A 72,089-nucleotide genomic window follows, 5' to 3' on the forward strand; every position below is an offset into this window, starting at 1 on the left:
CGTCCACATATCTGTAAAACAGAATTATTTTGTCACCTCCCTTTTCGACCACTTTCTTTTCCCATTCATTCATAACCAATTCAGCCAATGCTGGGCTTAGGCTAGAGCCTATATTTAGTCCTTCGCTCATTAACATTATTTTATCTCCCATTTTACTGTACGAAGAGGCAGCTCGACATATTTGCCAAAGAAATACAAGATGAAGAAAGAGGGATATTGTTGGAACTCGAAATAGAAGAAGACAAGTTAAGCTCCTTAGATATATTGATGAAAAGGAAGAGAGGGGAAGAAATTCAAACCGCTTGGCATCAAAAGAAGTGTGCGGCAGGGGTATTCTGCCACAAAAAAAGTGATGTAAGTGAGGTGACAAAAATAAATTTTATAAAGAATATGGAGGATACAATCAAGAAAATATACACGAAAGAATGTGAAAAAGAAGGCAAAATAAATAGCCTATAGAAACAGCTGGAAAAGAATGGCTATGAGAAGGAGGATAAACTGGACATAAACAGAAGAAGGAAGAAAAGTGGCAGGGGAGAATTGGAAAAGTTAGAAAAAGAGGAAGAGAAAGAAAAAGAGAGGAGGTTTGGAATAAGGAGTATGGGGAAGACCACAGAAAAGATATGCTAAGTGCTTAGAAAAGCGGGCATTAAAACTTACAGGAAGGGAGGGAGAAGCATCTTAAGAATAACGAAGAATGCAAACAAGAAAAAGGAAAACAGAGAAGAGGAAGAGGAAGGGATTATCTACGAAGTGAAATGTGAAGAATGTCAGAGTGTGTACATAGGAGAAACGAAAAAGAGGCTGAAAAACAGGTTGAAACAACGATGATGTACGACTTAAGAGAGAGAGAGAAATGCGATATTTAAACACACGAGAGAAACAGGACATGACATAGAGTGGGATGTGGCTAAGCAGATAGGAAGGGAGAAGAGTGTACTAGTGAGAAAATGGAAGGAGGCCAAGGAAATAGAGAAGAAAGGTGAAGAAGACACAATAAACTGGAAAGGGTGACTGAAGCTAAAGAAAGAATGGAAGAAGGTGTTAGAAAGAGTGGAAAGGACAAGAGCGTAAGAGGAGAGAAGAAGGAAGAGGAATGAAGAAAGAAAGGATAATAAAAAAGAACGTGAGATAAACAGTCCAACTACTTTCCAGATGAATGGAAATGTTTATCCAAATCGCCTGTCAGGTGAAAGTACAGTTGACTAGGGAAGACCACCTGCTGGAATGTTCTAGAGAGAAAACAACTTTCTAATAATCTTGTGTCTGGAGGGGAGTGATTTCTGTGTGTATATATATATCTTCCTGTTTTGTACCTTGTTTCATTTGTACTGGGTACAGAGTCTGAAGAAGACATTGCTAGAAGGTTGAAACGTTAAGTTTAATTTATGTTTTAAAATAAAATTATTTTTTTGTCTTGGTCAGCATATTGAGTTTTTGTATTTAGCGATATGATATCCACACGTTTCGACCCCGAACGTGCCAAAGTAGGAACGGGAAAAGACTAAATATCTCGGTATCCGAAGGAAGTATTGACACCCCATGAAATAAATATTCTTGAAAGCCAGCAAATAAATGGATGCAAAAATGTTCTATCTCGCTTCGCATGACATTGATGTGTTTTGAGAATGCGTGTTTGGCGCTTTATTGAAATGGATATGAAGTTTTATACTATAGATGCATTACAAGACATAAGTAATATTCTCGATATTCATTAAGAACATCACTTAAAATATAATGCTTGGTGTTGGTATACCGCTGACTTTAAAGCAGGTGTATCATTTAGAACAAAATATATCGAATCCGCATTTCTAACTTCTTGTCACAGGAAAATTTTAATTAAACAAGTTAAAGTTGCACTGAAGATAAAATCCACGTAATTATCGGCATTATGTTACTAATATAATTGTATTTACTCCACGAAAACGGGGATAGGTGAGTTCTTTGAAAGAGAAACCGTATATTATCGCCCTGAGCTTTAGAATTTCTATCTAGGGTTCTGTAATGTCTCGTGAAACAATAATTGAATTGTTCATACGGCTGGAACATTTCATTTGGTTTCCTAAGGTTGAATTTTCTATCTTTATCTTAAGTTGTGTAACAATTTGTGTTAAATACTCAAATTGTGAGTTTTAGAAACCCACTCACATACTCTATTTATATGTAGATTTACATAATTTAATTTAGTCTACTACATTTAACCAATGTGTCAGCTTTAAGTTTTTTCGAAAATCGAACAATTAAAAAATATGGACTGTTGTATTTTAGTCAAATACACAACAATTATCCAATTATACAAACTATGTTCGTAGCATTATGATGAATGATTTTAGGTGCGGTATTGACAAGTCAAGCACAGCTGCAACAGGAGAAAATGATCAGGCTAGATTACACATACGATGAAGAAACGTCCCAACATTGCTGAAAAATGGGAAGAAAGAAGATAATATATAATTTCTACCGAATCTCTCAATGAAGAATGGCTACATTATAAAGGTAGAACACACACCATGCTTACACATGGGAAAGCATATTATACCGCGTTTTCCAAAAGCCCAGTCTGGAGTAGGATATCTGTGCATAAAGTGAACTTAAAATAAAAATCCAATACTTCGCAGCTGAACGTTGGAGGACTAGATATTTATGTATTTATACATTCCGTTATTATATGACAATTTGTGAACTTCTTAAAATCTTACTTCCACTTGTTAGGTTTTGTTTTACTCTAATTCAGTGGCAGTGATTGGGTGTCAAAACTAAAAGGGCAAGAACTTAAAACTGGGGGGAAGAGCAGTTTATCTTGGTTGACAAGGTTAATATTAATAGACCATAGCGCGGGGCAAAAAAGAGGACGACTAACCCCCCCCCCTAATGAGTTGTCGTTTTTTGTTTTTGAACTTGCATCAATGTCAGAAGTTTCGGGAGGATTGACCCATAAATTCTTTCTCTATAAATGTAGCTGCATTGTGTAACAGTTATCCAATCGGCGCAGAAGGGTGCTTGTGGACACAGGCTCATTATGAAGAGCAAGGCACTCTTCAAGTTCTTTAAAGAGCAGAATATCACCCCCCAAAGTATTCACTAAATTGTTTTACATAAATTAAATATGCGGAGAGAATTATTCAAAAAAACGTTGAAATCTAGCTTTATTAAAGCATCTTTACATTTGAGAATATAAACTCACGGAATATGTACTTCCAGAGTTATCACGAGAATATGAGTCAACAAAGCGAGACCTCCTGACTCTGTACATACTGGCATATGCTCTCCTGTGAGTCTATACGACTATATATGACTTTGCCTTTCCGAGTATGGAGGTCTACATTTACACCCATACCATAAAAAATAAATTCATGAATTTTTTCGACAAAGTGTAAGCGACGAAGCCGAGACGCCACGCAAATTGTTGCCTTCTCGCTTTTGGAAGCCACAATGTAGCCAGACCAGGCCGAGTGAGAAGATTGCTGACATATAATAATTTACCCCTTTTCCCACTCGAGATCAATGCAAGGATACCTCCGCAAATATCGAATGAAAAGTTCTCATCATGTGCAATTCTCCATTAAATGTTTTCGCCGAGTTGTACTACCTTCGTTTTCTTTGTTACAAACAAGTATTGTTTGCACATTACATGTAGGAGGAGAGTTGCATCTACGTTTCACATTGGTCAGCTCCTTCTACTTACTTTCAGGAGCGAGAGCTTGTAGGGTAGTGTTTACCGTTCAGGACTGTCAATCTGATGGTCGTAGGTTCAAACCCTTCCGATGGCAGAAAATTTTCGTAAGTTTTAGACCTATCCCATTGTGTTCATTGTTCACGCCATGTGAAACGGAATGATTCAGTTTGGAATTAACGATGGGGGGGAGGGGAAATATTAAATTACAAAATCTTCATTTCAACGAACCGAGAAGTGGGCAACAATTGGATAATTCTTATAAATATTAAAATTACATTCATGTTTTTAGTGGTATAATCGCAGGTAAAATGAATGATCTTACATGGAAGATTTTACCTTGCTCTGAACTAAGCCAAAAGGCATTTCGAACCGATCTAATACATTCTCCAATACATTTCAAAATGTTATTGAATGTTTCATGTCGATAATTTCACCAATGCATCAATACTTGACGCTGAGACGATATTTTCTGCAACTACCTCTTCTCTTCAGTCCCTTCTGTTCTTCTCTTCTCCTTCTTCTCTCCCCTCCTTCTGCTCTGCTTTTATCTCATATCGCCATCCCCACTTTTCTCGCATCTTATCTCTATCCCACTCATCTCCACTCCTCGTATCTCCTTTCCTGTCTTCGATTTCCGAATCCACGCTCTTTTCTCCTCTTCTTTTCTTCCTTCTCTTTTTCTCTCCTTTACTCTACTCTCCACTCTTCTCTCATCTCGTTTTCCTTCTCTTTTCTCTTCTTTGCTCCATTTTCCTCATCTCTCCTAGAATATTTTTCTATTCTCCTCACTACATCTCCTCTCCTCGTCTATCCTCTCTTTCTTCTCTCCTCTACTTTTCCTCTTCTCCTTTCGCTTTCTCTTTCTCCTGTCCTTCGTCACCTCTCGTTTTCTCTCACCTCCTTTCCTTTCTGTAGACTCATCAGCGATAAAATACTAGAAAACCTATTATTTTTCTTTCAGAAAGAATTTTGTCACTTGCGATATAATAGTGATATTTTTAATACTTTTATACACTAATACTTGTTTTTATTTCTTTCGCATATTTTATAAATATTTATTAAGCATGTGGCAACCCTGAAATTGAGCCTAACTCTGCACGCAACCCACCAACGCCTTGTGTATATTGGGTTGCCTAGTTTAAAATGTCGTTGTCCTAAAACTTTTGAGAGACACTGTACCTTCCAGTCTTGATTGCCTGTTATTTCGGAAAAATGATGTGAAGAAACAGATTCGCCTTTACAAATTCAAATTCTATTAAATATTTCATAATTATAAACAGCACAAATGGCGTGTCCTGTACTGTAAGACATTCCCTTAACAATGTGAAAGATCTTGTTGATTTCAGAATAGCTTTTATTTTAACCAATTTTTACAAGACTGTTATTTTAAAAAAGAAGTTTTGAAAATGTGTTTCATTAATAATATTAATGTGTGACCACGTGAATACTCACTCTGTACTTCTGGTTGAAATCTCCACCAGGTTCTGGCTGCTCTCTGTCACGGCCACCAGGATCCTTCCGTTCCCGTGCCCCTCCATCCCAAAGAATCACGCAGATTTGCAGTTATAACGTATGAGGGGTGTGCGTACACCTGCAACGTAAAAATAAGATTGAGCTACTGGTGTATACGATTTATTTCGGATGGGTTGATTTTTCTTATAGCAGTAATTCTCCTACCCTGATATTAGAAACATATTGTTTCGTACTGAATGTAGCTGTGATTCCACGATATATATTTTCTGTTTTATCTCTTATCAAAAACTTTGAAGCTCTATAGCTACCAGTTAAACTTGCCACTTCGGTTTTAACGGATGAATCGACAAACTAGTTACTTCTTAACGGAATTATTACGATAAAAAAACAACCTAGAAAACATCTCCAGACCATATTGATTGTGGTTTTAAGGATATCTTGACACGTTTAGGAGCCAGTACCAACTGTAGTTGTCATTCAATCGTTTCTCTCGTCTTGGTATGACTACTTTCGTGTTAAAATGAATTATATTTTTGGCACTGAACAACAAAGAAAGATACTAATTGGAAACAAATGAAGCTCAAATGTTAGAATAAACGAGAAAAAAATAAATATCGACTGATTATTTAGGTTTGTATAACCCCGCAATGAAAAAGTATGTAACTAAAGTGCTCCCGTGTGCTTTGCACCACGCTATTAAGGCATATAGGTGGTGTGGGGGTTAGGGCCCCACACTTTCTTGATCTCGGCTGTGGTAGGGGGTTTTGTGATCAGCACCACGCCCCTGGACGCCTTTAACCGCTAGAGTTTCCTCCAGGTACCCACTTTAGACGACGCTGGGTGGACACCGGAGCCGCTTGAAGAGGTTGAAATTGTCCTGGTTCTCCCGCGCTGGGGATAGAACCTGGGTCTCTCGCATGGTAGTCAGAAAAAAGTATGTGCAGGTTTAAACGCGAAAATAATAAAAATGAACTATAACTGTTTTATGGCCATATAATTATCTCTTGTTTTAATTTCTGGTTCCTTAAGCAATTTTTGTTTTCATATTAACTTTTCGTTACTTGAGATATCAATGCACATTTTTCATGATGTCCATGTCGCAAATATCCTTCAGTCGACGCAAGAGAGACTTAACTGAAGAATTGCGCTTATCGTTTGTAACATCACGAAAAAGATGACATAACATGCACAAGAATGATTTCACATTGCCAACTACTATGTGATAATTATGGAAGAAAAAGCTGGATATACTGTGACAAATGAATGGTTGCAATCTCCTATATATATAAAAATGGATGTATGTGTGTATTATGTGTGCTTGTTCCGGCATAACTCTAAACGCCTGGAGCGATTTCAACCAATCTTGGTACACGTATCACTTGCAATCTCGAAATAAATACTGTGGGGGTAAGACACCCCTGGCACCCCTAGGGGTGGGGGTGGAAAGGGGTGACATGTAAAAATAATAAAAAAACGACCGATATAAGTGTGGAATCCATAGTTTTCGGGTCGTTAAGATGAATAGTGACACTCCCAATGTTGTTCAATATATTTATTCTTGCTCTTGGAGATAAAACTAAAAATGTTGTTGATAATTAAGTTTTGAGTTAAATTAATATTATAGTGAATTTGTAAAAGATTGTACTTTATAACTTGTATACTGTATTTATACTTTATATATCTGTAAATAAAATGAGTCACATTTTACACTATAGTTAGAATTTAATATTTTCCTCTCTAATACAAGAATGGGATAAATAAATACCCGTGCAACGCCGGCTAATCAGCTAGTGTGGAAATAAAATATATACGTAGTAATCAGTCATTTTTTATTTCTACATATTTTTTCCATGTGTCATCTGAGTATTAAACCGATTTCGCCAAAATAAAAACCTTGCTAAATCAGAAAAATACCTCAATGCAGGATTTGAAGAAATGTTCCAATCGTACAATATAAGTAGCAATTACATTAAGGCAAGATCCAAAGAACAAAGCATAGGATGGTATGGGCATTGACAATTTGTTTCTTCTGAGCCCAAACGTATTTAATCCACCGAATTATAGATGGAGAGGAACACTAGAACATAGTAAATTTCGTTCTGTGTACTCTGAAGATGTAACCTAGGGAGAACTTTAATAAGAAAAATAAACAAGTGTGCAAAGTGCAGATAAGATTCCCAAGTTGTTGTTTTCAAGTCGTCTCTCTTATCTAAACAAGAGACGCTAGTAACAAGCCTACCACGCAGCACTTGCTGAGTTGGGGTGATGTTACTTGTTATTATAATATCTACCAGACACAACTGTTGTTGTTGTTATTCTTGGATACCCTGTGTAAGTATATATATATATATATATATAGTACATATTTCATATAATGCATATTAAGTATGTTTGTAATTTGTATATAAGGGAATATGTGTGGTATGTATTATCAAGATAGCAGTTCTAGTAGTGCAATGCAGTTTTACTACTAGCGTATCTTCGGAGTAATGTTACAATATGTCATGCATGTGTGAAGGCGTGCCCTTTTATGTGGAGTCTTGTATGTAGTGCGTAGCGATTTAGCGACAGATCAGAGAAAGGAATAGGTAGTGTACATCAACTCTTGTGTAACCCCCGGAAAATGTGACACGGAGACCCACGTAATAATTACACAAGCGAATGGGAAAGAAAACATGAGCTGTACAATGGAATTCGAATGGTATGCTAGTATAAGAAATGATTAGATATTCGTTGAGGAGGGCGAAAGCGTAGGGAGTCCTCTCATCAGCAGAGCTCCCGACTTTATTCCCAAATGAGCATATGAGCAGGGAATTGGCTGTGGGCCATGACAATGGAATCTGACAGCTATATTATCCATGCATCGTGTGAGCACCAAATTTGTGCCGAGAATCTCGCCAGCTGAACAAGAGCAGTAGCATGTTGACTTCTGCAGGGAACTTCATCAGGTTGCCTCCGACGAAGGTCTCCGAGGTTATCACTGGTGACGATGGCTCAGTTTACGGTAGTACCCTGAGACAAGGCACCAATCCTCCCAGTGGAAAATTACAAACTCAGCAAGCCCAAAAGAAGAGACAGTGGAAACAAAGTCAAGCGCATGTTCATTACTTTCTACGAAATCAAGGAGATTGAACACAAAAAAAATAGTAGGTCTAACAGGTATCTTTTTATTTCAACCAAAGATAACATGATTGTCGCCTCACGCTACTCACCCGACCTGATCCCCTACTTTATGCTTTGCTCTACTGACTGAGGATCAAGATGAAAGGCTGTCGCTTTGCCTCCATTCAGATGAATCAACGAGGCACGTAGGCAGTGCTGCACAACTTCACAGAAAACGACTTCCAGTATGCGTTTAGAAAGTGGCAGAATGCCAGAATCGCTGTGACCGGTGGAACGTGCGGATAGGACACTTTATGATAGCGAAAATAAATCCCAAAAATTTTGGACGGCATCTCGAATTCGTGTTCTACATTTCCAAATCGATGCATATGGCATAGTCTGGGATTCACATTCCACCATGAGTACCTGACAAGAAAATTGTACTTTCTAAAATAAAATAACAATAATAAACAACACTAGAAACACAACGAATAAATAATAATAAAATAATCACATACCTTGTTTTAAACTGGAATTAATACTTTGAATAGACGTTTTAATTCACAGTGACTGATTTTTCTTTAGTGTATCCAGACAAATGATATTGTGGTTAAACATAAAACAACTTTGTTCGAAATGCAAGTATAACGCTAAGAACCTTCCAAAGCGATACTTTCTCATTGATTTCCGTTCGCAAGTAAGCAGGGTAAGAAGGAAATGCAACAGGGAGGTGTTTGAACTTGGACAAGTAATCTCCCTACGTCATCGCATTCTCGGCTACTCATCAGCTCCTGACCGGCAGAGCTGTGCGCAAGTTTATTTGTTAATATCGAACGAAGAAAAACAGTAAGCTACAGATCGATGACGAAGAACTGCTTTATGCGTTTTTCTTTCCCTCGCCTTTCCCGTTGTGTAAAAGGGTTCCAATTTTGTTCCACCCCCTTTGCAATTACATTTCACGGACACCGAAAGCTTTGTAAATTATTTAATGCAATCTTCGAATTTCAAGATTGCAGCATGAATTCAAAATTGAAATGTGTAGAGACTCACAAATTTAATCTAGGTTATTTTTCCTTGAATCTCGAAATGTAAAAGTTTATGTCTTACCTCAAGAATTGTGAATTTGCAATCTTGGATGTGAGATCACTTACGCTATTTTGCACCCGTCACATTATGCCCTTACCGTAACTAAAATATAAGTAATAAAATTTGAGTCTAATATCAGAGGACTGAAATATTCTTACCTATGTTACAAAGCTGAGGCTTTACACGGACACTCAACACGCATAAGGACAAAACGAAGGACAACACACAGAAACAGCCCAACAGAGGATTACACTAGCCATAAGCCCAGACGCCAGAGCCTGGCTAGTCTGTAAAATGAAGTTCAAGGTGTACTACGTGGAAAGGGGCGGTGAAATAATTGCGAAAGGGATTACGCCTAAAAGATCACGAAGGAACAAGCGCGAAAAGATTTTCCGCGAAACGGATTAATCACGAACGGAATTGGCGCGAAAGTTTTAAGCTCGATATGGAATAAGCACGATAGAAGTTACAGCGAAATGAATTAATTCCGAAACCAAAATTTAACACCTGAATAAGCGCTAAAGGAATAACAGCGAAACTGATTAATCGCGAAACCAAAATTATACACCGGAATAAGCTCGCGAGGAACAACCGCGATACAAAAATTGAACACCGGAGTAAGCGCGAAAGGAACAACCACGAGACGGATTAAGGAATAAAATGGGAGGAATAAGAGCGAAAAGATTAAAAGCGAAACGGATTAACGCGAATGGACCAACCGCGGAAATTTCACATTCGCACCAAATCTCTTTCGCGGTTGTTCTGGAGACCCGGTGGAAGTGAGGTTGACAATTGGGTATAGTAAGTGGAAGGGCCATCCCTTACATTGCTCTCCTTTTACAAAGTAGAAAATATAAATTGCAGTCTACGTGTCTATAAATTGAAACAAAGGACATATGTTAGAGATATCCGAATAATATATTTCGTTATATGGGTCCTTAGAGATTATGATTGTGGCATTTCTAAATTTAAGAATTTGTGACAGGATCATCCATCTTGTACAATCGTGGTAGCATTGCACAGTGACTCATAAGTACTAGGGAATATACTTTCAATTCGTGCGATAAGTCCAAGTTTAATGGAGTCCAAAATTGTCTAAATTATATTTTTTCCAACTTAGCAATATTGGGTGTCAAAAAATATGTTTAAATAGTGATACGCAAACTGAAACGGTGAAAAGTACACGATAGTAGAAGCAAAAAGTATCAGTAAATATTGCGGAACATTTGCGAGATAAATGAGAATGTATGGTTACGATCAGCTACAGTCTTCATTGTTTGTACACATAGTGCGCTTGTCTCCTTACGCAATCCGAGGTTTCTTAGTTTAAAACTTAACACTGCCCATAGGAAGAGTTGCAAACAAACCATACATCCCGTAGAGAACGGAAGGCATAACAGGTATAAGTCACTCGTATACCTATTTGGGAAATTTGAATGTATAATATCTTTTTTCCAAGCTATACATGGTAATTCTTGATTATTCCCATTTCTCATCATTTTCTTCTCCATAATTTGCGACCAGAGACAATTATAAGTATTACGAGGTTAATAAGACAAAAATGCAGGAATCTTCCTCTTAGCATGGCAAGGTGTGAAACTGGCTACTCTTAACGCACCTTCCATCGCTTCTCAGAAATTGAAACTTCTTCTCAGATGTCAATCTTTCAACCATCTCTCATTCAGATAACTTTTCACGTTTTGGAGCCTCTTCTTATCGGCTAAACCATTACTGGGAGAATGGTATGGCGATGAATGAATAATTAATATTCTGAAATTAGTGCAAAATTCTTTGAGCTTCCTTCCTGAAAATATAGGTCCATTATCACATGCGTTTACGCTAGAATAGCCATACATTTGAAAACATTCTACAATATTTTTTTCCATTTTTTAACTATCCGTAGACTGAACTTCACAAATTTTCTGTCCATCGGGTACATGCATCAACTAACAATAGACATGTGCGATCAGCGAAATGATAGAATGAACTCTATGAAATGGTGAATCTGTTTGGTCCCAATGTACGTATTTATTTCTCGGATGATTGTGTGAAGCGCCTGATACTGTTGACAGTTAAAAAATTATCTTTCCAAGTTCTATTGGGTTCGTTAACAGGGTACCGAAATCTGGTCGTATTTTAATTGGTCCGGAAAATGTTCCGGTACACCATAATTAAGGTTATCTATGGGTTCCGAATATATCTCTCTGCTCTACACGGTACGATTTTAAGTTGCGTTCTAAATAGGTCCGCAAGTAGGTTTTATAATGGAATGACACACACCGGGGTTGTAGAAAGGTAGCGCAAGGAATCAATGACAATTCTCTAATTCCATCATGCGACATGATTATAAACCCCCATTGTTAAAGTATTAAAGCAATGTGTAAATATGATTGAAGATGAAATATGGAAAATGGGTGTTATTCTCCCCAGAGCATAAGCAGAGACTAGTGCAAGAGGAAACACTGTCAGTATCTTCGGTATTATTTACATGGAAATTCCGATCTATAGCATTATTACACAACAAAAGATAACTTGAAATTCACCTTCACACTGACAGAAGCAGTACAAAAACAGGAGGTCGCACTTGGTCTATAACGTACCGTTCATAGCACTCTACAGAATGTGATATTTCGCTCAAAAAACATGGGAACGATGAGTGACTGATGAGCTTGAACGTCCATCTAACGAATGCACTTAGTGGTTCGTACTCAAAATTCATCCTTACGAAATCTGATGGAGTTTCCAGACCGAAGCGACAAGCGAGAGGCAACACGTGTCGCTTTACGACTTCAGAAACAGAACGCAGGCTTGTGGGGCCTGTTATGCCGCTACAGTTAGATCGTTTCCAAGCGGCATATGTTGCGTGTCGCTGGTCGCTTCGGTGTTAGTTAAAGCTCTTTTAGACTGAATGAACTCGTGTCGCTTGCTGTTTACGTGTGAATTCTCCGGATCGCGTGTTGCTTGCTGCCTGCTGCTGCGCTCTGAAATCTCCCTTAGTCATTGGTTTATTCGTCATGTTATTCGATAATTGCTGCCAGTTAAAACGCCAATGACGGCTGAATCCAATTGATTATAATTTTTGACTACTTTTCTCACGCTGTTTTGGAAGAGGATCATGTTTATACTATATGTTTGCATCTCCTCAACCAGCAGCTGGATTAGTCTTTCATGCTCACGAGTGGATAACTGTTTTCCGTCAGGCCCATAATGATATTCAATACCCAAAATGTACTAATCACACATTTTATGAACGTGCATACTGCGACAGCTTCGTCAACTGACAGACCGGAATTGAATCTTTTTATAACATCTATCTTAACAATATCTCATTCCAGTATTTCGGTACCATTCCGGAAACAATCAATTTAAAACCTATTTAATGGAACCTTTTTGAACCCTTTTAAAACGGCGAGCAAAATTTCGTTTCACAGCCTAATTGATATACTTTCAAGAAAAATCGACTCCTTAAGGAGCAAAACTAATTTACGCTTGCTGATTTTCTATTGCCGACAGGAATCGAATTCATTTATAGTTCCCGGGTATTTAACAACCCTGGTCGCAACATGTCCTTAGGTGTCAAGCACTTCAGATGATGTTTCGTGTTACATAAAGAGCAATTCAAATACTGTTGTCTTGGAACTCTCATTGCTACAGGCACAAACATGAGTTTTATCTCCTTATGCCATACACTTCTTTTTAAGTAGGCATATTAAGTAGTATTAATTACTTGTGTAATTAATACTATTTTATGGAGCTTGGATCATTTAAAACATCCGTGTTCTCTACATTCTTTACGTAAAGTTCTAATTTTTTGTGTGTTTACTCTTTTATGGAATATAATGTTATCAAATCCAATGACTCAAATTTGCTGAGGAATAAGAATAGCCAAAATGTTACTTTTAATTGTATATAAATATTTATTCTTAAAAGTAATTACATTAGCATTGTACCTATATCCTACATTACAAGAAAACCTAAGCATGTAAAATCAACTTTAACGTTTTAGAAAATTCAATATTACAATATGTGTAACATCATAATTAAAAAACTGAATAACATAATGAATTCGTATTTCATGATATTTCAATTTCATTATAACTGTGTGAATCTACTAGAAAATTAATTACTCACCAACTTTAGGACAGCGACATTTTATTTTTCAAGAAGAGCCAGAAAATTTATTACAATGTCAGTTCTTGTATGATGTTTGAAAAATACCTTAAATAATGCTATACAAAGGACTCATTTTTGGTAACAACATATTAAAATAAGTAATGCACCTTGAACTGTCGCTAATTTCATTTGACTTAAGTTAACGTCCATGATCACAACGGAGAAAAGTAACATATCTTCATATGCATAAATGATCAGAACGTGGCGGAGATAAAGTGAAATATTCTATTTGTTTTATGTGTGCCTATTTTGTACTCAGATCGTATCCATAACGCGCTGCATTTTCTGAAAAAGAAAAGAAACGAGAAAATTTATTTAAGAATCTCTCTGACTTACGGACATGCATATACATAACATCTACATAGAAACACATATACACAGTGTACGAATTAAACTTTATGTTTTGGGTGGATGCACATTCACTGATGTATTTGTGATTTGAAATCGTTTTGGGGGTTATGCAAATTTGTATATGTTACCAGTTATTTAACTAAACTACTAATGTCTTGCAGTTCTAAGTACTTTCGAAAAGTATGGTAACATTACATGTAATTTAGAGACAGTATATTTATGACTTAAGAAAACTCATACACAAAAGAGCTATTGAACTAACATTTAAAACACTTCACCAAATTATATTGCCTGTTTGAGGCGAATGAAGCTCTCGAAAACAACACTAATTACAACGTAAAGTTTAAATCACCAACCCTGAGACCTTCTGTAAACAAACCGTCTCACCTATTCGATGTATCACTCCACGTCAGCTGATTCATGACCGCCGACTACCGCAATCATCTACTGTTACACGCATAGAACTCGCCATGTTGAAAGTGGCACTACTTCCTTGCTGTTCACATGATTATTTTTAGAAAATAACCAATATTATAAAATATCATTATGTACACAAATCTCTAAGCTCGTTCAAAGTTACAATACATATTCCTACAAAATGTTCACACTTATCTTGCCTTGCCATATCACCAAGTTATTTTACGAAGTGCACTATACTTGGCGGAACAAAAATCGTTATTAGGATGCTTGTCAAAGTTTCCAACCGCAATAAATTTACGAACTTTCTTTGTCTTCTTTTGATCATCATCATCAATATATTTATTGGACTCACAACATTGCATATGGCTGTTTATGCCCATTATATATATTATTTAAATAAGATACAATTTACATAAAATCTACAAATAAATTTCAAATACACTCCTATCTATATGAAACCTTAGAAATATACATTACCATTTTATATAATTTTGTCTAAAAAAATGCAAGTAAAATATATTCAATTCGCATGAAAGAAAGAAGCCAAATTTATGGTAAATGATTACTGGTGCAAAGAGTTAACCATAAAGGTGAAGAAATAAGTAAAAAAAGATTGAGCATGGGGTTTAAAGTGAGACGTCATTTGCGGCATCGTATCCCATACTACAAATTAGCCGTTGTTTTACCTTACGTAATGAATCCTGTAACAACGCTGGATTTTCGTGTTGATTATTTTACTTCTATGAATTTGCAATGCTTTCTGCATGCACGTGGTTTTGTTTACAGAAGGTCTCAGGGTTGGTGATTTGAACTTTAGTTTATTTTATTTAACAATGGACCGACCAACGGCGCTTGTCTGGGAGCTTTTTTGAAAACACCTCTGACGCTATGTAAGGTGCAATTGTTTTAATGGTTTAATAACTGTTTATCCTAAAGAGCTTTTAGTGGTGCTTGTTTTGTTAAGAAATAGGTCTCTATGCCTTAAGTTCATTATCTTTGGGAAGGGAGAGATACAACATCGCTAGCAGGAATTTTTTCTCCTGTCGAGGATAAAAATTTTGTGAAGGGAAACACCCCGGCATCTCCGCAAGTTAATTCGCACACCCCATGAAATACGTGAAAATCAATAAAACCAAGTATTATTGTACTTAAAATTATTAAAATATCAGCATTACATAGCAAATGACAAAATTATTTCTGAAAAAAGAAAATCGTGTTTCTAGTATTTCATCGCTGATAAGTCTACACAAAGGAAAAGAGGAGAGAGGGAACGAAAGGTGTGAGAAGAAATAGATAGATATGGAGCAAGAAAGAGAAGAGAGGAGAAAAACGAGATGGGCTGACTGACTGACTGAGTTGATGTTTTAAGTCCACTTTATGCACAGTAAGGCTAACCGGGACTAGATCTACAGTTTAAAGTGGGATCCGAATCATTATGTGCCTCCACCGGGTAAAAAACGAGATGGGAAGAGTGGAGACGGGAAGAGAGGAGACGGGAAGAGGATAGTAGAGAACAGAGTAAAAGAGAGAAATGAGAAGAACGAAGAGAAGAGGAGAAGAGTGCAGTGCAGTCGAAAATCGAGTACAGAAGAGGATATAAAAGGAGTGGAGAAGAGTGGGATGGATACAAAAGGCGAGAACAGGAAGGGAAGTGATACGAGGAGGTTTTGTAACTTACGATCATCAGGTTGACAATTCTTAACGGAAGCCACTACCCTATAAGTTTTCGATCCCGAAAGTACGTAGAAGGATCTGATCAATGTGAAGTGTAGATGCAACTCGCCTCCTACTTGTAATATGCAAAAAATTACTTCATTGGAACAAAGAAAACGAACGTGGTATGAATAGGCGCAAACATTTAATGGACAATTTAATATGATGACAACAATTCATTCGACATATACATATCCAAATATAGCTGTGTAATATATTTGAAGAAAGGTATGAACAGGACAAACAGTGTGGTACTATTTTTGAGACACAATCGATCTTAAAAGTATGTCATAGTCCCAAATTTCAGAATGTTATACAGAGTTATTGAAAATTATTGTATTTGTTTCAGTATTCTTTCTGAGCTGATCATGAAACATTTGGAATTTATAACCACATCAATTGAGAAGCACTCTTAAATTTCTTTCGAAATAGGTAGTGTCTGGAACTCTCGCATTTGACCGCTAGGAGGCTGAATTTAGAAGATGGGTGGTCACTGCTTTAAATTACTTTTTGTTCTTGGGTTTCACGATAGTCAGTTAATTCCGTTTTCATAATTTTTCAGGTTTCACCCCATCCCCGTGCAAGGGTAAAAACAACCTGCATCTTTACCTCACATGCTATACAATATTTTTAATACAATTCATAATTTGATATAATATCGTTTGATATGGCCAAAACTTCTGAAAGTAAGTTCTCTGTGTAAGACACCGGAGTTTTCCTGGTATAGTCTCACCTATTTTTTTTATAAATCATCATCAACGGTATTAACCTGTGGAAGTAAACAGAGAAAATATACCTCGTTAATGAATATTTGAGAGCATGCTGCAATTATTGTCGTCGGGATAGAGAATTTAATTCCTCGTTTATCAACAATTTAATTATAATTTCTCTACAAACTTTCATAACCTTATTACTTCTTATTAAATGTTCTAAGTATATCTTGTAAACATAATTTCATGAATTCATAATATTTCCACCAATAAAGGAATGATACTGGAAATATGATATCTGGTTGTTATTTCTGAATAATCTTCTGAATAAATATATGACTTATAAGTATTAAATAAAAAATAAACATATATGAATATAAATCGGAATGAACAACACCTTTTAATGCCTCCTCCGATTCGACCATTAGATCCAGAAGCCAATCATTGCTGAATCCTGGATCGGATCCTCCGTACTCCTCGGGCAGGATGTCTGCTGGCTCAATGTGCTTCTTCAAGGCGCCCAGCTCTGATCCATGGATGAATAACTGCAAGAAATTAAATCCGTTGATCATACGAAAACAATGACAACCAGAGGTCAAGTTATCAACCACATTGGTGTGTGCTTCATTTGCAATGTCAAGATTAAGAGGAGAAAAAAACAACGTAAGCAGGTGATACATTACTCAATGAATCATAAGATCTCATTGAATGTTACCACTTAGTGGAGGTACGAATTTTGTAAGAATTCTGTAAGAATTTTGAGGCCAGATAATTGTACTTTTCTGATGACTGCCACAGATATCAAGAAATATTTGAGAGTAGCTAACGAGAATCTCTGGAAGTTGCTACAAGCATTTCCCGAATATCAATTAATGGAATTCCTGCATTCTTAGATTTATTACTCAAAGAGACTTCGGTAAAATACTCTCCTTAGGCCTTATGTTAGCTATTGAAAAATGTGTCGGAGTGGGAAAAATAGATTTCTTGTAAAATCTCCCATGTTAGAACAATTCCCTAGACTTCACTGAAAAAAATATATATTTCACAAAATGTTTATGGAACTTCCTTTCCGAGGTCATGTCGATGTAGATGTAAAGTAATGAAGTAAATATGCACGATAATAGTGGCAGACGCAGAGTATAAATAATAAAAACTTTCACATTTATTACGTTGTTTAGCAAGGTCGTTGGTCAATTCAGGGGAGATTGTCAATACTATGAAACCTAAAACTGACGGTCATTTGTTCTTGTATTGAATTGACTTCCTTTTTTAAGTTTACTTTATTCACAAAAAGGCTAATCGGGACTGGACCTACAGTTTAAAGTGGAAACCGAACCACTGTGCCACGTGCCTTTTGATTACAAGGAGATGACGTTGCTACTCACCCATTTTTGTAAGATACTAGCTGATTGCCCGATTCCGTGCTCGTGGCGAACGTGCTCGTGGCGAACGTGCTCGTAGCGAACACGTGCTCTTAGCGAACACCGGAAGGGAAGGATTTGCAGGTGCGTGCTGTTAGCGAACACCCAAACGTGGCCTGTCTTGTTTGTCCTTGAAAGTGGTCAACATGCAAGTGTTGCCAGTGATACCTTATAATCATTTTCTGTTTGAAATGAGCTAAATGAAGGATCCTCAACAATTTAGGTTAACTACATGAAAGTTTTTGTTAAAATATTGATATATTTCATCTTCCTTAAAATCAAATTTTACGTAGGAAATGTAATGTTTCTCAACCTAGGTTACTTTTTGTACAAAGGACAACTTCCTAAGACATTTGTAAATGTTATTATCAATTTTTAGTTGTTCCAAAGCTGTTTTTATCCGGGTGTCGGTGTTCATGTAAGTCTTCTTCCTTTTACCGCTAGAGACTCCCAAGTTCTACCTGCCTAATTTGGAACATGGCAAGTATCGCTTCCACTTTCAGTTTGATTAATAAGTGGAATATATTCGGAGTTTTCATCCTGATAGTGGCATTGAGACGATGGTGCAAACCTGAAATGGCAAATACCCAATTAAACTGTTAGCTATATATTTTTAATATAAGTGTGCGCAGGTTAGAACAATAATGTCATGGATAAAAATGAATTGAAATTAGAACCGAACGTAACCTAACCTTAAACTTTTAACCTTTCCTTAAGTAAAACTACGTCTTTTGTCTTCAGTAACCCCTTACACTTCATTTTCTTCATTTTCTTCTCTTTCTCCACGAAAGTTGGCTTATCACTGGGAACACTTGCATGATGACCAGTTTCAAGGACAAATGAGACAGGACAAGTTTTCGTGTTCGCTAACAGCACGCACCTGCAAATCCTTCCTTAACTGTGTTCGATATGAGCACGTTCGCTAACTGCACGGCACCGATTGTCCGGCGTTGCCCGGGTATTTATTTATCTTAATGTTTTATTAGACAGGAATATAATGAATTTGTAACTGTAGTGTAAAACGAACTTGGAGTTGAACTGCATTGGGTGTGTTCCTATTCATCTCAGCGGCCCCGAAAACTATGGATTCCACACTAATATCGGTCATTTTTATGCCACCCCCTTCCCACCACCACTCCTAGGGGTGTCAGGGGTGTCTTGGAGTTGAATGGCATTGAGAGTGTCATTATTTATTTCAGCGGCCCCGAAAACTATTGATTCCACACACATATCGGTCGTTCTACATGTCACCCCTTCCCACCCTCACCCCTTGGGGTGCGAGGAGTGTCTTGGAGTTGAACAGCTTTGGAAATGCCACTATTCATTTTACCGACCCCGAAAACTATTGATTCCACACACATATCGGTCGTTCTACATGTCACCCCTTCCCACCCTCACCCCTTGGGGTGCGAGGAGTGTCTTGGAGTTGAACAGCTTTGGAAATGTCACTATTCATTTTACCGACCCCGAAAACTATTGATTCCACACACATATCGGTCGTTTTACATATCACCACTTCCCACCCCTTACCCCTACGGGTGCCAGAGGTCTCTTGGAGTTGAACGGCATTGGGAGTGTCACCATTCATCTTAGCGACCCCGAAAACTATGGATTCCACACAAATATCGGTTGTTTTCGATTATTTTACATGCCACCCCCTTCCCACTCCCACCACTGGGGGGGGGGGCAGGGGTGTCTTGGAGTTGAACGGCATTGGGAATGTCACTATTCATCTCAGCAACGCCGACAACTATGGATTCCACACTAATATGTGTCGTTTTCGAATATTTGTAAATGTCACCCTCTTCCCACCTCCACCCCTAGGGGTGCCAGGTGTGTGTTACCGGCACAGCATTTCTTTCCAGATTGTAAGTCATACGTGTACCAAGTTTGGTCATCGTGAATGTCACCAATTAGCTTAGAGACTCCGAAAACTATGGATTCGACACTAATCTAGGTCATTTGTGGCATTTTATTTTTCACCCCCTCTCACCCCATCCCAACAGGTGATGAACTTGGAGTTGAACGGCATTCGGAGTGTCACTATTCATCTTAGCGACCCCGAAAACTATGTATTCCACACTAATATCGGTTGTTTTCGATTATTTTTACATGTCACCCCCTCCTACGCCCATCCCTTGCGGTGCCAGGGGTGTCTTGCCCCCAGTATTTCTTTCGAGGTTGCAAGTGATACGCGTACCAAGTTTGGTTGAAATCGCTCCAGGCGTTCGAGAGTTATGCCGGAACAAACACACATACACACATACACACATACATACACACGTACATCCATTTTTATACAGGGTGTTGCAAAATACCTGTTACAACGCTTGGGAGGTGATTCGACAAGTAAAATCAAGGAAAAAATGCCATGTGAAAAAATGTCGAAATCGGCACCGTTTTCGAGTGACAGGCGTGCGAAAATCGCCTCACACCATGTTTATAGCATAATAACTCAAGAAGGAAGAAATATATCAATGTCGGAATAAAATAATACAAACAAAATCGTACCTGGCGAATAAAATGGTGCATCAATTGAGGCCCAGTGTAAATTGCGCAAGGGGACTCTCAAAGAAAGTGGGGAATCCCCTGATGGAAAATACAAGAAATTTACTACTATCTTCTACATAATGTTGAGATCGGAATGTAGCCAGTAAAAAATGGCGACGTATGTCCACATGTCCCACTACTGCTGGGACAACGTCCCACACTCGGGAAATAGGAAATTCACTCGAAAATGACGCTATGCCGTCAAATTACGCACAGATTGATTTCAGCTAATTGATACAGAATGCCCCACTAGAGGCGCTGGGAGAGTAGGTCCCCTGTCACGTATTAGTGTTGGTGGATACTACGTAGAGAGTGTAGTCTACCGTTGTTTTTCCTCTTTTGTTCTGCGTCTCGCAGCGTGGAGTTTAGTCTGGCGTGTGTGTATGGTTGAATTGCGCCAAGGAATAGTGTACGTAGAGTACGTATTCTCGTGTTCTTTCTCGGTTTGCAAAAACTGCGTGGACACCTGTGTGACATTACGTGGGTGCTAATCACGGTAGTTGTGATCCGTCACTCGAAGGGAAAGTGCCCCTGTTGATGGGCAGTTCTCGAACAGGACACTGGTGGAGTGCTCTACCCACGAGCTTGCTGGTATGCATCTCGTTTATGGAGAGGCAAACCGAAACAGCCGTGAAGCACGGCGTTCGTATCACGAACGTTTTCCCAATAGGCGGTTACCAGCACATGCACTCTTTCAAAGACTTGATGCTCGACTGCGTGAAACTGGATCTCTACTGCCCCGTAGGTGGGATTGTGGAAGACCCCGCACTGTGCGCACTGTACAATTTGAAGAGGACGTGTTGGACGCGATACGAGACCGTCCTGACACCAGCACACGTGTCATTGCTCGTACTCAACAAACCCACCATAGCAATGTGTTCCGCGTTCTTCGAGAGGAGGGATTGCACCCATACAAATTGCATAAGGTGCACCACATACTGCCCACGGACTTTCCCCTACGCATGGATTTCTGCCAATGGTACGTGCAACAAACTCTTTCGATTCCAGAGTTCCCAACAATAGTTTTGTGGACCGATGAGGCAATGTTCACCAGGGACGGCATGTTCAATAGCCACAACAGCCACGTCTGGGATATGGACAATCCGCATGCAATCATTGTGCGCCATCATCAACATAGGTTCGCAGTGAATGTGTGGTGTGGCGTAGTAGGTGACCACTTGATAGGCCCGTACATTTTGCCATCTACTTTGTGTGGTGGGAATTATCGGGTGTTTCTACATGACGTATTACCTGAACTTTTGGAAAACGTGCCACTGGCAGGTAGACAACGTATCTGGTTTCAACACGACGGCGCCCCCGCACATTTCGACCGGGGAGCCAGAGCCTTACTCAACGATATTTTCGGCGATCGTTGGATTGGCAGGGGTGGACCTTTACCGTGGCCACCTCGTTCCCCCGACCTCACACCACTGGATTTCTTTGTGTGGGGAGAAATGAAAAGGCTCGTGTATGAAACCCCTGTGGAAAGTGCTGAGGATCTCGTTGCTCGTGTTAGTGCCGCTGCTGGGACAATTGGTGACATGCCAGAGGTATTTGCACGTACCAGACAATCAGTGCTTCGCCGATGCCATCTTTGTCTTGAAGTCAATGGCGGACATTTTCAACAACGTCTCTGAGTATACCGGTGTTTGTGTGAGCCCCTATCAGCACCACATAGTGTCCTTTAGTGAAAGGTACGAGTGAAGATGCTGGATATCGCTGTACTTCATACCGTCGATCAGCATGTGCGGAGGTTGTGCGCTTCTCAGTGGAATCCCTTCCAGATGTGCTGTGCCTGGAAATGTTACATGCCATTGTGTGCGTTTTCTCGCCATTCTCCGTCTTCATTCCTTCGAGGATTACCCACTTTCTTTGGGGAGCTCTCTTGTAGTATATGTACAGCCTAACGACATGTGGCCATTGTTTAACTTTTGTTTTTCGTACTGCAAAGTAGTGTGTCAACATTAAGGGATTGAAAACGTTTTTTTATGATTTTCCCGTATTTTTTTCCATTTGGGATGGTGTCCCAGCAGTAGTGAGACATGCGACAAATTGGTTTCTTTTCTTCTTCGTACCGCAATGTGAACCGTGTACAACAGGAGATTTGCAGTTATTTTCCTATTTCCCGGGTGTGGGACGGTGTCCCAGCAGTAGTGGGGCATGTGGACATACGTCGCCATTTTTTACTGGCTACATTCCGATCTCAACATTATGTAGAAGATAGTAGTAAATTTCTTGTATTTTCCATCAGGGGATTCCCCACTTTCTTTGAGAGTCCCCTTGCGCAATTTACACTGGGCCTCAATTGATGCACCATTGTATTCGCCAGGTACGATTTTGTTTGTATTATTTTATTCCGACATTGATATATTTCTTCCTTCTTGAGTTATTATGCTATAAACATGGTGTGAGGCGATTTTCGCACGCCTGTCACTCGAAAACGGTGCCGATTTCGACATTTTTTCACATGGCATTTTTTCCTTGTTTTTACTTGTCGAATCACCTCCCAAGCGTTGTAACAGGTATTTTGCAACACCCTGTATATTAGATACCCTTTATCCGTAGTATCCCCTGTTTTTCACTATTTTCTCAATTATCTAATTTATTTACTATCTCTATGTTCTATGTAATCTGAATGGCACAAACACAAACATCCATGTCCGAACCTGTATTCAAACCCACGATCCCTAATATTGTAGCGCGCTGTGCTAACCAGTCCGCCACATAGGTTGACTACGATCGTGGAGGCCGATTTGTTGCTCTTCAAATAGCGAATGATATATATCTCGACGATGAGGATGCGTGATGAATAAATGATGAAGGGACGCCTGCAATGAACACCCATGCACAGGTCGGGTCTCGAGCCCGTGAACTTCGGCGGTGATATTAAAATATTGTAAATGAAGAGAAAGTTACTATATTTGAAATACGAGATGCACACCAAAAGTACGTGCCGTTTTGTTCTGAAGTCAACATTTCTTCTCTTTTCAGGGAAATAACTATGGCATCGGAGACTTCCATCCTTCGTCTTCAAGCAATGTGAGTTTTGTGTGCTAGGTGGCAGTAGTTGAGTGACAGTGCCTGAAGGAGTAAGACGTGTTTCTGATACTGCCTTGGGAAATGGAATTTGCACTTGAAGAGCAACGGGTAATTGTGAAATTCCTTACCGCAGCTGGACGTTGTGCAGCCGATATTCATCGCCAACTGGAGGCCGTGTGTGGTGATAGTGCTCTTGCAGAAAACACTGTTAGGAAGTGGGTGCATGAGTTCAAAGATGGACGAACGAGTGTGAAAAACGAGCAGAGGTCTGGACGTCCGAAAACAGCATCAACTGATGCTAACATTGACCGTGTTGAACATTTTATCATGGAAGATAGGCGTGTCACCATGCAGGAGATTTGTGATACCCTGGGGCTAACAATGGGTACAGTAGAACGAATGATCACGAAAGATTTGTGCCTAAAGAAAGTTTCCTCTCGCTGGGTTCCACGATTGCTTAGTGACGATCAAAAAGATGCTCGCGTTCGATCCAGTGTTGCAAATTTGACACGATTCAGAAGGGAGGGACACAATTTTTTGGACAGTATTGTGACAATGGATGAAACACAAATTCCATTATTGAATCCAGAAACAAAAAGACAGTGGATGCAGTGGAAACACACGGATTCACCACCCCCGAAAAAATTTCGTCAGGTTGCATCAAATGACAAAGTGCTATACGCAATCTTCTGGGATTCCCAGGGAGTGATATTGTCTCATCCAGTTCCCAAAGGTCATACAATTACGGGCGAGTATTTTCGTAAACTTTTGGATACAGAATTTTTGCCGAAATTGACTATGAAACGACCACAAATGGCTAATGGCAATTTCATTCTCCACATGGACAATGCACCGCCACATCGTGCTAATGTTGTGACCTCATTCTTGGCTGACCACGGTATTGAACTTCTGACACATCCACCATACTCACCAGATTTAGCCCCGAGTGACTTCTGGTTGTTCCCAAACCTCAAGAATTCTCTTCGTGGACGCCATTTTGCCAATAGATCATCCCTGGGAAGTGCTGTTTTCCAGTATCTAAAACATACCTCCAAATATGACTATGCCACATGCTACACAAAATGAACTGAGCGATGGCAACTATGTATCAATAAAGAGGGAGAGTTTGTTGAAAAATAAACACAGGTTATTTCATTGTATTTCATTTTTCTTGAAAATTAGAACGAAACGGCACGTACTTTTGGTGTACACCTCGTAAACATCACAAGGAAGGTTTTAATATAGCGGATTTAGAAAAGAATATTCCTATGTTACGCACACTCCCCATGTTGTAAAACTCTCTCCAAACTTCTGTCGAGAATAAATTTTCTATGTGCAGGGAACTAAACACCCAGCAATTTCAGGAAAATAGTAACGGATCTTGGCCCTTGAAGGGTTCTTGCTTTAAGAATTGTATGTAGAATATTTGAATGTCTCTACTCAGAATACCTTGAATGGCACAATGCACGCATATTCGTCTTCAACTACACCAAATCTTTGCATGGTACGCTGCCAGGTGCTCATATCACGAGGGTATTCTCAAAAACTTGTTTTGCTTTATGGAAATGTATGAAATCTGTGAGATCTGGTGTTTGTGCCTTTGCATCATAGGACTATACTCTGCTTCGAGTTATGAAATGTAAAAGCAAACAGATGTGAATGAACTGTGTAAGGCACTGCTTTGAGTTAGATATTAATTAAAATGCTTTTATTGGATATTGTTATTGGTCTTACTCGTACTATTTACCTTCAATTATAATGTTCCGTTAAATGTCAAGCTAAGCTGTTTTGAAACATTTTTATCATATTCGTAGCAAAGTAATGTCCTTTACCACAAACATAATCTCTGGATATTAATGCATCTGTATGTCAGCCTCAGAGATATTATCTTTAATTCTAGACAAACGTTGGATGACTAAAAAACTTTTTAAAGTTATTATACAATATTTGGAGCCTCAACTATGACATACACACATACACACCTTTCTGACTATAAACTCACCTTCTCCAGCTTTTCCTTCGATAAAAATGGTGTAATGAGCCGAAGCGCAGTGTAGAAATAGAAAGGCGTATTCACTACATGGACAGCTCTGATATGGACGGGATATGTGTTCTAAAATGAATGAAATATATATTAATCTGCACAATTGTCTATTTAGGTAACATTGCATTTGAGCATTATTATTATAATTAACAAGACGTAAAACCTTAAATTATAGACTGGAACATACGAGACAGAAGTATTCTATACTCAATTCTATTGCTTCACGAATTGCTGCAGTTCCGTCATAGACCAGAACAAACAGAAAATATATGAATAAATTAAGCAAAGCCATATTTTTATTGAGATGGTCAAAATGTTATTCAGTTTACGCGCTAAAAGTATACAAAATTCTACTTGAACTTATGTGTAAATATGCTTCCCCTTCCCACATGTGAGATAAATAATTATTTTAGTGAATGAAGCAAAGGCAATTACAGAAATTATACAGGGTGTTTCCGTGACCATGTTACAAACTTTCAGGGTCGATGGAAGTGAACAAAAGCATCAATATGAGATAAGTAAACTCTGTTCGGAAACGTCTCGTTCAAGTTTCAATCATCGGCTATAAAGGCATAATATATATTTTTTCTATCATTCGCATGTGCCTAACGTTACATAAATGTATTATGTGTAACCAACGTTCCCTAAGAACACCATAACATGATAACCTTGCTCCAATAGCAAATTATATGATGGGACTATACATATGAAAATGATTTGTAGAAACAGAAACTTTCATGTTGCAACGCCACCGTCAGTTTGAATTTATCCAAATTTAGTTTATTCAAAGATAGTATAACATGTTAATCATACCCATATAAGCAATTGGAAAAAGAAAGAAGAAACTTTATTGCCTACCGTATTATTTTCTTTGTATTGGACGTTGTACAAATTTAAATCTCTGTTATACAGGGTGTCCCATGTAACTTGACAAATCGAAATATCGCGATAAATATGCATCGAACGAAAAAAATGTTCTATATGAAAGTATGATAGTATTGTGGGGGCAAGTCACCTATGCTACAATGAACCCACCCAGCCACCCCGGGTTGGGGATGGAGCAGGGGACAACCTTGAAATGTTAAAAGGGAACCTCTATTTCTTATTGCAGATACGAATTCAACGTCTGAAAATACATAGGTCATGTACGACTCATTTTGTTCCATTCGTGATAGATAACGCGCTACGTGTTGGTTGTGTCTCGCAAATGCAGTGGCTGGCAAGTGTGTGAGAAGGGATACTGTGGCCTAGAAGCATTGTTTGGTTTGGTTTGATTTGGTGTTTTAAGTCCACTTTATGCACAGTAAGGCTAATCGGGACTGGACCTACAGTTTAAAGTGGGATCCGAACCACTATGTGCCTCCACCGGGTATCGAACCCGGGACCCCTTGATTACAAGGCAACGACGCTACCACTGCGCCATCGGGGAGGCCCTAGAAGCATTGTGTTCGCGCTCTGAGTAGTCAGTGATTGTATGGTCAGTGCAGTGTGACCGCAAGGAGTCGAACGACATAGTTAAATGGGGTATTCAACATCGTAGATTATCAGTCTCCCCGATGGCGCAGTGGTAGCGTCGTCGCCTTGTAATTAAGGGATCCAAGGTTCGATACCCGGTGGAGACAGAAGTGGTTCGGATCCCACTTTAAACTGTAGGTCCATTCCCGATTAGCCTTACTGTGCATAAAGTGGACATAAAACACCAAATCAATCAATCATCTATCCGTAGAGGAAAACATTGATATGATCCTTTTTTATGGTGAATGCAGAAGGACCATCAACGATGTTGTGAACCTTTATGCGGAACGTTTTCCTGACAGGCTACGAGCTTGTTCTTCGTTTGTTCGAGTTGCCAAACAGTTTCATGCCCAAGGAAGTGTAAAACCTAGAAAAAATAGGATTCGTAGAGCTACTGCCACTGGAGAGCATAATCAAGTTGCAGTCCTAGCCACGGTGGTTCATAATGCCCAGGCGAGTACACGAGTAATATCATCGTAGTCAGGAATTTCTCGCAATAGTGTTTGGAGAATATTGAAACGTCACAAGTTTCATCCCTATCACTTGACTATGCATCAGGAACTTCCTGGCGACGATTTTCACAATCGAGTGGTGTCTTGTGAATGGGCACGTGAACAAATACTAGTCTACCAGCAGTTCATTCCTAGAGTACTTTTATCCGACGAGTCAACCTTCACAAACCACGGCCAGCTTAATCGTCACAACATGCATTTTTAGAGTGTGGGGAACCCACATTGGTTGCGTGAAGTTGAACGTCAACGTCCCTGGTCGGTTAACGTGTGGTGTGGAATCATGGGCGACAAACTGATTGGTCTCTATGTTATTGACGGTACTTTGGACGGGCACAAATATCGAACGTTTATGCATGAGGAATTACCGACATTGCTTGACGACGTAACCTTTGCACTGCGACATCACATGTGGTTCCAACATGACGGGTGTTCAGCACACAATACAATAGTAGCACGGAAGGAATTAAACCGCATGTACAATGATCGTTGGAACGGTAGAGACGGTACGGTACAATAGCCTGCTAGATCGCCAGACCTTACGTCGCCGGATATCTTTTTGTAGGGATATATAAAATGTCGTGTTTATGAAGATGTGCCAACAACCCGCTCAAACATGATCAAATGAATAAAAAATACTTGCGCACAGATTGATGCAGATACACTTTCGTGTCTTCGTCGCCTTGTAATGAAGGGGTCCCAAGTTTAATACCCGGTGGAGGCACATAGAGGTTCGATCCCACTTTCAACTGTGGGTCCAGTCCCGATTAGCCTTACTGTGCATAAGGTGGAATTAAAACAACTCAATCAATCAAGCAGATAGACTTCTGCATTATGTTTAATGATTTGAACTAAGGATCAACAAATGCATTGAATTTCGAGGACATCATTTCGAGCATTGCATGGAAAAATTGCATCTAGCACTCCGATGGTGAGAGGCGAGGGGACTCACCCAAAACAAGCACTCCGATGGTGAGAGGCGAACGGACAGCGCTGTTTATATATCACAAATGGAACAATATGTGTCGGACAAAACCTACGTATTTTCGTACGTCGAATTCGAATCTGCAATAATAAATAAGAGTTCCTTTCTAACATTTCAAGGTTGCCCCCTGTCCACCCCCGGGGATGGCGGGGTTGTTTCACTGTAGAGTACTTGACTTGCCCCCACAATACTATTATACTTTCATATGAAACATTTTTTCGTTCGATGCATATTTCTCACGATATTTCGATTTGTCAAGTTACATAGGACTGTATATTCGACTTGTCTAATTATTCCATTTTATTTCTGAAACCAAATATTACTCATTTACTTCAACTGTGTTATAATAAGTAAAAATCTTACCAGCAAAACTTGGCAGAGTACTTTCACGAATTTTAAAGTCACATTTTTCATGTGGGACAAATTCAAATCGGCACAGTCTAGGACAATACACACTCCACCAATCTGGAAGGTTTGATCAAACAGCAGGCAGTCACTAGCAGTGAACATCGATCTCCACATTTGATCTGCATTATACTTTGAAAAGTCATACTTTCCTGAAACAATGTTTAAAGGAATATGTTTTAATTTCAAATAACATACATGTTATATCTGTCCATGATATTACATTTTAATTTATTATCACTTTTTTTCAGAAGGCAAGAACTGTCATTAATAGATTGAATTCATTTGATAATTTTAATGACCAGGCTAGGATTTATATGTAAATACATACCTTTAGTTTGACGAATTACTACTGAAATTTTGTAACATTTTTACAAATAATTTAAGACACATTTTATTGTCAATGTTTTTATATATTTCTTCTTCTAATACATAAGTTTACATATTTAAGTAAACGTACTTAATGTTACATATTTAAACAGGTTTATTTCATATATTGTTTATATTTCATAATTTTGTAATTGTTCAAAAGAAATATATATATATATATATATATATATATATATATATATATATATATATATTAACGAATTTAATTATTTATCATAAATACAGTGTAAATCTATAAATACATATAATATGCTTGAGAAATGTACATAGGTTACACAGTGATAATAAGTTTAAAAACTATATATATCGAATATTTAACCAGAATTTCCCATATTATTTACTTTATGGTTGTTACAATTAAATGTATTATAATTTTTGTGGATCAGTACCAAACCAGAGGTAAATAATGTCATTACCCTAACTGAAAATGAAGCTGTGAATGCCTGAGGCATTATAATTTCTGTAACATACCATCCACGAGGTTACAACTGCGCTTAGCCTGTGTAAAAAGCATTGTCTAATTTAAGTTCACAGAAAGTTGAAATTGGTCATGTTCCTTTTGCGTTCTTAATATGTAGGTAAAACTACTGTTCGGGTCAAAACAAACTTTCAAACTCAGAACGAGACAAGCCACAGACCTTACAGCCTTGCGAAATCCATGCCCAGATTTTCGTTGGGCTATTGGAAATCATTCCTAATTATCAGTTTGCCATTGTTCTGTGATTAAACACTAATAGAACCGAACCTGTCACTGTGATGTTATTGATAGTATAATGTTGACCATGTTAATTTTACTCCACAGCTTCCGCTTTCCGGGACCTTTAATAAATATGGTCGCTCTGCATTTCTAGAAATTGTTAAACTTTTATCCCAACTTCTAAAGATGCTTCAAAGGATTGCTACTATATGTACGATCAGCGGTCAGTTTGAGGTGTACAATTTTTTAGGCTTGCATTTGTAAACTATAGCGTATTAAATGTGCAAGTGAACCTATGTTCATTATCGCTCGTTGTTCTTTGTCTCTCTAATTAACTCTCTAGCCTTCTTAAACCCGAAGGTTCGTGGCTGCAGCAACACAGGCCTTCCATCTGTCCCTATCCTGAGCAAGATCTATATACTCTTTTTCATCCCTACCGATTTCCTTTAGGTCCATCTCAACGTTGTCCCTCCATCTTCGTCTTGGCCTTCCTACAGGTCTCTTACCATCAGGTTTCCCAACAAGAATCCTGTAAACTCCTCTTTCCTCTCCTATTTGTGCCACATGGCCTGCCCACCTAAGTCTTCTTGATTTAATCATTCTAATAACATCTGGACATGAATACAAATTATGTAGTTCTAAATTATGTAACCTTCTCCACTCACCTGTCTCCTCATCCCTTTTAGGTCCAAATATTTCCCTAAGGATCTTATTTTCAAATACTCTCAATTTATATTCCTCTTTCAATGTAAGGGACCAAGTTTCGCATCCATATAATAATACAGGCAAAATTACTGTTTTGTATATTTTAACTTTTACTTTCTTAGATATTAAATGAAAGAAGACAAAAGTTTATGAATAGAAAAGTAAAATGCATTTCCGGAATTAAGCCTGCTTTTTTATTTCCTCTTTAATATCATTTTCATTTGTTAGTATTATTCCTAAGTACTTGAATTTAGAAACTGGTTCAAACGAGTTGTTATCAATAAATAGATTTTGATTATTACCTAACATTGTTCTTTGTCTAACAGACGTTATTTTCAAATTGAGTGTTTTATTCAGATCAAAATGGCGTGCCTCAATTCGGTGAAGTTTGATACATAAGATGGTCTATGTACATGCTCTTCAATATTGTCGATATTACACCCATCAACATTATACAAAGGGGTTCACGACCTAGAAAATGTCTCGGGGGGGGGTATTATCTAATTAGCAGAAGAATTGGCTGCAACTTCTGTGGCGAAAAGAAATCAGAGCCTTTCCTTGCCTTGCCTTTCCTGCAGTTACATATGTCAGGTAATTATGTATTATTATTCACTTCCAGAATATATATATATATATTAGAGTCCCTTCATCGGAAACAATTCAAGATTACAGTTAAGATTACTGATACCATTTCCTGAATTTACTTACCGAGTTTCAGGATGGAAACTGTTCTTCCTAGTTTGTCTTTCTTCGATAGGGTTTTGGACACCCCTGCGTGGAAGAAATCTCTGTTTTCCGAAACCAATAAAGGTTGGAAACACTCAGGATATTCATCTCTATATGCATAGAATTTCTGTAACTGTAAAAAATTTAAAAAAATAGGAAACTAATACTTGAAGCTAGTACGTCATAGAAAGTTACTCTATGATACAGTATTAGCAAAACTAATATGATTCCTTTTTACTGCCTTCGAAGATAAACAATATGGAACTATTGTGTTACAAAAATAATAAGAATTAAAGCGAAAATAATAATAATAATAATTAATTACAAGCTCTCTACTGTTGAACACAAAATTGTTTCGTTTGAAAAGTTCTTGAATGTTCAAAAAATAACTGCGGCAATTAAATCGTCAATATCTTTATCGACCGGGAAACATTCATGACATACCTACAATCGTGCTAAGTATAGTCGCTAATTGCCACATAGTTTATTTTTAAAATAATTAAATATATTACGTAATCGCAGAAAGCCAATTTTTTCTAATCTAGGAACATGTTATGTAACGAAATTAAGTACACTACAAAAGTCAATGTTTACCATTTGTTACAAAGAAAAAGTTCGAAAAGAGTATAAGAAAAACACAATTCCTAGAAAATGTATAACTTTAAATATCCTTCCCTTCGTGTCTGATTCCCATGTAGAGCAAGTAGAAAGTTATCGGTTTCTGATTCTAAGATATCTCATATCTATAGTTCAAATCACAAACCCTGACACCTTCTGTAAACAAAACCACCTGCATGCAGAAAGCATTGCAAACTCATAGAAGTAAAATAATCCACACGAAAATCCAGCGTTGTTACAGGATTCATTACGTAAGGTAAAACAATGGCAAATTTGTAGTATGGGATACGCTGCCGCAAATGACGTCTCACTTTAAACCCAATGCTCTTTCTTTTTTTACTTATTGCTTCACCTTTATGGTTAACTCTTTGCACCAGTAATCATTTCCCATAAATTTGGCTCCTTTCTTTGAATATATTTTACTTGCATTTTTTAGACAAAATGATATAACATGGAAACGTATATTTCTAAGGATGATATAGATAGGAGTGTATTTGAAATTTGTTTGTAGATTTTATGTAAATTGTATCTTATGTAAATAAAATATATAATGGGCATAAACAGCCATATGCATTGCTGTAAGTCCAATAAATATATTGATGATGATCAAAAGAAGACAAAAAGTTCGTAAATTTATTGCGGTTGGAAACTTTGACAAGCATCCTAATAACGATTTTTGTTCCGCCAAATATAGTGCACTTCGTAAAATAACTTGGTGACATGGCAAGGCAAGATAAGTGTGAACATTTTGTAGTAATATAACTTTCAATGAGCTTAGAGATTTGTGTACATAATGATATTTTAAAACATTGGTTATTTTCTAAAAATAATCATGTGAACAGCAAGGAAGTAGTGCAACTTAGTAATATTGCCTGACTTAGCCTTAGAAAAATAACATGCCGAGTTCTATGCGTGAGGGAAAGTCTCCGTGTTCTCCGAGCTTGTTTTCAAAACACCAGCAAGGACAGCCTTTGAAAAGGGGTGAGAAACAGATTCTACTCAATATTTATGTAACGTTCTGTCAGTAGTATCCTGAGAAACCAGTAAATGAAATGGTTAAGTTGGTATCCCGGTGCAGTGGTGTGTCAGTGTCTGCAGTTTTAAGGGTTATGAAAGAGAGAATGACCGGGAGAGTAACAATGTATGCGGCTGCATATTCGTCAGATGTTTTGAGAGCGGGTTCTCACATTCAGAGGCTCTTATATAAAATGAATAGGTGCGGCGAACTATGAGTGTAACCGCAGATGATTGCGGTCATGGATCAACTGACGCGGAGTGATACATCGAATCGGTGAGACCGTTTGTTTACAGAAGGTCTCAGGGATGGTGATTTAGACCTTACATACGGTACCAACAATTATACAGTGTTTACAAGACGTGCTACTACACTAGAGTGCGCGTCAAATCTCCTGCATATGGCCTTGAACGGCTGAACAGCACCAGCGAATCACAGACGTGCGGCGTTGCCTAGTTCCGTGACAAGGCGTTTGGCTCAACCACGCTGTCTCTTTTCCGTCTGAGATTTCGACATGGCACCGCTGCAGTGCGCTGCTATTGGCTATGGCCATATGCAGGAGATTTGACGCGCACGATAGGGTACTTGTCGGCATATATTATGTCTTCAGTAGTAAACAGTTTCCTTTCTACGTTTTTGTGTATGTATGTACAGTGCAGAGCAGAACTGGCCGTCTGTGGAATTTTGAATTTTGAATTTAAAATTTTGGGAGCGTCAGCACTTAGGCTATTTTGCTCCCGTCACATTATACGGGGGCCAGCCCCTTACCATGACATATAACAACTCTAACGTTGCATAATTAAAAATCTTAAAATGTTCTGACTTCTGTTAAAAGCTGAGGCTGTAAACGGGCACTCAGCATACACAAGGACAAAAAAACAGGACAACACACACAAGATTATACTGGCCATAGTGCCAGTCGCCAGAGCCTCGTTAGTCTTTAGTCCAGGGTGCACTACGTGGAAGTGAGGTTGACGTTTGGGCGCCTACGTGGAAGGTACCCCTTACACCCCCCGTCTGTGGAAACAAACTCCCGTTTGGATAGGTTTACTCGATCCCGATAATGAATTACGCTAATTCTTATTTCTCTCTCGTCGTGGTGTCACAATTCATCTACATATTGGTGAAGGCACAAGTGGTTCGGATCTCACTTTAAACTGTAGGTCCAGTCCCGATTAGCCTTACTGCCCATAAAGTGGACTTAAAACACCAAATCAATCAATCAAATCATGTACATAGTAACATAGTAGTGCGTAGTGATTAGGACCTTTTAAAAGAAGGGACGGGCAAAACTGTTGAGAGTTAAGATCGCTGACAGTGTAACGATCCTTGTAACGTTGTAGATCTTATTATAAAGTACATTAATTTATATAACATTAGTCTTCTTCTTCTAATAATAATAAAAATAATAATCAGGGGAACTAGACAATCATTAATTTAAATAGGTAGTAAACTATGTTAGTCAGGCGCTACTTTCTCACAAGCAGCGAGAGAAGTGTGTTATTCATTCCTGCATGATAGAATTACCATTTTCATAATCTGGACATACCTGTTTCAATGCTTCTTCTTGGTCGAAGAGGAATGCTCGTAAAAATGATAACAAGAAACAGTCGTCCAAGCGAGACCTCAGACCTGGAATACCTAGAGAATGTCATAGATAAAAATTGAAATTAAACTAGTGCTAGTGAAACGATTTCATTTTACTTATTTCATATTGTTAATTCTCCTGGACCTTCTATGTTCATTTTCTTTGCATTTACTCTGTTTGCGTTGCTAAGAGGTCATTCCATGTCAAATCAACCGACAAAAAATATTTTTGATCCTTTAGGATTCAGATTTTTTAGATTTCTTGTTTATACATTGTACCTATCAGGAGGACAAGAACGGCTAAATTTCAGATCTTTCGGCTCTTTGAGTTACTGACTTTCAAGAAAACGAAAATCCAAAAAAATTGATGACATTTTGAAATCTTTAAACAGCTGTAAATCAATAACTTTTTGACGTAGAGATCTCCAATTCATGTCATTCTCTTCTGCTTTTAATGAGCTTCAATTTGAAATGAAACATGACTGTGGTATTTGAATTTTTGAAATTTTTAAGAAACTCGAAGAAAAGTTTTTTTTTTTTTTTACACCAGCCGGACCCTGTGACCGAGTGGTTAGCACATCGCGCTGTTACGCCAAGAGTCCCGGGTTCGAATCCCGCTCGGGCTTGGTTGTTTGTGAATGTCCATTCATCAATTTCATCATTTCATCACTCATCCCCATCTTCGCAAATTAGCCAAGAGGCACAAAACGCGAAGTAAAATAAACTAAATAAATCAATCAATCAAAACACCATTTTTATTTGTTTAAAAAAATATATATGTTTTGAAGATATCAATTGACTATTTGAGTGCAAAATTTCATAATGGGACGGCAACGCGTCCCTATGAAAATTAATTTCTTTGTATTGTAATGTGTGCGAAATTTGCTAAATTTGTTGACTTCCATGTTAAAATATAACTTAAGTTGAGTGGTTTCTGTTGAAGTTTTCGAATTAGTCTATGTTATAATTTTTGGACTACAAATAATATGAAAATTTTTAATATTTATCACTTTTAATGTCTGGTAATTGAATTGAAAAATATATATTTTTGTTTACATTTTAGAATAGGATACAAATACAAGGTTTTAATATCGAAAAAATATACATACGTAGTATTCATAATAAACTAAACAACCATTTTCATCAACCACAGACCACATATTAGTTTAATAACAATTAATTTCAATTAATTCATATTAAAAGCATCACTTTGAGATTATAAAATACAGGTACTTCACTGAGAATTTCACAAAAAACAACTGACTGCAGATTGCATTAAAAAAATGGTAATGTTCACTGAGGTGTACAGAGTGTAGCAGTCATAGATCAATTGCTCTCACACCCCTAATCGGGGTATTTATTGTCTTGTCGAAGGTATATTCAATAAGCGACAATCTATTTCACGTGCTTCTCACCCTCCTCTACGACAAGCTGGCAGACTGAAAGGAGCTACTTAGCAGCCCTTTTTACAACCTGAAGGGATTCAGGTAGAGACTGCCACCAAAGGAAATCATATGATTTCTATTTCTACCTCCCTACCTTCAAGGTTTAACAAATTGCAATATTCACGTCAAAAATTTTATTAAAACAACAATACAATCCATTCATTTGTGTATATATGTGTGTACGCTCGCTCGCGCGTATGCAGAAGACGAAGACGATGCATTAAAGATTACCCACTATCAGATGCTACCCAAGTTCCAAGGTCACCACATGACACTGTAAACAATCAAGAAATACAACTAGTTATTCCTCTTGAGACTTGTTGATTTTCTGTTATGACTCGTAAAACTGACTGGAATACTTCACATATTTTATCTCTCATCAATCATTATGTTGTGTTGAGAGGCATGATATAAATACTTTATTATTCAAATACCTGTAAAGGGGACCAAAACAACAAGTGATAGGTGTCAATTGACAGCAAGGATTCACACGGAAGTGACAAACAACAAGCAACACGGGTCCCTTCAGTCTAAAAAGAAGCATTCGCAGTGCATGCACGAACAACAGACCAAAGCGACAGATGCACTTTACTGAAAATAGGCCCAGTCTGAGCAACACCAAAGGGACAAGCAAAATGTGTCGCTTGTTGCGCTTCGGTCTGAAAGCTCCTCAAATTTTAATATCATACATTTATATATTAAGGTTTATATACCATTTTTTTATAAAATATGTACCAATACATTGTTATTAAAAGTGATAAATATTACAAATTTCATATTATTTGTAGTCGAAAAAATATAAAACAGACTAATACAAATACTTCAACAGAAACCACTCAACTTAAGTTATATTTTAACATGGAAGTCAACAAATTTAGCAAATTTCACACACATTACAATAAAAAAATAATTTCCATAGGAACTCATTGGCGTCCCATTATGAAATTTTGCACACATATAGTCAATTGATGTCTTCAAGACATACATCGTTTTCAAACAAATAAAAAATGATGTTTTTGAGGTTTTCGAAAAAACTTTCTTTCGAGTTTCTTAAATATTTCAAAATTCAAATACCACAGTCATGTTGCAATTCTAATTAAAGCTCATTAAATGCAAAAGAGAATGACATGAATTTGAGCTCTCTATGTCAAATAGTTTTTGATCTACAACTGTTTAAAGATTTTAAAATGTTATCAAATTTTTGGATTTTTGCTTTTTTGAAAGTCAATAACTAAAAAACTAAGAGCCGAAAATTTTTTAAATTTGGCAGTTTTCGTCAACTTTACTGATACTATCACTACACCAAAAATGATCTATTTCTGAGATGTCAAGGTTCAGACCCCGGTTGATTTTACATGGAATGACCCTTAGATCAACCTACTCAATAAACCAATTATTCTACGACTGATAACTTTTCATTATGAACTCGATATCTAGATTTAGCGCCACAGTATAGTTTGCTTTACTTCACGCACTTATTACTTACTAATGGATTTACTGAGAATTATGAAACAAACCTAATTTTCCATGCAAGTGTAACGTCAGTGCTTTTACAATTTTAACAACTACGTTTTAAGTGCAATTCACAAACTACTATATATTTAAGTTGAAAATATCAGCGGACAATTGATTTACAAAGACATTTAATTTACCATTTACCAATCGTGTCCTTCGCTTATCCTATTTCGCCTTATTGCGTGTTCTCTTCCCCCAATAGGATTTCAAATGATTAATGTGACACGAACATTCTAAGGCGAAACGGGACATCCCATTTCGTCTTATCCTGTATCGCCTTACACACAAAAAAAATTCCACCTTTGATTATTATCGCCTTGATGGGTAATTCATAATTGAAGCGCAGAGCTTGTGATATTGCCTACCTTGGCTCCCATTGTCCTGTCGGTTAGGTTAGGTTAGGTTAGGTTAATAATACATTAATAATAATGACCCTTCATGTCGATAATATCCCATGGTGGGAAATTTATGTGTGTAAAGCGAAACAGGATAAGGCGAAATGGGATGTCCCGTTTCGCCTTAGAAAGTTAGTGTCACATACATCACGCGAAATTGTATTGGGGAGGTGAGAACGCAATAAGGCGAAACGGGCCGTAATCTACCCAATGAATATAACAACTCTAACAAATCTTATACTTTCACAAATGGTTAAAACTTCAGGCAACATTAAAAGCAGGGGTATTTTTTAAGTAAACAAATTAAATGCTGGCTTATTTTTTGCCCATGTTGTCACACTTTCAGTAGAACTAATTAAAACCATACCATCTTAAAAGTTAGGCACAATCTCAATTACGGGTTTTAAGATTGTTTACAGGCCCGTAATCAACATGACCCTTTGAACTATCAAATTATTTAACGCTAAACTATAGAAACCTAGGAAAATAATACTGAATATTTTATAGATTTTGCTCTTGCAAAAATGGTGTATTGTTTGTGGTGAGAGGCAGGCTCCAAAAGTCTGCAGTTTACAAATTTTGGTATATTTACTTTCATAACCATCGAATCAAGGCATTTCAATTTGTTGGGGACAGTCCACTTATTTTTGAACTGCAGTCGTGATGCGAAAATGTCCCGATATTTTATGTTAACTAACATTTCAGACATGCTCCTCGTCATAAGATGTATTGATGATACGTATAATTGTATATATAAATGTAGTATTTTCTAAGTGATGAATTATCATGGCAGTTGAATGATGCTGGTAGATGAAAATGAAAGGTAATTTGAAAACATCGTTAATGACCGGAATACAGCACTATTCAAACACTTCTGAGAATATAGTGTAAACGGTAAGCACCAAGCTGAACGCCATGTGACAGCCTTTGTCAATAAGCGACTGTGTTGGTGATTATTGGTCCGGAGAGTCTTTAGGCGAGTTGAATTCTTTCACTTTACTTTGGACGATAATATTGCAAATTTAGAGTTCTACTCTGGCTTGATTTGCTTATTGATTGAATTAGGTTATTTCGCGACGCCTTTCTTCCACTCTTGGCTAATTACGACGATGAAGACGGGTGGGTGATATGATGAAATTGATGAGTGGGTACTCAGAAAGAGCACTCATGCCCTCGATTCGAATCCGGAACTCCGACCTCAAGGAAAAGAACTTTCGGTCAAGTTCGCGCATATTCCCTACCGTTGTCGGTGCTCGGGGTAGTGTTGCCAAGTCAGACGAGAAAAAATCGGAAGATTGTTCCTTGGGAAACCAGATCTGCTAAAATTGTGATGATCTAACAGTAGCGGATAAACGACATTCTCGGAAGGGGGATAGGCGTGCGCACTGAGGGCAAAGGAGCTATTGTCCCCTAATCTTGGACGTCCGCAGATTTTTTCCATGGAGGGGAAAGCAGGGTATATTTATCAGGGGGTAAACTAGGCATATTACCCCGTAATAGTGTTGCCCCCTCAGAAAACACCACTTGAGATTGAAATTATCACGTTCCTCCACCCCCGTTATAATAATGGATGTAAATTACTGTGACTGAAATCAACTTATATGGCTGAAATAATAGGTACTTTGAGGTCAATGTTCATTTTCCGTGGGGGGGGGGGGAGGTGTGGCGGAAACCCTCGCACCTCCTTCTGGACGTCCATTTCGTATATAATTTTGTAGAAAATTAAGTATCTAAGTATAGAATAGTATATTAAGGATATAAAATTAGGTATTTCTGCACATTTCTTGTTATTAACATTGTCAGATGCGTTATTGGTCAGTTATGCGCTGCCTCTACGTTACTGCACTTAATATATATATATATATATATATATATATATATATATATATATATATATATGAGAGATGGAATGAGGTTATTCTGTACCGACTTAACATTCATCAAAGATACACCCACATATAATTACAATATACATGTATCAAATAATTTGCACACGCTACGAAGTCAGAGGTTCTGCAGTACCTAGTTGACATGGGTGTATCATTGTGTTCGTGTCACTTCATCCAAGAGGAGAGTAGGAAGAAAATGAAGGAAAAAGAGCGTGAGATATAAAGCCCAACCACATTCTATATGGAAGCATATATTTTTAGCCTTTTAGGTGAAAGTTCAGTTCACAATAGTGAAAGCCACCTGCTAGAAAGTTCCAAAACAACTTTCTAATAGTCTGGAGGGAGTAATGTTTTGTGTATATATAATGCCCTGTTTTTGGTATCTTGTTACTTTTGTACTTGATACAGAGTCTGATGAAGACCTTGCTAGAAGGTTGAAATGTTACGTTTAGTTTATGTTTTTAATAAAATAAATTACTGCCTTGGTCAGCATATTTATATTTTTTCATAATCATGGAAACAAGGCTTAATGGTGTTTTAAATGAAGAGCTCTCATCTCAGACAGCTATAATTTTGTTATTCAAATGGTATACCAGATAACGTTTATCAAGATGATGGGATACATTTACCCTTACAGCGATTGCAACCACGAATTAAATTTTCAATTTGTTTGCTATTATCAACATTGCTTTGTGTAGGAGACTCCAAACTGACCAAATATTCCTTGACATGCTTCCAATACTCACCTTTAACTTTCTCTCTGAATGCTGAAATCTCTTCCCGAACTGTTTCAGGGTTCTCGTTCAGTTCTTCTGCTTTCCTCTTCCAATCATCTGGAATGTTGTACTCGAATCTTGAATCGCTGAACACACTGTCCTCTGGCTGTTCCATCTTGGCTTTGTCTGAGGATAAAAAGAAATATATTTTCTCCGAAAAATTAAGAGGTTTGCGTAATTTATTGACCAAGGCTCTGAAAGGAATGCACTCCAAATCATAGGCATGTAAGAAATGAATTCTGGTTCAAACCCCGGTGGAGATTAAGGATCCTATTTCATACTTTAGGCCCAATCCATAATAGTATATCTGAGCACATAATAGACTGAATATAAGTCTTTTGGCCTTTCAAGAGGTGTTATGAGAGTCAATAGCTGTTAGGTAAAGTCCACCTCAATTCCATGTTTCTAGCGGAACTCAAAGATACGCTTTGCTGACACCTTTTTACAGATCAGAATAAAGTTAGAAATATTTTATTTTAACAAAGAAAGATATGTGTTCGTGTGTATGTGTGTAACTGTACAATCAATCATATATTGAACACACCACAATATTCTGAGTAGTCATTATGACTAACACAATAATAATAAAAATAACAACTTGAAGAGTAACAAAACCTTCTTCCCATAAAAAAGAACACTGATGTTCTGATAGAGTTAAAGAACTCTGGACTAGACAGAACTAGCAAACCTTATGCTACCTCTATTTGTGCAAGATGCCTTAACCTTAATATTAAACCACGGCTAAAATATCATCAGGGTAGAGTTCTTGTTAGAGAACGAAACCAGACAATAAGCCTTCCAATGGAGACGTTTAAGCGATTGAATTATCTAGACAAGAATACATGGATTTGGATATTTACACAATGACCTACGTATTTGATTCTTATTCACATTCAATTTTCATCTTAATTTATTTTGGTTCTTCATATGCTTTACGAGTTTATTTCTTCTTTTAAATTTATATAATCTTCTTTCGTCTATGATTCCTTCTGGACTTCGTCCTGGACCTCCTTCTGGACTTCTTCCTGGACTTACTTCTTTATGGGAATTCGATTCTTGACTTCCTTATTTATGGAAATTAGGTTCTGGACTTCCATCTGGACTTCCTTCTTTATGGGAATTGGTATATGGACTTCCTTCTGGACTTCTGTGAAATCCCTGGAACGTTCATCCTTTATTCGGCTTGCTAAGTTCAATTCTCGCAAAATGGTAACACTTCACTTTTTCTTAATTTACACCAAGTCCTAGAGGGTTACGAGTTCGCTGCCTATTTCTGCTCTCGAGCTTTGGACAATATCCTAAACCCTCCCTTGAGGGAAAGACTGGAACGCGCCAACACTTGGTACCATATCTAATTGCTATGCAGGAAAGTTTGTTATTTCCAAGACATATGTATTTAATAAGAGCCTAATATATTTTGCCACATATAAGTTTTCGTTCCAGTCTATTGAAACTTGTACAACAATCACAGACACTATCCAACCAGGAGAAAATTTAAAATTTCAATGAGGAATTCATTTTGCATTGTGAAAACACAGAATAATTCAAATCTATAAAAGTGCAAACGGAATATTTCATTTATATTTAACGATTACTTTACTTTGTCTTATAAACAAACAAATCAAGAACAACAACATTTGCAATTATAATTTTAAATTTAATAGTTAGATAGAATTTTTTAGAAACCAAATTATTGCCAATATCTAGACAACAATGAAACAGGACTAACGAAGATTCACGTGAAGATGTTCTAAGCAGATGAACTTTTTCAGAATTATTATTGCAGTTTCTCGAATGGAAAGAAAAATGTCATAAACGGTTTCACTTGCGTCGGTTTAAAAGGAACCTTAAACCGTAACAAGCTGGTAGAATAGTTTCATTGTTATTGATTACTTCATTACTTGATTTCACGCCGTCTTGATACCTAGTATTTCTGTTTTTCTGGACATTTACTCAATGCCAGTTCATAATATGAATTCTTATTGTTCATATGCCAGGAAAATTCGATCCTAGGAGGCGACTGCATGTTTATCTCACATTTTAAATTTGAATTGGCAAAAAGGTAATTTTATTTATTTATTTCAGAAATTGAACGCAACAGGTATATTACCCATTAATGGCGTTCATTATATAATAATTTTGTGATAACATTATTGAAATATTGCACAGATGAATGTAGTATATAGACAGAAAACATTTAACAAACATATAAATCTTAGGTTCTATCGTAATTTATGTAATTTTAGTATATTCCTTTTCAAAATTGCTTTCGGCAAAATAAGTCCACACTGTTTTTACTTTTGATGGTATCATTAAATGTTTTACACATATTCCAAATTAGTGATATTGTCAGAGCGTTGGTTCTATTACGACGGAGGCTGAAGAGTTGCCTTCTTGGTCGTAATTTGCTTGAGGGGACGTAGAAGTCGAGCTGTGACAGGGCGAAAGGAGCTTCAATGAGATTATTTAAAATTTTGTGGAGGAAAATGAGCTGATGCATGATGCGTCTGTTGTTGAGAGTTGTTAGGTTAAAATATCTGAGAAGGTTCTCACGGGATTCCATTTGAGGGTATATACCATCTAGTTTGTACTTTAAGTGTCTTAAGAACTTACTTTGAATTTGTTCTATTTTGTTTATATCTTGCTGGGTTTGAGGGTGCCACACTATGCTTGCGTATTCAATTTTCACTCTAACGTAAGCATTATAAAGCATCATTAAGCTTCCGACATTTTTGAACTCTTTGCATGTACGCATTATAAATCCCAGAAGTCTGCAAGCCTCGTTTGTTACCAAGTTAACGTGCGCGTGAAATGTAAGTTTAGAATCAAACAGAACTCCTAGATCTTTGATTGTTTCTACCCGTTTTAATTTTTGTTTATTTATGCAATAGTCGTATTTTATTGATGTAGTGTTTCGAGTATATGACATTTGGTAACATTTTTTGCTATTTATGATTAGTTTGTTGCTTTTCCACCATTCCACAAGACTATGTCCGCTTGCAACTCGGTACAGTCACTGTAACTGCAAATTCTTTTGTATATTTTTAAATCGTCCGCAAAAAGTAGTTTACTCGATTGATTCAGATGTACATTAGAAAGAATAAGGGACCAAGGTTAGAGCCTTGGGGAAGTATTTCCCTGAAACGTCACGTACTGTTTGCGGTTTGTTAAGTAGGATTGACACAATTGTAACATCGGATTCGATAGATTGTATGATTTCAGTTTTTCTATTAAGATTCTATGGTTTACGGTATCAAACGCTTTCGAAAAATCTGTATATATTACATCTACTTGAGCTCCGCTATCCATCACGGTTGCGAAAAAAGAGTTATTTCTGATAGGTTGGTACAGACAGACTTTTTACATAAGAAACCATGTTGATAAGGAGAGATCACTGATCGTATGTGATAAGAAATGTGCTTGTAAAGAATTTGCTTTAAGAACTTGGCTGGTGCTGCCAGGACTGCTATCGGCCTGTAATTCTCTACATCATTTTGCTTATTTGTTTTTGGTATCGGGGTAATTTTTGCTAATTTTCAAATATCTGGAAATGTTGAGGTGGAAAGTACAAGCTTGAACAGCGTGTGCAGGGTGTATTTGAGTATCTAACCGCATCCTTTAAGTATGTAAGGCGGAATTTTATCGGAACCAATAGATTTTTTCGGTTTATGATTTTTAATGGCATCTTCGATTTCTTTAAGACTAATATCTGATAGGTTTAGTTTATCGATTTCACTGTAAGATTGAATATTCAAAGTCTTATTTTTCCATCATCCTGCCGGTACACCGATTGAAAAAATTTAGCAAACGCTGTTGTTACTTCTAGAGTGTCAGAAAGTACTTTACCTTGATATTGAAAAGGTTCTGCTCTTTTTTGTTTTTTTATATTTTTGGCAAAGCTGAAGATATAATGCGTATATGCTTTTTGAATCCCTCGTTTAACAATATTCCGAAGTTCTTTAAATTTCTCATGATGATGTTCAGCGTGCGGAGCATTATTTTTCCATTTTTGCCTATGATATGCTTTTTTCCTGATATTCTTTATAATTTCCCGTGAGAACCAGCTCGGAAATTTCTTCGGTTGAGTTTTCGTTGAAGGTACGCATTTGTTAAATATGTCATACACTATTTCATAGAACTTATCAATAGCGGCATTAATATTAGTGTATTTCTTCAGATCATTCCAATGTTTAGCGCCGGTGTAACTGGGAATTTAGACTACGTAGAAAAGTGACCTTACAATAAATTTTCTACGGAGATATGGACGGGTTAAAGTTACAGTGGTGTAAGTCACTTTGTAAAAAATAAGATTTAGACACAGAAACCAGATCGAGATAAGTCAATCTGTTAACAGAAAACGTGAAGTAAGTCAGAGATACATTGAACAGGCAACAGATGACATTTTAAGGTCTAGTGATAAAGGAAACAGCTGTTGTGTTGATCAGCAAAGTGCTGCGAGTCAGACTCTTTTTTTAAAAAAAGAAAAGTGACTTACACCACTGTAACTTTAACCCGTCCATATATGACTGCCCCCATAATTTGCTCTTATAGGGAGTACAAAATCCTCGTAGAAAAAGGACTGCCCTAGAATTTGCTGTTAAATGAGACGGGGGTACAATTTCCCCGTAGATCAAGGACTCTTCCTTAATTTGCTCTTAATCGAGCAGGGAGTCCAAATTGCCCGTAGTTAAAGTAGTTCCCTTGAATGGCCTTTTAAATCAGAAGGGGGTACATTTTCCAAGTAGAAAATTGACTCCTCCACTTAATTTGCTCTTAAACGAGAAGGGAGTCCAAAATCCCAGTAGAAAAAGGACTGCCCTTGAATAGGCTCTTAAATGAGAAGGGGGTATATTTCCCCGTAGAAAAAGGACTCCCATATGAATTTGCTCTTAAACGAGATGGGAGTCCAAAATCCCCGTAGAAGTAGGAAATTGTACCGTACCGCCTTCTCATTTGAGAGAAAATTCAACGGCAGTCCTTTTTCTACGGGGATTTTGGACTCCCATCTCGTTTAAGAGCAAATTAAGGGGCCAGTCATATATTTTCGTAGGAAATTGACTGTACAGCCACTTTTCTACGGATTCTAAATTCCACGTTACATCGTAAGCACCATAGGAAAAAGGTTTATGAAAACTTTCTAGATGTTTTAGGGAAGGAGTTTTGTAATGGACTTATATATGTATAAAGAAACTAGTGCTGATTTCTGAAGTTTCGATATGAAGATTATTTTGAAATTACATATTCTCTCCCACAGAGTGAGGTTGTCCCTTTTTTGTATTGAAAATCTCAAACGTGTTTTTTAACCCTGTAACTTTTCTGTCACTTGAAAAATCACTTCCAAGATCCAGAGAAGCTTTAAACTTTAACAACCTGGTAGAATAGTAGTCGGAATAAAATGTTGGATATTTTTTACTATTATACTCACAATAATCCCACCCACCGGCCATTCCACACTCCTTTGTGACTTAAGGCGTTTTAAAACCTTATGGTATTCCTAGTTAGGGCTTAAAGAAGAAAGGCATGATGCTTATTTACAAAGTAAAACTCTCTACCCGTTCAAAGGTTCTAGATGTCAGGAACGTAAACAGCAGTGGCGTAGCATGGGCATTTCGGGTGGGAACGCCAAGTCCGAAGGAAGGGTCGGCCCTTTCTTGCTTAATAACTTACTTATGGTATTAGTCGCCACAGGTATTGTTTATTTGCCTGAAGTCAGCTGGGTTTTCAATAAAACATCATCCATGCATGTTTTAGCTAGAAAATTAGATACCTCACTATGCCACAAATGTTTTGAACTCTGGTGTTTTATACCTTTCTGCATGACGCAAGTCATTAGAAAACCTACCTGAATCACAAGCGCATTTGAACAACAGCAGACGTCATTGTTGTGGTTGATCCAACTACTGATTGATTTGGTTTAATTTACTTCGCTTTTCTACCACTTTTGGTTAATCGCGAATATGAATATGAGTGATGATATTGATGAAGGGACACTGACAAAGAACACCCGTGCTCACGCTGGGATTTGAACCAGGGACCTCTGTCGTCTTGGCGCACTGTGCAAAGCAGAGTGGATGATCCAAATATCGTACACTCTACTGACGTAACAGTGCCGATTAGTAATTCAGACCACTGTTTATTACATCTTGAGAATGCTGATAAACATTTTAAAATAATTTTGTCCAAAGACTATTCGATGTTAAGAGTTTTCAAATGAATGCTAAACATTTCCATTGACACAATATTAAGCAGTTAGATAATAACGAAAAAATACAATAAAAAAAATTAATAGTTTTGCGGGTTAAGTGGTAGAGCAGCAACAGGCTGAATTTCTACCACGAGGACTTCACCAACTTACTTCACAAAAACTGTGTTGATCTTTTAGTTTCTAATGCACATCGCTGTTCGTGCGATAAATCGTACAATGCAGTGACCATTAAGAAGCAGTATATTTGAGATTGGTAAAGTTACGTCAGTCAATATTGCGTATTGTAGCATCACATAGCACGAGTTGCATGAGAGCGAAGAACCGGGTAGGAATGCTACCGCTGTCGTCTGCTTCAGAAGGCAGGAAGGGTCACATGAACCAATCACGGTAGACCTCTCGTACGCCAGCGTAAGAGAGCCCATTTACGCGCGTGCTGTAGAAATGGAAGCTTTCCCTCCATAAAGGCAGCAAGGAATATAGGAGTCCTGTACGCCGAACCTGCTCGGCGTCCGGCCAGGAAAGGCATTGAAAAGAGATGCTAGAACGAGTGTTGAGAGTGGAGCGTTGCAAGCGGATCGCGAAAAATAGCTATTATAATGCCATGAAGGTCAAACATATTTGAAATTAGTCACGTTTTACTTTATAATCACAGCATTTTAGCATTTTTGAAATTTTAAATCTGGGAACGCCGGGCGTACGGGCGTACTATAACGCTACGCCACTGGTAAACAGGCCTCTTAAGGGAGAGTCTTTGGTGTTCTCATATCATGATAAGAGTTTCGGGTATCGAGAGGGCGGGAGGGTATTAACGAATACATACTTTCCTAAATGATACATGAAATGTAAGAGTTGGCTGTGATCACTACATTACTAGATCAATATTAAGGTTCTACACATGCGACCACTAGTACTTTTCAACATTTTTGAACGCAGAGAAGATATGGAATTATAAACGTCCGATTAAATTCATACTTTAACATCATCGTTTACAATATCGTTTCGAAGAACAATACGAGTCTGAATGTGAATTTATTAAGTACCGAAAATAAGCTCTAAGCAGGTAAAAAAGTTAGTAAAATACTGGCAGAATGGATGATAGGCTATCTGTGATGACATCATGTTATCCTTGCCTGCGTTCTATCCAGAAACCCATAGTCATTTTTAATACTAATATCAAATCTTCAAATTTTAATGAGACTGGTCTAAGTTTCCTTTTACGTTCTCGACATGGAAGAAAGTGATAGCTTTCCATTTTCTACTTCCAATTTTATTTTTTGTTGTCTGTCTCAACGAGAAATATGGATTTGCTATTCTATTTGATATTGGATGATAAAAATTCAAACTTTTTATCGTAGAATAATGTAATCACTCATGATTGTACTTAATCCCTTGTACTGTATGTGCCAAAGTGGTTGTTTCATTGTTGTTCCCGTCTATCTGATTTTGAAATTCTTATGTAGTATACGTATAATTGGTCTGAAACCAAAAAATAATGGAGGAAAGGTGTAATCATGATGACAATGAAGAATGAGGATTACTGACAGGTTTAAAAATTGAAAATTTGTTTGTTTCACTGCTTCACCACATTAAGAAAAAAAGGAATCGACATGCTAATGTTGTCATTGAAATATTGTGATACACAAGTATTGAGTTTCTTCTATCCCACTTCGTTTGTATTCGAATGTTTCTTATTTTACGTCAGTTTCAAGCTCCTTCATTCTCGGTAAATTATGGAGTTTCTGAAGGAACTCTTCAAGAAAGAGACCCGTTCGAGCGCAGCAATCGGATACCCAAAGCTTTGGTTGCACACACGCCTCAAAGGGCCCCGACACTTCATTGAATATCCTCTCCGTCTTTATGAATGCATTACTGATGTTTATCTGTGTTGATACAGACAACCATCCTCTCACTCGCCATAAAAATGACACCAGATATTTCTATGTTCACAGAAATGGAAATCACGCATGAAATTGTGCAATTTTGAAATAAGTATTGGATATAAACTTTTGGCAAAAATGTAAATGATATCACCAAACAGCAAAGTTTGATAAGTTCAAGTTTACTTTGTTCCCCTTAAAATAATATTGGGAAAAAAAGAAGTAATTACTTGAAATTATTACGACTGTGTGTTTTGGCCAGTGCGAAACATTAACTGGTAACTCACATTCGATATTCCATCCACTACACTGAATGTTTCAACGGACAGTACCACAGATTCAAGCGAGGTAGTTTAAAATCTAGGTGAAGACATGGACACATCTAACGTAGAAAAGTCGAACGAACCATATTAGAAATACAAAAGCTATGGAAAGTAGAATTCAAGAGAGAAACCAACATTCATAAGCAGTACTTACCAGCTCACGACATAACGCTTCGAGAATTTCTGGTTTCTAGGACATTATGTTGCAAGAATGAACCCGGACATTAAACTTTGACACGATTTCAAATTTAATAAAATGTCAAAAGGGTTACCTTCTTATCACACGGAGTTATTTTTTCCCACAGTACGCAATATAGTATTTCCACATGACCGGAATATACAAGTAGAATATCTTCCACATATGATTGATTGTTTATTTTACTTTTCAGAGTATTGAGGCAATAGATTCTGTCCTCATGCTCTGAAGATAAAGTTCCATTTCATTCAATATTTAAGATGTCGTTTTCGGTTTTTTCTTATAAGCTGAATAACATTTTCCGCCAAAATAAATAAATAAATTGTTTTCGTTTATTTCACCTCGCTCTTCTGCCATTTTTGGCTAATCGCGACGATGGAGATGAAATTGATGAAGATACACTCACAAAGAACACCCATGCCCAGGCCGGGATTCGACCGGTGACCCTTGGCGTCGTAGCGCGCTGTGCTAACCATTACGCCACGGAAGTCGGCAGGAAACGTTATCGAAACGTAGATAGTTGGAACATATATTCACTACAACGTGAAAATAGTTTGCTTTGAAGCAGATTGGCGGCGATTAGGGAAGGCGTGTGGGGAGTCGCTCCCCATTTCTTGTCACTTTTTGCTCACCCACTGTGGCCTCTTAATGCTAAGCCTTGTCTACCAAGTGTATTGACCCTGAGTTGGCCATTAATGCGTTGTATTATATTATTATTTAACAAATAATGGCTAGTATATATGCAATTTCATGTTTATTGTAGTTTATTATAGTTTCACTAATTTTAAAGTTAATAATTCATATATAAGTTCATAAATATTATATTAATGTTTCAGCGAGATTTATAAAGTTCCAAAATCATAAATGCATATGCAACATCCTATAGTTTGATTCCCCTTTATACGTTGTAAAGAATGGCGTGATTTTTTTCAATCAGTGAAGTGGGGCCAAACCTATTTATTTTTAAGTGCAATTCATGATATTTATTCTTAATTATTTGTTTTTGGCAGGCGCCACTCTTTGCTCTCGTTATTTCGAAAGCCATTGTTTATTTTCTTTAAATTTTTGTGGAGTAAGAAGATTACGTGTTGCCGTTCGCATTGTTGCCATCGCTTATCAAAATTCACTGCGCCAGATGAATGTACGTTACTGTTTAAATACATAAACCATTCTTATCTTAAAAATTATATTATCTAGTCCCACTGAGTCAGGAAAGAGAAGTAACGGCTTCCTGAATGTGATTGTAGTAGGAGTCCATCGGGAGTAAAGAGGTGTATTCACGTAACCGGGAATTAGGCTTACACATATCTCAGTGTTGCCTGTTGAAACCGTGCTTTATCTGAAGTCATATACGCGAGTGCGTCATTCTAATAAATTATGGTCCAAATACATCTCATTGCTTTCATTTTAAAATAGTAATACGAGTTGGACCACCAAAATCACGGATGAACACGTGGAGCTCAACGGATTTCACAGATGGATAAAAGAGGAAGGAATCAAGTATCTCGACCTAAGGTAAGTTACAAAAGTGTTCTCACGTCGTTGGTGACAAGTGCAGCAGAGGAAAAAGTAAACTGTCCTTTCCCCCTCCAGCGATGTCGTTTGAACCGTGGAAACTGTGACCTGTCACTTCGAGTCCGTTTGTATGGTGTTGCTACGTTTCAAGTATTCCGTTGAATAAAAATCTGTTTAAAATCGGATTCGCAATGTGAATTGTCAATGATACTGGATTTTGAAAACAGATGCAAAGGGCTTCAAACAAGAGCAATATTATATTTGTAGGACTATAATACAATACAAATAATAAAGTTCGAAAAATTGATAAGAACGTTTTTTGACAAATTAAAAAAATCTGAAAATTAAGAATTGTGTATAAAAGCTTTTGCCTGCACAGTACTAAAATATCATGACGATCGGTCTACCCATATTTTGTTTATAGAATTTCAAAGAGAGTGATCGTTTTCAAAACTAAATAAATGGCACTTTTTTTTTGTTTCCACGACGATATAAAATAGAAGCCATAATAATAATAATAAAAAAATTGGTTAGCATAGATTAACGGAGAATTGTATATGCTAAATTTTTATGTAACTCATAATTATGTAGGTATACTAGTTATTTTGTAATTGGAGTATAAACTCGAGTATCTAATTTTTAATCCGACATTAGATTCACACTTATTTTCTGCATACATTGTATTTTCATGAGCAAGATTTGCATTTATGATTTTAAATTGGAATTTTTATCCTTGGATTTCATTTATTTCCCTATCGCTCTTCCCTTCCTGTGTTTCCTGACTCTATTGTGCCCAGTATGCCTTCCAGTTTAGGGAGGATATAATCAACATATTCCACGTGAGGTTTTATTTTTTGTATGAGTATTCGTCATAATTAATGACATAGTAGCGAATGCATGTAATTTCTCATCTTGCAACATTTTTTTCTTTCGTGTCGTATCCCTAATGGCTCGGCACTCGCTTGCTCATGTCCGCCAAAAGGACTGCGTTGAGGTACACACCTGATCACATTAAATAAACGACATGAAATATGTTTATGAACCCATATACGTCGTGTTTGAGAATACAAGACACACGAGGGAAGATGGAACTTACCCTGTTCTGGCACGCAGAGTCTCGAACCCCTCTCTCTCGCAAGACCTCCAGATCCCCTCTCTCTCAAATCGACCTGACCTCTCTTCCGATTACTGCCGGCCCTTTTGTCCTGTCCTATTTCGCAATTGCATTGAGGTCAACCCAGCAGTGCCCGGACATCTACCTCTGAGAAACTCCTGTTTCATCATCTTTCAGTTGCGAGACTCGTATCTACTCAGACAGACATTCCACGATTTTGATTAATGTCTTTACATTTTCCATGCTTGTCGGAGAAGGAAACAATGCGGAAATAAACACAAGATTACAATGAAACGGAAACAATTTTGGAATAGGATATTATAGGAGTCCAGACTTTGTACTCAAAGCTCCACCTCTAAGAGACTTCACGGGAAGCTAATTGTTGACTGTGTTTTTCTCTGCAGAGCTTCACTATTGACTCACACGAGAATCTCAAAGAGAAGAATAGTTTAAGGTCAGCTGTTGCTTCGTATGTTAGAGCGCAAATTGACGATCAACATTTTATTGGGTAAAACTGTCAAAGCCGGGAATCGGCTGTAACTCGTTTTTTCTGTAATTGTTGACATTCGTACTTACTTATTCTGCATTGCGAAAGATTGTTTAAAAAGGGATTTCGCTTTTTCAACGAAATTAGTATCTATTGTCGACATATCGAGTAATTATTGTTCGTTCTTTTCTCGCTTCCTGAACACGCAAATTGGCGGGCAAATATTGACTAGCGTTGCGTTTCAAACGGCAAAGCAGTGTTTCAACCTTCTTAACAGAAAAATTCCCGCATAGCCCCGAAAACCATTCCCGCATAGCCCCAAAAACCATTCCCGCATAGCCTCAAAAACCATTCTGGATCGTATAACCATCCACGAATAGCCCCGAAAACCATTCACGATAGCCCCACGCACCATCACGGTAAGGTTATGTTAGGTTGCTTTAGGTTGGGCAATATAGTGGGTAAAACTGTGTGTTTGGAAACACTTACCGGGGATTACGTCATCAGATGCTCGCAACATCCGGTTCAAGTACATGGATGGAAATGTAAGCATCAGCTTTCGTGCATCGGACGGGCATTATTATAGAAAAATACATGAAATACATACAGAAAATATTGACCGGGTGGGCAGGATCCATGTATTGATATATTAGTGTGGGCAGGTGTAAATTATACATACGAGTTTTGCAAACATACATTCTCTCTCCACTTTTCTCTCTCTTCCCATTTCTTTTTGCTGTTGTACCTTTTCTAATTTATCCTTTACGTACACTTCTCATCTGTTTGTGTTCCACCTTTCTCTCTCACACAAACGCAAATATACAGGCGTGCCCTTACCCTTTGGTCAATTCATATATTCAAATTTATCATCTGTATTCTCTCTGTCCACTCCACTCTAGAAAAAGGTGGCTGAGAGACACGATGCTTTCACGTAGCTAGAAAAAAAAAAAACACTTATAAATTTCTAACCCTCAAATATCTGTTGCTGCTCAGGAGGGATTTTGCAATCTCTATCATTTCTTCTGTCTCTCCTGTGTTAATCTTGATATAATCTCCCTATGTCCTTCTCATATATGTAACCCTTCCTTTCATGTCCATGCTTTCAACTGCTCACTGTGTATTTCGCTTTGAATAATGGATACATAGTCTTATCCTTTTAAGTTAAGAATGAATTTTCCACATACTAATTTATTAGGTGAACGTAGCAAATAACAGTAGGACTGTACTGTTTAATTCATGAGAAAATTATGAAACACGTGGAAGAAATTATTTACCAATGCAAGGCGAAGCGAAAGCATTAGGTTACATAAAGTATACTTGGAGAGAGACAAGGTTTCGCCCTACATTGAGGGGAGCTTCCAAGCAACAAACATATTTGAAATGTCATTTAGGATACCCGGTTGGGGCACATAGTACTTCGGATTCCACTTTAAACTGTAGGTCCAGTCCCCATTAGCCTTAATGTGCATAAGGTGTACTTAACAACCATAATGTAATTTTAGCGCTTCGGAAGCAAGTTATGCCAGAATTCGAAATTTACAGTTGCGCAAGTTGAAACTACCCTCCATTATTTGCCAATAGTAACGTCCTATATAAAAATAAATATCTTGTATTTTCTTTCGATATAAGACACAAGCTGTGTGTACATTACAATTATATTCAAGGATGGCGACAGAAAGTATGTGAACACCGATAACGTAACGATTTTTTTTGTTTTCTCCATAATTCAGCTGAATGATCTTAAAAATGCCGTTCAATATTATGAGTTTTTAGCTGGAAAGAGTGTTGCTTCCTGGGTGAGGTTAATGAATGATTACTTGGATCATGGTGGTTTTGCATATTCATTCTGCATTTATGTTTCCCAGCATAATAACTAAAACTTTCATACAAGGTATCGCTGAAAAATGTTAAAAATAAGTGAATTTGGGCAAAATGAATATAGAAAAGTTGACGCCATTCCAGAAGCGCTCACTTACTGAAGCAAATCTTCATGTTGTCAATGCAGGAGAAGAGTTGCTCGATAGAGTTTAATAGACATTTGATGGTGGTGGCTAGGTAGCAATTATTCTTTTGTTAATAGCGCTTAAATATCTTGGGAAAAGCTTCATTTTTGACAACTTTCGATTTAAGGGGCACGGCACTTTCTGCCCAACGCCCCTCCAAATTCCTCAGGAAGTATATACATTATACACAAAAACCCGCTCTGATTATCATACTATCGAAATAGGACATCCATTACCCAAACGCTAAGATAGGGTTTGGTTTGGTTTGATTTGGTGTTTTAAGTCCACTTTGTGCACAGTAAGGCTAATCGGGACTGGGCCTACAGTTTAAAGTGGGATCCGAACCACTATGTGCCTCCACCGGTTATCGAACCCGGGACCCCTAGATTACAAGGCAACGACGCTATCACTGCGCCATCGGAGAGGTCCTCTAAGATAGGGAAGTCTTGTCATGGATCGAAGTTCTATTTAATACCACAAGGAAGTAACGCGAATAATGTATTTTTATTGACTTGTTTAGTTGTTTTAAAATATTTCTCTCATCCTATATGTATTCCCCACCTCAGGAATCGTGAAGTTTGGCTATAGCTAGATATTATCCTACTTCTAGCAACAGAAGTATTAACTGGATCATGTTTCAAGTTTTAAATAAGAGATAAATTTGACAGGTATTATTCATCAACATACGTATGATGTTCGTATTTTCTAACAATTGTCCAACGAATTCAAAAATAGCGAAACTTTTTACAGGAAATTTTTTGACACTTTCTTGTATCGACAATATTCATTAAAATTGTGCACGGAGTCAAGACAAGAATATACTATTTCTTATTGAAGCATTCATATTTTTCTAAACAATTAGGTTTTGAATTTGTTCAGGTGGGCAATCGGGTGGGTGCTTGCCCAACCTCGCCCACCCGTCGTACGTTCTAATTATAATAAAATAATAATAACATTGTGTTGTAACAAACGATTCGAAATATTTATTCAACACGTTCAATTTAAGATTAGAGAATAGTGGAAAACAAAGACAGAAACTGTATTTTACAAAGACAGAAAATACATAACGAGTGTAATTCTTTTTGTACATGTGACATGTAAATTTTCGTGTACAATATACGTTTTACACATATGCAACACGGAGGGATGTAAAATAGGAAAACACATATTCAACATGCAAAGACTATATTGCGTACTTTTTCAAATTTTCTTTCACTTACACACCTTGGGCCCAGGTTCGAAACCCTGTGGGGGCACATAGGGATTCAGATCCCACTTTACACTACTGTACGTCCAGTCCCGATTAGCCTTTAAGATTTTTGTAGCCTATTTCAGGATTTTTAGAGCCTATTTTAGGATTTTTAGAACCTATTTTAGGATTTTTAGAATCTATTTTCAGATTTTTAGAACCTATTTTAGGATTTTTAGAGCCTATTTTAGGAAAAAGTAATTATGCTGACCAAGGCAGTAATTTATTTTATTTATTATTTTTTATTATTATTATTTATTATTTTTTACTTTTGTACTTGATACAGAGTCTGAAGAAGACCTTGCTAGAAGGTTGAAACGTTACGTTAGTTTATGTTTTTAATAAAATAAATTACTGCCTTGGTCAGCATAATTAGATTTTCATAATCATGGAAACAAGGCTTAATGGTGTTATAACCTATTTTAGGATTTTTAGAACCTATTTTAGGATTTTTAGAATCTATTTTAAGATTTTTAGAACCTATTTTAAGATTTTTAGAACCTATTTTAGGATTTTAGAGCCTATTTCAGGATTTTAGAACCTATTTTAGGATTTTTAGAACCTATTTTAGGATTTTTAGAACCTATTTCAGGATTTTTAGAACCTATTTTAGGATTTTTAGAACCTATTTTAGGATTTTTAGAATCTATTTTAAGATTTTTAGAACCTATTTTAAGATTTTTAGAACCTATTTTAGGATTTTAGAGCCTATTTCAGAATTTTTAGAACCTATTTCAGGATTTTTAGAACCTATTTTAGGATTTTTAGAACCTATTTCAGGATTTTTAGAACCTATTTTAGGATTTTTAGAACCTATTTTAGGATTTTTAGAATCTATTTTAAGATTTTTAGAACCTATTTTAAGATTTTTAGAACCTATTTTAGGATTTTAGAGCCTATTTCAGGATTTTTAGAACCTATTTTAGGATTTTTAGAACCTATTTCAGGATTTTTAGAACCTATTTCAGGATTTTTAGAACCTATTTTAGGATTTTTAGAATCTATTTTAAGATTCTTAGAACCTATTTTAAGATTTTTAGAACCTATTTTAGGATTTTAGAGCCTATTTCAGAATTTTTAGAACCTATTTCAGGATTTTTAGAACCTAGGATTTTTAGAACCTATTTTAGGATTTTTAGAACCTATTTCAGGATTTTTAGAACCTATTTTAGGATTTTTAGAGCTTATTTTAGGATTTTTAGAACCTATTTCAGGATTTTTAGAACCTATTTCAGGATTTTTAGAACCTATTTTAGGATTTTTAGAGCTTATTTTAGGATTTTTAGAATCTATTTTAAGATTTTTAGAACCTATTTTAAGATTTTTAGAACCTATTTTAGGATTTTAGAGCCTATTTCAGGATTTTTAGAACCTATTTCAGGATTTTTAGAACCTATTTTAGGATTTTTAGAACCTATTTCAGGATTTTTAGAACCTATTTCAGGATTTTTAGAACCTATTTTAGGATTTTTAGAATCTATTTTAAGATTTTTAGAACCTATTTTAAGATTTTTAGAACCTATTTTAGGATTTTAGAGCCTATTTCAGGATTTTTAGAACCTATTTCAGGATTTTTAGAACCTATTTTAAGATTTTTAGAACCTATTTTAAGATTTTTAGAACCTATTTTAGGATTTTTAGAACCTATTTTAGGATATTTAGAACCTATTTTAGGATTTTTAGAACCTATTTTAGGATTTTTAGAACCTATATTAGGATTTTAGAGCTTATTTTAGAAACCTAAAGCACACTTTTTAGAACCTAGAAATCCGAGGTCTAGTCATTACTTGTTGAGTTGGTGTTTTAAGTCCACTTTATGCACAGTAAGGCTAATCGGGACTGGACCTACAGTTTAAAGTGGGATCCGAACCACTTGTGCCTCCACCGGGTATCGAACCCGGGACCCCTTGATTACAAGGCAATGACGCTACCACTGTCTAGTCATTACTCAACGAGCCTTGGGAGTTAAATGGAGTCTCATCTTCCAGACACAGAGAGTAGCGGATTAAATTTATGACGACCAGTGCCCAGTTAATCATTCAAGGGCAAGAACGTTGCACAATTACGATTTATGTAGAACGTAAAGAACATTCCTCCTTCAGCATTCCGTAGAGTATTCTATGAGGCCAGAAATTCACATCAATCAGTATTTTCCTATTTTCAGTATACCTGCACGAACAAGACAAAGCATTTCTATCGTGCTTTGTCTTCTCTTAATAGACTTTAAAGGCAGCTTTTGAGAAGATTGGATAAAGTTTTACAGGTCAGTAGCAGTAACTTCTATATACAGTTAGATAAAGAAATGGTTCGGAGGAGAGACTTTATATGCAACTTACAGCGAGGTTAAAGTGCTGCTACCGTTCATGATGCTCCGTGTATTCAGGGTTTACTTAATAGATCTTTCAAAGTTTGCATTTTTGTTGCTATTCGGCCGTTGTAATGGTTTACTTTTGTCTCTTTTATTTACAACAAATCACTTTTCACTGTTTATATTTACCTGATTATCATTGTAAAATTAATTCCATCCGAAACTGATTTTCAATCGTGATGTTCGATATACTAGTTTGATTTCTCACACACATGATTAGGTGCAAGTTGATATTTGTCAGTATACAAAAGCTGTTTGAGCATAAAAATTTGGCCTACCACAAGTTCGAATGTTAGAAATATATTGTCAACTGTAATACGTGTAAATTTGTGATGCAAAAGATTTCACTTCATCGCGTACGTTATCAACATATGCGAGAGAATGTTATAATATTATGCAAAACGCTACATGAGAATAAAGAATAGTTATTTTTTTCTCACGATCAAAAGAATCACATGTTTCGATCTTCCATTTCCACGAAGTAGTGTTATTCTCAAGGGGTGTAAAATTATTTCGTTGCTTTAAGTATTTCACACATTTGTAATTGTTTCCTAAGATTTAATCTTAAATGATGCAATTCCTCAAATTTGCCGAACAATAACTATCCAAATAAATACAATTTTAAATCTGTAAAATTTATTTTTTAAAGAAGTAAAATCAGAAATTTATAACTTGCATTACAAGGAAACGGATGCATGTGAAATCAACCTTAGTATTTGTTTTAAAAAATCATAGGTTTATTACAACTAGTGTAATATTGGAACTCAGATGCAACCAATTTTATTATGAATTAGTTTTCCACAGTATTTCAGTTTCATCACAACTATTTGAAGCTGAAAGAAAATGATTTATTGATTACCTTTGGGACTTTCCTTTTTTACTTTTTGAGGATAGCTAAATGCCCATTCATATAATGCTGTTACAATGTATGAAAGATACCTAAAAATATGTTATGTAACAAACTTTTTTTGTTTAAAATATAGTAATAGATAGGCGATGCACGTAGAACTACTTGCATCAGTACTGTTTTGGTAATTTCATTTGGTTTGGTATAACGTCCATAATAACAATGAAAGAAGAAACATAACATCACGTGGCTAAATGAACAAAACTTGGTGAAGACAAAGTAAAATATTCTGAATGCTTTTCCACATATTTTACTTTAGGCCTGTTTCCTTTCTGAGATGATAGCCATAACACTTGGAATTTTCTGCAAAAGAAGAAAAACGACAAAATTTATTGAAGAACCTTTCTCATTTATGAGATGCACATACATAGAATAGATACACAAGATACAGCTCAAACAAAGTGCAGTTCTTTTCAGTTCGTTTTTACTTCTACATGAAGTGAAAACACTTTACTTCGAACCATAGACGTGCACTCCAGTACAGTAGAGGTACCAGTGCTGTGCACAGCATTACAGTTTCAAAATACATTTTTTTCATACTTTCAATTTTTCATTTCTTTCCCCCTATTTACTGCAAGGTTCGTCCTTTTGCAATGTGGCACATCCCAAGTTTCGTTGAATCGTAGTCTTCTCTCTGTGACTTCAATAGGGGTAGGGAAAACTGGCCATCTTATATTGTGTTGATAAAACACAATAATAAAAAGTGTCCACGTATACTGTATATTATCAGCGTTCAACCAAGCAGGTGCTAATGTTTATATTTTAAAACATATTATAAAGTTTCAAGGCACAATTAGAAAAGAGAAATACGAATGCTGACAACGTATGGTATTCTATATGAAGATAAATGTCTCAGAGCGTTGAGTCTATTATAAAAGATCTAGCATGTCCACAGAAACATCCTCCCAAAATAGTTGGTAACACTCACTGGCCGCGGTCACAATTTTTAGAAAAGCTTTTAGAGGTTAAAAGTTACTCTTTTTTAGGCGTGTGAATTTCTGTTTGTTTTTGCGCACGTATTTCTCTCTCTCTCTCTCTCTCTCTCTTAATATATTTATCTCTCTCTCTCTCTCCTTCTCTCATTCTGTGCGCTCGTTCGTGTGGTGTTGTTTTTTCGTTAGTTGAAGAGCTTAGAGCTTCAAAGGAATCCACTTGCGACTCCACGTTTGAAAGAAATCCATCTTTCGAAAGGACGACCATATTTTCAAATGTTATTATTATGGAAGCGTTTCAAATGTTACCAACATTCAAACTACGGGAAATTCGAACGGTTGCTCGGACACCAAAAGCTTCAAATGCTTTTCTTTCACATTGTGTACTACTTTCTACGGAAAGAACTACGTTGTGCCAAAGTATATTTGTGAATATTGCAAATTGAAAAATTCATGAAAATTGTTTCAATTATCATTCGTCTGTTGCATTAAATACGTTTGGCAACATACATAATGAAATACTGCCACACCTTTAAGACGGCCTTTAATATCTTTCCTCTTCAAATAGTCAAGATATTAAAGGCCGTCTTAAAGTACTAGAGACATTAAGGAAACAGTATCAGGTAAAGTGTTCTTTATGTCAGAGTAATGTAACATGCAGAAACGTGAATTCTTCGTCTTCTTATTTTTTTCTGGAACTTCTTCTACATCGAAAAATGTCATCGCACGCCACTGCTTGTAACCTGTATACAATTTCAAGATGTTGTGCCCGACAATATAATAGTTTGTATGGTGAAGAAGTCTCCTAGGTTTCTTGTATTCTGCCAGCAAATATACCAGCTCATTGAAAAGTATTTTTGAAACATGCTCAAGCATCTTTATATTCACAACAAACACATCAATGTATGTGCGTTGTGAAAACTAAAAACCGAAAACTTACAGTTTAATATTAGTAAGCGAGGAGATATGAAAATAATTTAGCTTTTCATGTACGTACAAATATATATTTTTCTCTTATCAATACGTAGATACTAAAGGTAAATATATTGTGATAATTGTATTACTATTAAACTAAGACTGTCGTAACAAAGGAAGATGAAACGAAAATAAGGTAATTATGTCAATTTATTTAACATTTGTTGCATGGAAATAGAAATATTAACACGGAAATTACGTTTTTAATAATTACGTTTAATATTGTATCCTATAATCTGTAAATGTCCTCCATGCCACTAACACAATTATTATAAAACTTAAATCACATATTCTTGAACATATTTTGGAAGTCATTTGAAGAAGTAATCTTGCAAAGTTTGGAATGTATGTAATTAAGTATACATACAATGTAAAATCACAAGTTAATTTGACTGTACACCAAAATTAAGATATGGTGGGCTATTGGCCTTAGTCCTATCCACATACGTACCACCTCCTGGTAGGTAAGAATGAATTACATTCATATGTGCTTGATAGATTTGGTTGAGTATGCAAGCATGCCTAGTGAGTGTGGATATTTATGTTGCCATAGTTAATCATGGTCAGAAAAATTAAATCTGGGAGTGGATGGTCCTTGCAGACATGTATCAAAAACCGGTAACGGTTATCTGAAATTTATCTGGAGAGAACAGTGAGAGCTTATACGGTATATTAGTTGCACGTTTCAGAATTTGAAAATGGCTGTTATGTTGATTGTTCGAAATATGTTTTAATGCGAGTGGTTCACTGGCTTTGTCATCCAGTCTCCTTCTTATATATTGTTATGTATAATGTTGAATGCGCTTACTCAGAGTTCTCCTCGGAAGATTCACAAGTTCCGGTACGGTGACTTCGATTTTCGAAATTGTGTCTGAAGTCATTTTAAGTTATCGACTTTCTATCTCTCAATGGTTCTAGTCCCGGTGTGTTGTCATGTCTGTTCTTTGTAAATATCCTTTCACCAATTTCATCTAATAATCTCTCATCGTCGCGGTTAGCCAAAAGTGAAAGAAAGGCGACACAAAGTAACACAAATGAAACACAAATCTCTCGAGTTGGTGTCTTCGCCTAGTTCATAAGATCATCCCTCATCTGCATGTTTAACCTAAAGAGGTAGAAGATGAATTTATGAAGACAAAATGCGCCATAATCAATTTCTGTACTTTCAACTCTTCACCTGGACCAAAGAAGGTAATATCAAAATGCATTATTTTAACCCTATTTACATCAAAAACAGCTACAGCTGTCACCCCACGCATTTGGGTACTTTCTGTGAAACACGAGGAATCTGAGATTCGTAATATTCTTAATAAATGTTAAATTTGTAAAATAAATACTAAACATGCAAGTACACTATGTCACATGATTCAACGTCGTTTACGAATTTTTTATTATATTTTCAAAGTGTTAAAATGCGTATATATGAATGGTTTTTAATACTTATCTCACGCTTTGTATTGCAAACAGTAACGAATTGACAGAGTTTCACATATATACAGAAATATAATTTCGTGATTTGTTTGCATACTTTTGCAGTAGTAGGGTTTACAAGTCGCTGAAAAATCATTTCAAGAAATCGACATACGACAGAAGAACTAATTATGGGATTTCTTCTTGATTTGAAGTGTATATAGAACAAATTTATTTTTTACTTGAAGTAGAAGTTAGCATGAATTTTCTGGTTTTATTATTTTTTCGTGCAAAGGTAGCAATAACCTCCACATTTCTCTCAAATACTATGTAATGTTTTTAATTTAATTCATAAATAGATAGCCTTAAAATTGGTTCATAAAGTCCGATCGTTTGAACGACAAATAGTCCAATAGGTTCAATGATCATGGCCTATGCCTAACCCTGCTGAAAGTGTTCTTAAGTGATTTGAAAACGTTTCCCTGCTTAACGCACTGAAGTTTCTCTGTTTTCTTCTCATCTATTTTTACAAATGACCTTTTATAATCATCAACTGGATTAACACATAAATGAAAATACGAAAACTTTACTAACGACTATTTCATAGAATGCTGTAATTGCTGCCTGGAAAAGCAACGCTTACTGCTAGTTTGTAAATAAATAAATTATATTTTTATACTAACCTTCTTGATCTTAATACTTCATATTATATGTCATATATCTTGTAAAGATAATTTTATGGATTCATAAAATTTCAACAAAACAAGGAATGACACTATAAATGTGATATCTGATATCTTCTCAATAAATATATGAGTTATAAGTAAATAATAAAATAAACATATATATGAATATAAATTGGATTGAACACCTTTTATTGCCTCCTCCATTTCGACCATTCGATCCAGAAGCCAATCATTGCTGAATCCTGGATCGGATCCTCCGTACTCCTCAGGCAGGATGTCTGCTGGCTCAATGTGCTTCTTCAAGGCGCCCAGCTCTGATCCATGGATGAATAACTGGAATAAAGTAATTCCATGTGAGCATACGAGAACAGTGCCAACCGTGCTATCATTTGCAATTTCGAGATTTAGAAGAAAAAAACGTAATAATATTTAGTAAAATTAATAATAGGTGTAATAATCTAAAAGAAGTGAAACCTAGTTATTTACGAGCAACGAAAGACAAAATCGCTACATTACCTTCAATGAATTATATTCAACTTGACGTCATCACGCAGTGTACTCTGGGAAGAAATAGGGCAACAGATTCACATTTGTTAAGAAAAACTTATGAGAAGTCTTCTTACAACGAGAAGAACTTCTTCTTGGATTCACATGATGGGTTCCATGGACTTATTCACATGAAACTCCAGAATATCAGTTTTTATTTCTTAGCTTGAAACTTGACAAGTTCAAAGAGTTGCAAAATGAAGACCGACACAAACTGCTTTGAATTCAATTTTGTTTCCCTAACAATATGAAAACACTATGTCTTCTGTTTGTATGTCTCAGGTCACCAACCTGGCCACTGTCACATACGTGACCACCGTACAATTAAAAATTAATTAAAAGTTTAATTATTTTTTTAAATACAGTTAATAAATTCATGTATAAAAAATAAAACTTTTGCTGAATATTAACTTAATTTTTACTGAGAGTTTAAGAATTTGAAAATATACTTTATTTTTATTATTGTGGGATAAATTTGCTGTAGGTTTAAATTTTAGTGCAACAACCAGCCACTTGTTCCTTTGTCATCCTTGTTAATAATAGCAACCTTTTGAATTTCTTATGACCACTTCCTTATGTCTTAATAAAAAATGTGTATCTCAATTCAGCATTTACTGTAATACTTGACAACCTTATATGATTCTTTTTGTACAAAATATTTGGAGATTTGCATATGAACCACGTAGTATCGAGAAAAATACTGTGAATGATCATGTTTGTGACTCCCGAAAACATCCACATTAATGGCCAGAACATCCAGAATACACCCATACCTTTGTAATGTTGTAGTATCATAGATAATAGTATATTCAACATGGAAAAAAGTTTAGTTACCACTTGAAGTGCATAATAGATAGAACAGGGTATCAGGATCATATTTTAATACTAGATTCCTGAACAGCTACACAACAACACAGAATAAAGGGAGACTTTAACCGCACATTCAGAAGTGAAAAAAGGATATTATTTGATAAGCAAAGTTAAAGAAATTGAAACAATGAGCAAACATTTTAAAATAACAGATTTATATAAAGGTGTAAATGAAGGGTGGAAAACTAAAGTAAACTTCATAAAATATTTTTTTAAAAAACGGAAAACTTTGGCTGATTCAAGCAGACTTGTAGGAAGGCAAAGGCTAAGATGGAGGGATAATGCTGAGTTGGACCTAAAGGAAATCGGTAAGAATGAAAAAGAATGGATTAATCTTGCCCAGGATAGAGAGAGATGGAAGGCTTGTGTTGCTGCAGCCATAAACTTTCAGGTTTAAGAATGCTAGAAATTGAGTTAATTTCTTTTACACAACATTTGCAACATCCAACATCAGAATTTCTGCCTCAAAGTTAAGTTCACTACCAGAAAGATCACGTAGTTTTAATGAGAATATATTGCCACTACAATTAAATGAAAGAAAAATGGAACCTTGGTTTTGGATTCTATGGAATGAGTCATTTGTGAATTACAATATACCCTACTGCGAGTGTAGAAAATGTAATAGTAAAAAGATGTGAATACATGATGTAAGGGATCACTTCAATAAGGTAAAATTGAATGATATACTAATTAAATACGTTAATGAGATATTGTTGTTATTGTTTGAACTAGTACTATTTTGGCTTCCATTAAAAAGTTATGTTAAATGTCAACATATGATGTTCTTTAACATTGTTTAAGAATTTCATATCAAAGTAACAACCTTCAAATAGAGACAGAATTCACAGATTTTTAATACATCACTATCCCAGTCTCACGTATATTACAATTATTCCTATTGAAACGTTGGTCGACCACAAAACGTAAGCTTTCGTTAATTACTATTACGTATGTACTATATCTACAGGCGTATCTCTAAATTTTAACTATGCACCTAATAATGACTTGCATGCAATTAGTCTTAAATATTATGTACAATCTTCTCTTGAGAACTCAGTGCCTATAATTATATGGTTGGAATTTTTACCAAAACAATTTGCTGTATTTGATTTTGTATTTTCTTAAGTACAGTTTTTGCAAACGAAAATGAATCGACACTTGACCTGCAGTTTAACGTGAAATCGGAACTACTACATATACTACATATACATATGTAGGAACCGACCACTTCCATGTTTTGTGGAATTGAATTTTGAGGGAGTGGCCTTTCCATCCCTCGGGGATTTGTGGTATTTTTCAGCCTTTTGCTGATGCAGTTACAAATTCCCGAATCAGAGCGCAATACATGCTTAATAAGTATAATGATGGCGGGATGCCTATGTAGATTATCATATCTCCGGGTAAGTAGTATTATTCGCACCAAATAACTATTATACTATTGACACACGCAACATGTTAAAAAGTAATTATCTTCACAAACTGTACGATTTCTTGAGTCGCACATTATTTTTCTCGCTTCGTGAAGACCGATTTTGAGTATGCTCCTTAGCAAACGATGCCTCCGCGATGGCGCAGTGGTAGCGTCGTTGCCTTGTAGTCAAGGGGTCTTGGGTTCGATACCCAGTAAGGCATATACTGGTTCGGATTCCACCTTAAACCGTCCAGATTAGCCTTGCTGTGCATAAAGTGGACTTAAATTATGTCTCGATTTCTTAAAAACCTTTCAAAAAATAAAAAAAATTAAGCAAGTAAATACATTTTTGTCATTTGGAGGTAAATTATCATTTTGTCTATTTTTGGTTCCTATGAATCTGCCTCGTCCTCCTCCGTGGTCGTGCGGTCTAAGGCCCTGTGCTTTGGACTCTGGCTGCGGGACGGCATGGGTTCGAGTCCGCCTGGATTCAGTCTCTGGGTTCTCGCCCTGTGTATAGGACTGGTGGTAACCCACCATCGTGAGGAAATTGGGGAGCTACGATTGAGTAACGGGCGTGGGGGGGGGGGAGTCCACGTGCTGACCCCACGTCACCCTTTTGCCGGTTGAATATCTTCACATCTATAGGTAGGATTGTGGGAGGGAGACTGGCAGTCGAGAGGCAGGCCAAGGCCCTTCAAGGGCTGTTGAGCCACGGGCAAATATCATTATTACTGTTATTATGAATCTGCCTCGCTCAATAAGTTTATTTTATTGAGTCAAGCACAATAGCCAAATCTTGCAATTAGTTACTGGAAAGACATACATGTGTGGTTGCACATATATTAAACATCTAAAGAATAATTATATTCTTGTGGTAAAGAGTGGTTGTCATTTAACGAACTTTAATGATTTATTCTATCAGCATTATTGAACATATTGTGCCATGCTGAACTTAATAACTTAACAAAGGCACATTGATTGCTTAATGAAGAATTTTTCTTGTGTTGCAGAGCAGGTTCGGTTTTTGAAGTATTACAATGCTTTACACAGACCGTTCAAATAATTTTGAGAATATTGATGTTTTATCAGAGCGACCACCCCCGAATAAACATCTGTGGATGTTTTACAGGTTTCATCGCATTTAAGATGGTAATTTTCCGTTGCAACATGTCTGTTGCTATGAGACTGAAGAGCCTGATGACGCTGACAGAGTTCCAATTCATAGGTGGCAACACTTATGGGAGGAACTCTGATTGACCCCATGTTGACAACTGACTCAAGAAGCTCTGTGACCGAAGTGCTCGGATCCTATGTTGACATAAACTTTATGTGCCTCCACAAGGTATCGAACTCAAAATATAATTGGGTCTGTAACATGATTATGTTACAACAAATAATATTTGGCTCTTGATGATTGATAAAATTTCAGGATCCTGATCATTTTTTAAAAATTGCACATGAATGAGGAGAAGAGACCAAATTGTTAAAGCTTCCAATATATATAGAAAGGAGTAAAAATATAAATTATCTGGCTCTCGACATTATGCAGATCCTTCTTAACACCGAAATTAATCTTGAGATTAAACACATCTTACTAAAGGTTAAATCGCACATTAAATGGCCTATTCAGTAAAGGCACCGATTCCTGAAGGAAGATGGAAACCGTGATGTGATGCTTTAAAGAGTTGTGCCATTACTCGATATTGTTCCAAACTTATAATAAATTTAAAGGTTAAAAGAGCGAAACAATGGACGATCACATATAAGAGCTTAATTAATTTAAAATTTATTAATTCAAAGCGATTCATAACATGAAATACTTTGCTCGGTTGTAGAAAACGATCACATACACAACACACCTTTCTGACTATAAACTCACCTTCTCCAGCTTTTCCTTCGATACAAATGGTGTAATGATCCGAAGTGCAGTGGAGAAATAGAATGGCGTATTCACTACATGGATAGCTCTGACGTGGAGGGGATATGTGCTCTAAAATCAAAGAACTAAATATTAATCTGCACAAATCTTCATTAAAGTGGCATTATACAGTACATTGTCATTATTACTATAATTAAGAAACATATAAAGCCTTAAATTATGGACAGTAGGAATATAATTATTGATTGATCTGATTCATATTGCTTCGCTTTCCTTCCACTTTTGGCTCATCGTGAAGATCAAGATGATATGATGAAATTGATGAACGGAGACTCACAAACACCCATGCCCAAGTCGGGATTTGAACCCGGGATCCGTAGCATGTGAGCATGCTTAATAGCATGCTCTGATAAGCACTCCCCCGCTAAGGCAGGTTTTCAATATACGAAAATTCCGAAAATTATAGAGTAAACTTACACTACTTATTGTGAAATTTTATCGAAACATACGAGGGAAATATTCGTAACGTTCCACGAATGGACGTAGTTCCGTAAAGCCCCTTAACACTCCCTGCAAAATGTAAAGGAGCTGTGGTGGGCACATTTGGTCATGCTAGATAGATGTTGGGCCCCGGCGGGAACAATAGTTGTGTGTGTCAAGCTGTGGTCCGCCATGTTGTTGGCCGCCATATTGATCTTAACTCAAACATTTTACATGAAAAGGGGGGTAATAATCTAATTACGTAAATCATTATTTTAATGAATGGGGCAAATATAGAAACTGTAATTTATCGTCCATATAATTATTTCTCTGAGGTTAGCATCCCATATTACATTTTAGTACAATTATAAATACACTCTGTTTCTTTACATTCAATCACAATAACCTTGTTCCTAATATATAATCAGCTTTTAGAGAAATCATAATGTAGTAATGCCACGAAGAGTACCTTACTTATGTTTATTTAAATTTAGTTTATGTACACATAGGACAAAATGGAACTAATATTCCTGTAAGCAATTGGCTATCGTACTATTTTCTTCGTATTGGACGTTGTACAAATTCATATTACGTCTGTCTAATGACATAAGAGTTCCATTTTATTTCTGAAATCAAATATTACTTATTTACTTTAACTGTGTTATAATGAGAAATAATCTTACCAGCAAGACTTGACATAGCACTTTCACGAATTTGAATGTCACTTGTTTCAGGTGAGACAAATTAAAATCGGCACAGTCTAGGACAACGCAAATTCCACCAATCTGGATGGTTTGATCAAATAACAAGAAGTCACAGGCAGTGAACATCGATCTCCACATTTGATCTGCATTATATTTTGAAAAATCATACTTTCCTGAAAAATAGATATTTTAATGAACAGTTTCTTTTTCGTTAGATAATTCACTTGCATACTCTGTTTGTTAGATTATTGTTTATATGAACAGTAGGTAAACTCCAATCAATATTTTCACCTAACCTTTAACTAGGATTTTTTGCAAATAGACAAAATATTGATATTTTCAGTTTGTTTTCCATTAATTCGATAATAACTAAATTATTCTTCCTGATTTGATTACCTTCACATAGTCAGAGAATTTGGTTAAATAAAATATTTCATTCTAGGCTGGATGGTTTTCTTTATCTAGTTAATGACGTTTAAGAATTAAACATTCAGTCTTGCGGATGAGGAGGCACAAGGAAATCAGTTATTTTATAAAAATTATATGCATAAACCAAATTATATATATGCATATATATATACTCTATGTGATCAAAAGTATCCGGACAGAACGCGAAATGTGTGTTTATCATAGAGGGCGACACAGTACTGCCATCTACCGTGTGGAACACATAGTCAGTGAACTCAGTAGTCTGCAGACAGTGTGAGATAGCAGTATGGGATGGTCTGAGGAACTCTCAAGACTTTCAACGTGGTCAGTTGGTTGGGTGCCACTTGTGTAGGAAGTCTGTGTGTGAGATTTCTACTCTCTTAAACATCCCTGTGTCCACTGTTTCCATTGTTATAGTGAAGGGATGTGTACAACTCAAAAGCGTGCAGGCCGACCTCCCATGTTGACCTTCAGAGACCATCGAGTGTTGAAGAGGGTCGTACAGCATTATCGCCAATCATCCATTGCCACCATCACACAGAAATTCCGAACTGCATCAGGATCTACTCCAAGCACCATGACTGTTTGGCGCAAGGTGCGGCAACTTGGTTTCCATGGCCGAGCAGCTGCCCATAAGTCAAACATCACACAGACAAATGCCAAATGCCGCCTCGTGTGGTGCAAGGAGCGTCGAAACTGGACCATACAACAGTGGAATAATGTTGTGTGGAGTGATGAATCACAGTACACAATGTGGCGATCTGATGTTAGGGTGTGGGTGTGGCGAATGCCTGGTGAACGATATCTACCAACCAGCCTGTATAGTGCCGAAAGTGAAATTCGGAGATGGCGGGGTTACAGTGTGGTCATGTTTCTCCTGGAGTAGGCTTGGCCCCCTTGTTGCTTTACATGGCAATGTCACGGCACAAGCTTACGTTGACATTTTAACAGAATTCATGCTGCCTACCGTCGAAGACCAGTTCGGGGATGACCATTGTGTCTTTCAACACGACCGAGCACCTGTCCATTATGCAGGGCTTGTGGGGGAGTGGTTTGACGACAACAACGTCCCACTAATGGACCGGCCTGCGCAGAGTCCTGATTTGAATCCCATATAACATCTCTGGGATGTTTTGGAATGCCGACTTCGTGCCAGACCACACAGATTCACATCAATACCTCTTCTCATTTTGGCGCTCTGCGAGGAATAGGCTGCTATTCCTCAGGAAACCTTCCGGCACCTGATTGAAAGTATGCCTGAGAGAGTGAACGCTGTCATCAAGGCTAAGGGTGGGCCAACACTGTATTGACTGCCAGTGTTCCCGATGGAGGGTTGCCCAAACTGGTACTTTATTTTCAGGTGGGTGTCCGGATACTTCTGATCTCATAGAGTATATATATATATATATATATATATATATATATATATATATATATATATATATATATATATATATATATGCATCCTTATGAAAGACATTAATGCTAAAATTGGATCAGATAATGAAGGAGGAGAGCATATTATGGGTAGACATGGACTGGGGGAATTGAACGAATTTGATTTACTTTTGAGCCGAAAATTATCTGATCATACGTGGAACGGTTTTTCCCCACAAATATATCCATAAAGTGACATGGGTATCAACTGGTCATGTGACACAAAATCAAATTGGCCATGTGCATAATACCCGTAAATGGAGATGATCCCTTCTGGATGTAAGATATAAAAGAGGGGTCGACATTGTTAGCGATCACCACTTGGTAATTGCAGTCTTTAAACTTCGTATAATGGCAGTATGTTAAAAGGTTTCAAAAATAGGAAAGAAATTTGATGTGAAAAGGTAAATGATAAAAATACCAAAAATACAAAAAAGAGATTGGTATTGGAACTTAAAAACAGGTTTGAAATTCTGCAAGAGAGGAGGATACAATAGAGAGAATATGGAAGAAAACCAAGACAATTTGATAGAAATAAGTGAAAACATTTTAGGATATAGGGAAAGTAATCAGAAAGACTAGATGAAACTAGAAAATTGAAGAAAGGAGAATTAAATACTGCAAAAAACAAGAACCCAAAAGAGCTTCCTACAAAAACAGTATAAAGATATTGACAGAGAAGTGAAGAAGAGTGCTCGAAATGATAAACGCAATTGGATAGAACATCAAGCAAGAGTAGCAGAGGAAGTAGCAAGTAAGGGTGATTTAAAATAGCTTTATCAAACAACACGCTTACTATCGCAGCGACAATTTAAGATAAATATATCAGTCAAGGATAAGGATGGCAGGCTGTTAACGGGTAAACAAGAGCAAATGAAGAGATGGAAAGAGCACTTTGAAGAGGTATTAAACAGGAACATCAGAGATAATGACAGAACGAGAGGACTAGAGAGTGAGTCTGAAGAAACTGGAGAGGGAGCTGAGGTGAGAAATTTTGGCTTTCCTCCTACAATTCAGGAAATCAAATTAGCACTTAAACAAAAATGAATGGAAAGTCAGCTGAAATAGACCAAATCCGATAAGAGATTTTGAAGATAAATGTGAATTTCATGGCAGAAATACTATATATGAAGTGTTTACGGCAGTTTGGAAT

At 36.8% G+C, this 72,089-nt stretch overlaps 1 protein-coding gene and 1 long non-coding RNA gene across 3 annotated transcripts; both read right to left on the bottom strand.

Moving 5' to 3' along the window:
- Positions 1–13,289: 13,289 nt before the first annotated feature.
- Positions 13,290–49,521, bottom strand: LOC146005339 (retinaldehyde-binding protein 1-like). 2 transcript variants are annotated; one of them, XM_083144515.1, is made up of 8 exons: positions 49,490–49,521; positions 40,901–41,056; positions 34,873–34,964; positions 31,673–31,823; positions 29,131–29,324; positions 25,717–25,827; positions 17,102–17,249; positions 13,290–13,795 (listed from the first exon to the last, which is right to left on the bottom strand). In XM_083144515.1, the coding sequence occupies exons 2-8, from the start codon at positions 41,043–41,045 to the stop codon at positions 13,755–13,757; spliced, it is 882 nt and encodes a 293-aa protein (XP_083000641.1). In that variant the 5' UTR covers positions 41,046–41,056; positions 49,490–49,521; the 3' UTR covers positions 13,290–13,754. The 2 variants fall into 2 exon arrangements, with proteins under 2 accessions (XP_083000641.1, XP_083000642.1); XM_083144516.1 differs by lacking the exon at positions 49,490–49,521 and adding an exon at positions 49,300–49,387.
- Positions 49,522–63,431: 13,910 nt separating this feature from the next.
- LOC146005374 (uncharacterized) lies at positions 63,432–69,133 on the bottom strand. Its single transcript, XR_014444013.1, has 3 exons — positions 69,050–69,133; positions 67,887–67,997; positions 63,432–63,510 (listed from the first exon to the last, which is right to left on the bottom strand). It is a non-coding gene; the product is annotated as an uncharacterized LOC146005374 (long non-coding RNA).
- Positions 69,134–72,089: the final 2,956 nt, after the last annotated feature.

Source organism: Lepisma saccharinum, chromosome 23, assembly GCF_977018435.1.
Source record: "Lepisma saccharinum chromosome 23, izLepSacc3.1, whole genome shotgun sequence".
NCBI lineage: Eukaryota > Metazoa > Arthropoda > Insecta > Zygentoma > Lepismatidae > Lepisma > Lepisma saccharinum.

What these genes read in the sequence shown, in the direction of transcription:
- LOC146005339 (XM_083144515.1), bottom strand. Translation starts at nt 41,045, where the DNA reads ATGGAACAGCCAGAGGACAGTGTGTTCAGCGATTCAAGATTCGAGTAC. An exon ending in ATTCAGAGAGAAAGTTAAAG is followed by an intron (nt 34,965 to 40,900) that starts GTGAGTATTGGA and finishes GACATTCTCTAG; the next exon opens with GTATTCCAGGTCTGAGGTCT. An exon ending in CGAAGGAAAAGCTGGAGAAG is followed by an intron (nt 17,250 to 25,716) that starts GTGAGTTTATAG and finishes AATTTCTTGCAG; the next exon opens with TTATTCATCCATGGATCAGA.